At 45.4% G+C, this 71,841-nt stretch overlaps 2 protein-coding genes and 1 pseudogene across 2 annotated transcripts in view; 2 read left to right on the forward strand and 1 right to left on the reverse strand.

The window, feature by feature from the left end:
- Positions 1–615: 615 nt before the first annotated feature.
- PKD2L1 (polycystin 2 like 1, transient receptor potential cation channel) lies at positions 616–36,952 on the reverse strand. The gene is given in 15 exon segments (XM_068547904.1): positions 616–789; positions 1,460–1,583; positions 1,837–1,952; positions 2,717–2,852; positions 3,993–4,114; positions 4,324–4,422; positions 5,283–5,403; positions 5,701–5,882; positions 6,065–6,235; positions 6,916–7,144; positions 7,313–7,537; positions 8,501–8,754; positions 9,278–9,405; positions 36,193–36,306; positions 36,718–36,952. Coding segments are annotated over 15 exon segments (2,430 nt in total).
- On the forward strand, positions 24,665–25,294 carry LOC137767763 (ras-related protein R-Ras2 pseudogene; annotated as a pseudogene).
- A 23,525-nt stretch (positions 36,953–60,477) lies between the features above and the next one.
- SCD (stearoyl-CoA desaturase) overlaps positions 60,478–71,841 on the forward strand; it is a 15,280-nt gene continuing 3,916 nt past the window's right edge. Inside the window, exons 1-5 of the mRNA XM_068548369.1 lie at positions 60,478–60,907; positions 61,432–61,714; positions 65,572–65,702; positions 66,696–66,901; positions 68,373–68,605. Of these exons, the coding sequence (XP_068404470.1) occupies positions 60,881–60,907; positions 61,432–61,714; positions 65,572–65,702; positions 66,696–66,901; positions 68,373–68,605 (880 nt within the window). The 5' untranslated portion in view covers positions 60,478–60,880. The remainder of the gene's footprint in view (positions 60,908–61,431; positions 61,715–65,571; positions 65,703–66,695; positions 66,902–68,372; positions 68,606–71,841) is intronic.

Raw genomic sequence — 71,841 nt, forward strand, 5'->3', positions numbered from 1 at the left:
AAGGACAGAGTCAGAGTCCCCCACATTTTAACCAAATATCTTGGAATCCTGAGGTCATTTCTTTGCCAGCTTCTCCTCAGGCTCCATCTCTGTCCTGGTTTACAGCCCCCTCAGTGTTCAGCGGCATGTCTGGAGGCAGGCTTTTCCACTGAGTCTTCCTGGACTTTGCTGGGGAAGGCTGGGGGAGGTCACCACTCCAACTCCTCTGCAACATTGTACTCTCCCCACGAGAGAAAGTGTCCTCTCTGGCTTCCCCTTCTCTTTCACAGGGAAACCCTATAGGGAAGACATGAACCCCATGGGTACTGGCAGTGGATCTCTAGATGCACAGAGGAAAAGGTTCACTGGCAAGTAGGAAGACATCTAGATATTGCTGTTCTCTCAGCTTCTACTTTTTTCACAAATCATGGCTATCCAGATGCTTAGGAAAGTTATTACCCTCCTTTCCTTTATTATTTTTTATTGACTTTTTAAAAAATCATCACAGCAGAGTTCAGAGCACAGGGCGTGAAAGACCCAGTGGGAGGTATTTCACAGAGTTACGCACAGAAACATTGGCTCAGAAGGCCGGGCACAGGGCGGGACTCAGCAGCAGCAGTGGTGGGACCTGCTGCCCTAGAAGTGGAGGGCGTGTGCTGAGGGGGCTTCTGGGGAGGTGGTGACAGAGGAGCCTGCTGTCTGATGCTTTAGGACCCCTCCCCCACCACTCTCCTGCCCGCCCTGGAGTCCCCAGGGGGCTGGAGTCACAGCTGGGGCTGCCTGCAGGTGCTCCCAAATGCCTTGTTTCCCCTGTTGGAAGAAAAAGGGACAGGTCATTTGGAGGAGGACCTTGTGTCCCACTTTTCCTTTTACCTGGATCTGTTTCTCCAACCCCAGACCCTCTCCTAGAGGCTAAAGCTGCCCTCAAGGCCAGAGCAACCAACTTGAGGTCTTCCCTCCAACCCCCACCTCCACGATTCACTGACTACTGGGAACATGTTGCCCCAGGAGCCTGAAACACTGGTCTTTCAAAAATGTTTTGCCTCGGGCTTCCCTGGTGGCGCAGTGGTTAAGAATCCGCCTGCCAACGCAGGGGACACGAGTTCGAGCCCTGGTCCGGGAAGATCCCACATGCTGCGGAGCAACTAAGCCCGTGTGCCGCAACTACTGAAGCCCGCGCGCCTAGACCCCGCAAGCCACAACTACTGAGCCCGTGCGCCACAACTACTGAAGCCTGCGCGCCTAGAGCCCATGCTCCACAACAAGAGAAGCCACTGCAATGAGAAGCCCACGCACCTCAATGAAGAGTAGCCCCCACTCGCCGCAACTAGAGAAAGCCCGCGTGCAGCAACGAAGACCCAACGCAGCCAAAAACAAAAACAAACAAACAAAAAAAATGTGTTGCCTCTCCCCACTGAGTGGAAAAGATGGTAGAGTTCAGCTGTGGGAGCCGAGAGGAGCCAGGTGAGAGACCACTCACCATGCCTGGAGAGGGAGCCAGCTGCCCTTTCTTCTCCAGCATCGTCAGCTTTGAGCCCACGGCATCAACCTGGGTCATGACTCCTTCCAGGACAGTCTCCAGCTGCAAAACTCTCCTTGTGAGCCTGTGCAAGATTTGAGAGAGACCAAGGGAGGAGAAATATGTGTGTGGAGGGCCGGGTGATTCCAGGGGTAGTGGGTACAGAAGAGTATGTGTCTGGATGGGAGCAAGGAAGGTAAGGCCCAGCCTTGTCAGGAGAATTAAAGGGGGAGAGGGGTTTTCCCTGGGGTAGTACAGGGAATTGGAAGGTTGTGGAAAGAAGCTCAAGGTAGGATGACATAAACACAGTCAGCCCTGCGCCCCCTGGCTGCACGTACATGTAGAATTCTTCTGAAACCCAGCCACCTGCTTTGGCAGCCTCTGGACTCGACTCGCCTGGTGGGCTACTCACAGTGGACCGGCGCAGGTTGTCAGTCTCAGCGTTGAGGGCCACCTGATCAGGAAGTCAGAGAGCAGAGAGAAGACGACTTGGAAGCCATCAGCTCCTGCCCCATCACCTGCTCTAATGGGATCGCAGGACCAGGTCTTGGGCTCCAGTGCTTGCTATTCCCCTTCCCTCTCAGAATCTGGAGACAACAGAATCAGAATGGTCGTGCTGAACACAAAGCTGGCCTAACCTCTGGGAGAGAATCACCTCCACAAGAAACAAAACACAAGCTCCTTGAAGCATTGATGAATGAGGCGCTCACTAGAAGCCAACTCCATTTGGGAGAGCAGGGACAGTGTCCTGGCACTGTTCCTTTTACCCTTGGCTTTTTGGTCTATACTGGATAGGGATGAAGCAGACATAGCAGGGGCAGCTAAGGATCAGAGTTGGAGAACCCCAAGGAGAAGGCAGGTGCTCAGAAGGAATTGTCAGGGATTCTCAGACAATTGGTCCTTTTCTCCCTAAGATGATGTTTTAGAGCAATGGTGATCAACCTTGGCTATGCACTGGAGTCACCTGGGGGGTTGTAAAAAGGACTGATGGCTGGGCCTCCCAACTCCCCCAGAGATTCTGGTCTAGAGTGTGTGGCCTGAGCATGAGGACTTTTTTAAAGCTCTCCAGGGCGTTCTAATATGCAGCAGTTTGAGAACCACTATTCTAGAGAGCCCTTTCCTGCCCATCTGTTGGAGGATTTTCAGTTTGGGTTTGTGTTCCAGGTGTGCTGGCAGGGAGGGGAGGGTGAGCAGTTTCCTTGTAGTCTCTCCACCAGCCAGGCTCCCCCTTTCCTCCTCCAGGTCCTGTCGCATTTGTTCCTGCTCCTTCTCATCCAGGATGTGAGTCCCATCTTGGCCAAACCTGGTGAAGGCAGCCGTGAGCTCAGTGATCTCATGCTCTATGTGCCCCAGCCTGAGGAGAACAGGGTGATGAAATGACTTCTGACCTGCCGTGGCTGTGAGCTTTCCGTTATGGACTCCCCACTCTTTTTTGCTAGACTCTGGCAAGAGTCTTGCTCTCTAGGGAAGAAGGGGGCCACATGAGAAAGCCAGGATATCCAAGATGTAGCGATTTGACCCCCCAAGAAGTCACTTGAATCTATTTCATCCTTCCCTGACTCCTGCTGACTAGGTTCAGGCCCTCATGATCTCCTAAAGGAATTATTGCGAAATCTCTTTGCCTCCAAATAACCTGCCCTCTCCCCCACCCCCCTTGCCCTATGGCCTTCCCTTCCCCTGAAATCCATCCTTCACAATGCAATTAGAGTAATTAACCTTTCTAAAGTACAAGACTAAATATACCCCTTCCCTGCTTAAAATCCCTCCTGGGCACCCTATTCTTTGAATAGAGTAGTGGTGTTCAAGGCTTTTCCCAATGTGACCTTAGCCCATTTCTCTGGCCTCATCTCCTGCTCTGCCCGACCTTTCATTTGATACCCTACATGCCTAGCTACTTATTACTCCTGTATATGTTGCTCAATTTCATACCTCTTTGCCTTTGTATGTGCTTTTATTACCCCATGCTCCCTCTCTTCTAGTTACTTCTGTTGTGGAACTTGTTCTGTGATTCTGTTTATTTGCTTACATGTCTAGGAACTCCTGGAGGACAAAGACTTTGTCTCATTCAACTGTGTGCCTGGCCCACAGCTGGTGCTCACAATATATTTGTTCAATGCTTGTTAATATGTTTAACTGGGAAGCAGGGAGAGGATGGCTAAGGAAATAGACCTGTGTTTGTGGGGGAGCATAGAACTAAGATCAGAGTTTTGCGGGAATGAGGGATGTATACGATGATTAGGGTATTATTATTACACTAGTCCTAAGAGTTGTTCCCCAAGGTCCAGAATATCATAGAACATTGTCAGAGTCCTTTAAACCAAGGGCACAGTTCTGAAGGTCAGGATCAGAGCCCTATAAACCAAGGTCAAAGGCCTGTAAACCAAGGTCAAAGGCCCACTGGCCAAGATCAGAGGCTTATAGGCAAAGGGTGTATGCTTGAGGGTCAAGGACTTATAGACCAATGTCAGGGAAGGTTGGATCTCTGGGTGCTCACTCCTTCAAGGTGTTGGTGAAATCCACGAACTGGATCTCCTGCTCCCCACCCTGCAGGACCTTCTGCACGTCCGAAACCTGCTCCTTCCTCAGATGCAGCCTCAGTAGGGTCTTGTTGTAGCCCTGGAAGGGGAAAGGAAACAGGCACCAGTTCCCACAGCCTCCTCTTCATCTCTTGCTCCCACCCCCGCCCACAGGGTGACAGGATCCCAGGGATAAGCTGAAGGCATACAAGGGCACAGGCCCCTAACCAGTCAGGCACAGACCAGGACACAGAGCCTTGAACCTGGGCCCTGATGCAGATGTGTGGCTCAAGGAGACTAAGTAGTCACCTGTTTCAGGAGGTCCGAAAGCTGTAGCTCATCCTTCTGTCCAGCCAACTCCTCCTTGACCTCTGAGTATGTGTCATTGATGATGGCCAGAAACATATTCTGGAGGATAAAACAGGGACCGGGGTCCTCACTCCCAGACCCATTAACAGCATCGAGCCCATTGACCCTATTAACGTCCCAGACACATGTTCTAAAAGGGCCAATGCTTTCAGCCCCAGCTCTGCAGCCCACTAATCCCCACATCTCTGGGTCCCCAGAGCCCAGCCTTTCAGCACAATTCTGTTACAGATGGGTCATGCTCCCTCATCAACCGGGTGTCCTCACTCAACTGCTGCAGTAACCTGACCACAAAGATACCCCAACATATGCCACAGACCCCCTCCATGTAAGAGTCCACCAGTCACTGAAGCCAGAAACTTTCCAAGGTGAGAGTAAAATTGTGCTCTCTTTACCATCCATCCCCAGTCCATGTCTGTATCCCCATCTACTGATCAAATAAAGAAACACACTGGCTTTTCTGATAAAAATCAAACCCAGATCTTTCATGGTTGGCAGGGAGAGAGAGCAAATACAAAGCAGTGGTAGTAGAAAAAGCCAGAGATCCCCAGAGGAAGGGGAGTCTTAGAGAATAGGCGGAGAAGCTTCTAGGGGCAGTCTCTTCTCCTCATGAGGCACTTTTCCTTCTCTTTCCATCCTTGGAGGATAGGGGTTTGATTTTAGTGAGGGAGCCTGCAGATTCCCTTATACTCTGCAAACTGCCTAACTGTGCTGACCACACATTAGCCAGCTCTCAGAAGATCCAGAAGCTCTTCCCTCCCCCACCTCTCCACCCTTGATTTGAGAAACCCATCATAATCATTAGTGAAGAACATGGAGGGGGGTCAAAACCCCACCCTGCAGGCCATCCACGTTTCCACCCCTCAGGTTCCCAAATCCCCACCCCTCAGAGGGACCCTCACCAGGAGCACAAAGAAGACGAAGAAGACATAGGTGACAAAGTAGGCTGGTCCCAGGATGCGGTTGTCATTGTCGATAGCATTGTAGTCAAAATCCCCAAGGATGATCTGGAACTGAGTGAAACTGAGAGACCAGGGTCTGGGATTCACCCAGAGCCCGACCACAACGCTGACCCCATCCCACTTTCCTCCCTACTGCTCTTCAGTGAACTCAGACCCCTCCCTGCACCTCCACCCAATCTGATGGAGACAGAAAAGGGTGCAGAGACACTGAGCACACACACCAGGGCTTCCAGGAACTCACACAGATGCTTAAGCACAGACATGCCCACATCCACATACTCAGCTGCCCCAAGGATACACACATCCACAGAGCTGGAGGGTGAGGGGCCAGGGAGGAGTGAAGGGGCAGAACACACACATGCACTTGATGAAAGTGTTGAAGCTTTCCACTTGGGTCCCAAAAAGCAGGTAGCCCAGCTGGGCGTAGGCGAAAAACTCGATGAAGAACATGACGGCGAAGCCCAGGATGTCCTTGGCACAGCGGGCCAGCCTGGAGGAGAGCTGGGTCATGGTCTTATTGAAGCTGATGTACTTGAATATCTGGAAGGGCCATGTTGAACCAAGTGATTAGGGAAGAAAACAGAAAAGCTTGGAACGGTCCATCCCAGGGGCCTAAGGGGGCCACAGGAGTTGCCACACCAGACAAGGAAAATGAGACAAGTCCTGAGGAAGGGAGAATGCATGCCCTGAGGTGTTGCCGGGGGTGAGGAATCCCAGGGTACCTTGATCCAGGCAAAGAAGAGGTTGACGGCGTTCATGTTGTTGTACTGTGTCTGCCAGAAGGCGAGGAACTCAAAGTCAGCATACGTGTTTGGCTGCTGCAGAAGCTTCCCCATCAGCCGATTCACCTCGAGGGTTCGGAATATGTGGAAGCCTACATCCACAATGGAGAGCTGTTACAACAGGGCCTGGGGGGTGTCAGAGAGTCAAGAGGATCTCAAGGGAAGTTCAACAGTGAGGTCCCAGGGGAGAGCTGCGGTGGGTAAGACAGGTGGGGGAAAAAACCACATCCTTCCCTGCTGAGTTGTTGACTATCTCAGGTTCAAATGGAACTGGATAGGATGATTGGGGAACGTCTTAAAGCCCAAGAGAAGGCTTTAGGGCCAGTGGTAAATATGTAGGTTGTAAAGGACCGTGGAGAAATGGAGCCAAGCAATTTTATTTCCCCCACCACTTCCCAGCCTTGGTCAGAAATTAATGTGTCCTGTTAATAGGAAGGAGATGAAGATGAAGAGGCAGAAAATTTTAATAGAAGAGAAGAGAAAAGGTGGGGGGGTTGTCAAGGGGACAGGTCATGAAGGCAAGAGACAGAAGAGGAACTTAATATCAAGTACAAAAATAAAAGAGCAGGGCCTGGATCATAAGCCAGAGGGAGAGGGGATATGGAGACAGGATTTTTCCAGGGCTGAGCTAGGGGAACATCAGCCTTTGGTTTAGGGAGCTGTTACTCAGTGATTTGACCAGAAGTCACAAGGAGGATTTGGGACTCCAAAAAGAAGAACTTGGAGCCCCTATCAGGGTAGATCCCTTCCACCACCCCATATGTCCCAAGTCTAAGATATCTGTCCCTCACCAAGATGACCACCAGGTCCAGAATGTTCCCGATGCTGCTGAGGTAACGAAGCCGGTGGATGTGGAGCTCCAGGATCTTCTCCACTATGTAGTAGAAGATGAAGATGCAGAAGATGATCTCACAGCCAATGATAAAGAAGTCCCAGTTGCTGACATAGCGGATCAGCTTAACTGTGCGGATTTGCCAGGATGGGATGGCACCTCCTGTAGCTGGAAACTCCACCACCAGTCTGTGGGAGGAGGGGGAGATGTCTGGTGGGGGCTGGGCTGGGACAGTTCTACCCATCCCCTCCCCTCTCCACCCCCACCATAGGGTACAAGTTTAGGGAAGGGTCTCCAGCAGAGGAGAAGGGAATCAGGAGCCATGGATGGAGGGAAGGCAGGGAAAGGGGACCCACCTCAGAACACAGAAAAGATTAATGTTGGCATTGTAGACTGAGAAGTCAATGAAGACCACCCGACTGCCCCTGTCCAGCCACAGGCCCTCCTGAAGGTCCCTGAGTGCCTCTGCACTGGCCTGTCGAGATCCTGGAAGGTCCAGGTAGTAGCCACCTCTGCTGTAGCTTGTGAGCCGGCCCCAGTGAGAGGAGCCCCCCAGCTCATCCTGCGAGTGGTAGGTCCATCTGTCACAGAAGAAGCCATCTGAACAGAGAGGTCTGAACCAGCCCCAGAAGCTGGTCTCCCAAGGCAACGGCAATACTTTATAATTGTCTGGGCTTTACAGTTTCATATATATATATATATCACACATATAATATATATTTCACATATATTACCTTGTTTAATATAACTATATGAGGAGGGGAGGGTAAATATTATCTACATTTTACAAATGAGAAAACTAAGACTCAGATATCTGAGATAATCCAGCTAGTTAGTGGCAGAACTGAAACTCAAATGTAAATCTCCTGATTTTCACGTTGTCTCCAAGCCTACGGATGACAAACCCAAGCCCACTTTTGACTCCAGCCTGAGTTGTCCCCATAAGGCAAGCACCCGGCCCACACAAGCCAGAAAAGACCCCTTCTGCTCTTGTAGTTTTGCACCTGTCTACTTAACCCTATGATTTTCTGCTCTGTCCACAAACTTTCCTCCCTGGACCCTTATTTCCTTCCCCTTCTTTCCTGTCCTATCCACACATCTCCCCTTTCTTCCCTAATTCCTCATCCATCCTTGGCCCCTTGCTGCCTTCCCCTATTAGTTCCAAGGGTCAGACTCTTCCAAACATGACTCGTGTGGCAGCATCAATATTTCATCCATTCTCCGTACCCCTGAGGGAATTCTGGGCAAGAAAGGATGCTTTCTCTGGCAGGACTGCCTCCAGAGTAGGGCAACTGTGACTGTGACCTGTGTGTGGAAACAGGTCCAGAGGCTATGGCTCTGTCTGCTAACATACCCTCTCTGTTCCTCAGTGACCCCAGACCAAGGTCTCCAAACAGTCACAGATGGGTCTCAGAGAGATGCCCCCCAGCTCCCCCAAGTACTCCCAAGGCTCCTTAAGACTCAATGGAAGTGGTTCCCAAACCTGGGGTGGTGTCAGGCTCAGAGGGGCAAGCCCTGCGACACTGGTGGGGGCACTCACTCACACTGTGCCATTGAGGAGCCCAAAGGGGAGTTGCTCTTCCTTGTCTGGGGAGTAGACGTCGTAGCAGCTCAGAATGTCCTCGCGGAAGTCCTCGTGCACCACTCAGAAGTCATTGCGGACCCTCAGCTGCTGCAGCCTTGGAGCCCCCAGCAGCAGGTTCTCATAGTAGATGAAGGAGTGGGAGCCGTGGCCCAGGCTCTGGTTGTTGTACCATTTGGTCCAATACAAACTGTCCAGTAGTGGGCCCTGGGCAAACTAGACCACGAACTGGGTTGAACCTGACCCAGCCTCATCCTGACCCTTACCCTTAGAATGACCTTTTCCCACATTCCCTGACCCCTCCAGCTTGTCTCCAGTATGCTTCTGTTGGACGTTTGACCCATGAACCTTGACCCATGAACCTTGGCCATGAACCTTGAACCTTGGCCAGATCTGACCCATGAACCTTGGCCAGATCTTAGCCTGATGTGGCCTTATTCTTTATTTAAAATACATTTTGAAGTTCTGCCTTACCTCTGATTCTCAATACTAGTTTAAGTACTGACTTAAATCTCTGATTATCATCCTGATTTCTAACCTATCACTACCTGAACTCTGTCTAGTCTGACGCTTTAATTCATGCCTTTAATTCATCCTTTGACTCAGCCTGATTCTGGAATGACCTGGTCTCTAGATATGGCCTTATCCACTGTCTGACATCCCTGAACCCTGGCCTGTGGCCTCAGGCTTTAGGCCATTGAGAAGAAGAGGGGAGGGATAGAAGAGATCTCATACTCACATCCCAGAAGTCCGCCATGCTGCTGATGGCCTGCAAGGAGACTCCAGTGTCTGATGGGCTATGTAAGAAGAGCTCAGACATCACTTTGGTGTAGTAATAGGCGCTGGAGTTTGTCATTCCATAGGTCACTATAAACCAACCCAAGAGGCTGTGTCTTGAACACTGTTCCCTTCTCTATTATCCAGAGGGGGCAGGAAAGCCTCTGCCCTGAGGCCAAAGATGCCACCCGGATGGGACCTATCCCCTAGAGTTGGCTAAGGAGGCTGACGGTTGCACTGGGGAAACCAGGGAATACATTAGGGAAGAGTTGTGGTTATAAGCTCTCTATCTCTCCTCCCAACTCACCTCAGAAAGACTGAACTCCACTCAGTAATTATCTCTTGACATTGTCATTCTGAATATTCACTTTTCTCTTCCTGAACCAGCTTAACTTCCTAGTTCTTACTCCCCAGAGCCGAGAAATTTCTACCTTCTGCATCAGGTAGTGCTTCCTTTTATTTGTCCTCTATTAATGCCCTTGGGAAAATGCCTCCAAATTCTAGAGTATGCCAAGGCCCTGGTCAAATATCGTACAGTGGAGATGTGGTATCCTGGACCTTGGAGTCAGCAACTCTGCAGTCACTGGAGTAGGAGGTAGGCATGGCACCTCTGGCCCTGGTGCATCCTGATGGGCACAGTTGTCTCCTGAGAGAGGGACTCAGAGCATCCCCAGATCAAAATAAAACCTGGCCTTTGCCCTGAAGAACTAGATCTCCCTTGACCACCCTAATATACACATCCAGTCTGAAGTAGGGCTGTCAAGGGATGCTATAAGTTTTCTGGTTAAAAGGCACAATTTGAAGAGTATAAGCCATTTACTTCATAGATTGCCCCTCAATTTAGATTTGTTTGATATTTCCTTGTGTTTAAATTCACATTATACATTTTTGGCAAGGAATATCAAAGAAGTAGACTGTGTCCTTTTCAGTGCATGGTATCAGGAGGCACAAATTGTCTAACTGTATTATTACTGGTGATATTAACTTTGATCCCTTGTTAAGGTGGTATCATCCAGCTTTCTTCAATATACAATTATTATTTTTCTCTTTGTAATGAATACATATTTTGTGGGGAAATACTTGGAAACTATGCAAATATCCTGTTATTCATCAATCTTTCACTTACTAGTTTTAGCATCCTTTGATGACTTTTGCCTAATTATTACTATTAAGGTTGTCAAGCTGTGATTTTCTCATTCCATCATTCCTTCTGCATTTATTAGTTGGCATTCTCTTCAGGAAGAGCTTTTCCTTCTTCCTCATTAATTTATTCATGTATGTATATCAGTATGAACTCATGGATTCTTGTCTTTTCTTTAAAATTTCTATAATTCTATAAAAATTTTTATAATTTGTTAATATTTTGAATTGTTACTCAGTTTTTTTAGCCAGGTCATGAAAAACAAAGAAATTGTCCTAAAATACTAAAGAACCATGAAAACTAAATGCAATATGTGCATCTAGTTTGGATTATATCCTGGACCAAAATTTTTTTCTTTTGCTGTAAAGGCTATTAGTGGAATAATTGGTGAAACTGTAATAAGGTCTGTTCATTAGATGATAGTACTGGATCATCGATAATTTCCTGACTTTGATCATTTCCTTGTTTTTACAAAATACACATTAAAGTATTTAGGAATAACAGGACATTATGTCTGCAGTTTACCCTCAAAGAGTTGTGTGTGTGTATGCGTGCAGAGAAAGAGGCGGGCAGAGAGAGAGAATGATAAAGGAAAAGCAAGCATGGCAAAATATTCGTATTTGGGAAATCTGGGTGAAATATATGTAAGAACTCTTTGTATTACTCTTGTAACTTTTCAGTTCACTAATTAAACTTTAAATCAAAAAATTAAATCAAAAAATTTAAAGTAGGATTTGTCAGCTTCTTGTGAACAATTCCCTTTAAGAATTTTATTTTCAAATCTTGGAACATATTTTATTCCCTTTCTGGAAAGGGAATGCTTTGGTGTGGACTGAATTTCATCCACAGTCTTGGGGGAAAGAGAGGCCGGTGAGTGGTCCCAGATTAGGCACAAGCAACATCATACGTTTCCAGGAGGAAATCAGCAAAAAGAAAGCATTATTATTTCACATTTCCGCATTCCACTCTATTAATTCCAAGAAATGACTTGACTTCTCTCTAAATCAAATCTGTGATTCCCATCCTTAGTATCTGTAGGACTCAGACTCAACTCTTCTGGATCTGGAAAATGGGTTGGAAATCAAACTTCTGTCTGCTGAGGGTCCGCCGCAGTTAGAACTGATGGTTAGTGAGCTGAACTTTTCCTTAAGACATTGCTGATTAAATTGTTATACCTCTAGACGGCCACTAGGTGGTAGTCACGGCTATATCTTTTTCTCCTCTCCAATTCTCCAATTGTAAGTTACCACTCAAAATCAGTATTGCTCTGAAAAGATTGTCAACCCTTTACGGAGGCATAAAATCACTGATTATTATCTAAGACAGTAAAGACTATGTATTCTGAGAAAAATGGTTTCACCTAGTCAAATGCCCACTGATACTCAGAACACCTAATGTATGCCCTATGTTAAGTGCTTGACATGCTTATTTCATTTAATCCTACAACAACCCTATGTATTAGGTGCTATTATTTCCCAGTCTCAGAGGGCCGAAGTCACTTTCTCAAGGTAAACAACTAAGGGAGCCAGGATTCAAATGCAAATCTGTTTGCCTCCATAGTAAACTAATTCTGTTCTCTTTTAAGGACAGCACTATATCCAAAAGGTAGAAGTTACAGGAGGGAAAACTTAAGTTTCATAAAAGGCAGAGATTCCTAACCATTAGTGCTTCCTATTAAGAAAAGGACCACACTTCACAAACATCATTTTGCTCCTGAGAGTGTCAGCAAAGGACCATCTGCTGAGGATCACGTGGAAGGGGTTCCTGCAATGGGCAGTGGCTGGCCTTCCTGGATCCTTCCTTTAAGATCCAGTGAAGGAGTGGAATTGCTCTGTGTGTTTCAAAAGGTAACACAAGGCCAGAGAAAGGGAAGGAACAGGGAGGAATCAGAATTTGTGTCAGTATATCAAATGTCAGTATGTCAGTACTTTAACACCTTTTAGGTGTAGTGAGGGCCTCATTCCAGGAAATTTTCAGACACTGCACAATGACTGCATGAGAATGCTATGAAAGGGATTCAGAGACCAGGTGGCCATCCATTACAGAGAATCTGATTTTTTTTCTCTTAGACAGAAACTAAATTCTCCTATACACTATATCATGCCTTTTAACCTTGGCTTCAGATCAAATTCACAGTTGCTGAATAATAACGATAATCACCACTACTGACACTTATTATTCACCAGGCTTTGAATACATTGACTCCCATAATCCTGGAAAAAACCCTCATAAAGTAGGAACTATCTGTATTTTATGCAGATAACTGAAATCCAAAATGTTATTAAATAACTTGTCCAAAGATCAGATAGCAAGCAGGTAGGCTTGAATTCAAACTCAGGTCTGATTCTCTCCAAAGACCCTGAATTTAGCCACTGCTCTACATTATACTAACATATCACTCTACTACTCAAAATCCTTCTGATTAGGGACCTGACTCTCCTTCCAAAGGTCAATCCAAATGGTTAGGATTGTGCACGTTTATAAGGTGTCCTTATAAGAAAACTATTTGAAGAGTTCAATATCTGAGTCAGGAGGCAAATTATGAAAGCAGTTGGTAAACTCAAAAGATCAGCATCTTAAAAGAAGCTTCAGGGACTTCCCTGGTGGTGCTGTGGTTAGGAATCCGTCTGCCAATGCAGGGGACACAGGTTCGATCCCTGGTCCAGGAAGATCCCACATGACGCAGAGCAAAGATCCCACATGCCACGGAGCAACTAAGCCCATGCGCCACAACTACTGAGCCCGCATGCCACAACTACTGAAGCCTGTGCACCTAGAGCCCGTGCTCTGCAACAAGAGAAGCCACTGCAATGAGAAGCCCGCACACCGCTCACCGCAACTAGAGAAAGCCCGCGCACAGCAAAGACCCAACGCAGCCAAAAATATATAATAAATTAATTTTAAAAAAAAAGAAGCTTCAAATTTCTTCATTCTGGTATAAATGAATAAATGTATATAAATCTGTATGAAGAATCATACTCTGACATAGATGAGTCTCAAAGAAGGAAAAAAATCACAGGCATAAAAATGTTACCTGGGTTATTTACAATATCAAAAAATTACAAGCAACCTAAATGGCCTACAGAGAGGCAATAAATTATAAATAATTATAAATAAATTATATCACTGAGCCACTTAATGGAGTATGATACAGCCATTGAAATGGTAATAAAAGCAGAATGCAAAATTGTTTCACTGCTATCATTACATTTAAATATTTTAAAAATATTAAATATATAAAACCTTAAAGGAAAATTGGACTTTTTAATGAACAGTATAATAGGCAGATTTTATTTCTCTTCATTCCCATGGAGTTCAATTAATGCTATAATAATAGAACATAAAAATAATAAAATCATTTTAAAAATGTTTCCACCTATTTGTTTTCAAGTCACAGGATGAAATTTCCAGGTGCTGGATGCTATACTGGGCTTTGTGACTACTTCCTAAGACCCTCTCTTGGTTCATACCATGATTTTATTTGAGGTATCACACCTCTACTAATCATCTCACATATGTTGCCGGGTGCTGAATCCACAGCTGGCTCTAGGACTTGGACAGGGAGCTCAGGGCTAAGCTAATCCACAAATACTCTTCCCTTGGTACCATTATCAGTTCAGCGGTGGGCATGTAATCCATTTGAGATCAAGGACTCATGAAGAGAGATTTCTGGAACATTTTGGGACCTACTGTCTCTTACCAGATACGAATAAGAAAGCCCCAGATGATCCAGACTTAGCATGAAACTGATTGTGCAGCTGACAGAACTGAATAACAGAAATAGGTGTCTTTGATGATGTCCTTAAGCCACTGGATTGATCAGCCCTGAGCCCTGCCCTCCTTTGGACTTTCATTACCTAGACAAAAAATTCCATTCAGGTTTAAGCCTGTTTTCACTGGATTTTATTTTATTGTGACGTATTCCTTACTTATAGGAAAACCATGACATTTTCAAAAAGATTACATTATTTCTGAGGAAAATGGAGCTAGAAAAGCTTCTGCTACTGTCTGAACGTCTCTAGAGGGCTGTGGATGACTTTAGCATATCTGTGACAAAGTCTACATTAATTAAAATACATTATTACCCTATATTGAAGAGGGCTTGCTGACTAGGTCAACTGATGATGATATTCTAGGAACATGCCTACCATTTATTTCTCAAAGCTTTCTGAACTATATTTTTGGGTAAAGTCACATTTCTAGAATATCATGAAATTTATACACACAAACATTCATATGTGTGTTTATAAATATCTATAATGTACATATATGCACACATATATGTATGTATAGAGATACATAAATATATATATGTATGTAAATATATATCCCTACTCCTAAAAATTGCCTTTATAGAGTAAGGATATTATACAGATTTTAAGGGAGGCAGATATAAAAAACAGTCAAAAGAAAAGTAGCTCCAATCTTTAACATTGCTTTTATCCATTATGATATTCCCTGTTTCTTACATAAAACCCAACAAAGCCAATTCTTCCCAGAGTTAGCATCTTCTTATTAACTGGTGTGCTCTTTCTTACTCACAATGAGAACTACTCAATCTATTTGCGTTTTCTTCTTTGCTTTGGTTTCCAGGAACCTCAGGCTTTGTTCTCACTTGCAGTGCATTTGTTTATCTTAAGTTATCTTCCTCCCCTATCTCTTCCCACGTCTTTTGTTAAGTCTTTTTATTACAATTCTAAAGGGTTATATTTTATTGTATCTGTGTTTTAAAAACATATATATATATATATATATATATATATATATATATATATATATATATATTATTTATTTATGGCTGCGCCGGGTCTTAGCTGCGGCATGCGGGATCTTTTTTTTTTTTCAGTCATGGCATGCGGGATCTAGTTCCCTGACCAGGCCCTGAATTGGGAGCGCAGAGTCTTAACCACTGGGTCCCTGTATCTGTGCTTTTTAATGTAAGTGGCTCAGATTCCTTTTGGACATAGGTGGGGCATAAGTATATTGTAATTAAATAAGTGTGAGTGTAATAATTATTATTAATCATCATCATCGTGAGCTTGAATAATAACTTGATTTTATCCATTCCAATGTTTACAGTAGAGACCAAATATTCTTGTCCTCTTTTTTGAATTGCTGGAAGACCTTCCCAGCTCAGAGCAATAAGAAGTCAGCAGTTGCTTTGTGCCTCTCCTTTCCCAGGTGATTGCCATACAGGTTATCATCAAGTTGCTGAGCTCCTTCCCTGTCCCTAATTACTATTTAAGGGAACATAGCCATCCTTTTCTAACAGCACTCTTTCTGAGCAGGAACGAGATGCCTTCTCTCAACTAACTGACAAAGAACCTTGAAGAGCTGGGGTGCTTCTGCCAGCAAGTGTATAATTCCTTTGTGTGTCTACACTACTCCTCTGTTGGAAACTCTGTGCCTTCAAGTGTTTGACACGCAAAAGCCAACTGCTCTTTCCTAAGCTGGCTAGCTCTGAGGAAAAGCATTGAGGATGCTTCTCTAGAAAAATGGAGGTCTCTTTCACCCCAATCCCAGCCCTGGCAGTCATTATGTGGATAGAACTTCCACTGTGATATCAGTCCTCCAACTGTTGAAGAGTTGGAAGTTCCTTGGGCTTTACCAATTCTATATATTTAACCAACAGGTCCTCTAATGGCCTTTTCCTGAGCCTCTCTTATCACCTGGCTTGCTGAGAAGCTCTCTGAAATATCTTTACCTATTTATTAGGACACTGGATCCCATTTGGCTTTGGTCATGTAAATAATTTGGAGGGAAATAAGGTGTATGATTATCCCTACAGGGTGAGTCTACTATCTTGTGAAATAAAATACAATGCCCTGAAACTCACCCTTCTTAATGCCTCCCCAACAGCTTCTGATGATAGTTTCACAATAGCTTAGCTAAACACTTTAATACTCACTCCTGATGGAAAAGAACCAGATCTCATCAGCTTCCATTATGATTTATGTCAGGGAGGTTATGAGTTCCTTGATTTCTCCAGGTTCCATTAGCTGTTGCTGCTCCCATGCCAAACTATGGACACGATTTATTCTCCCCCTACCTGGCACAGACTGCTAGTTATTCCCCAGTAGCTTTCCTCTCCTTCTTGCATAATAATATAATTTTATCTAGGGGCACATGGCTGCCCAACTGAACACCACATTATCCAGCTTCTCTTGCAGCTAGGTATAGTGACCATTTGAATAAATTTTGGACAATGGAATACAAGTGGAGTGATATGTTCCCATGTACATCTCTGACTTATGTCCTTAAAAGGAAGGAAAATGCTTTCCCTTTCTATTTTCCTACTTCCTGTTGGCTAGAGCATGGACGTAAGAGCAGGAGCTGGAACATGAGACAGACGCCATATGTTGAGGATGGCAAAGCAATAAGGTAGAATGAGCCTGGGCCCCACATGACTGTGGAGCCCCACATTAGTCCAGGGCTCCTTATACCTCAGATTGTTACATGGCAGAGAAACAAGCTTCTATCTTATTTAAGCCACTGTTATTGCAGCTAAACCAACATCCCAACTGAAGTAATTCATATGAATACATCCATATCAGAAGGGTACTTTGCAAAAGGAACTTTTCTAAGAAAATTAGGATAAGCATAGAGGGAAGAAGAGTTGAAGTCAACAAGCTGTTAGCACAAAATTCCTATCCTAAGAAAAGCCAAGTCTAATCTCAGGCCTCTTGGTTAAAACCATTTACTGGATACACAGAACATTTTTCCTTTTCTTAGTACGATGTCGCCTATTAAGAAATTCTTTTGTTGTCAGGACTTCCCTGGTGGTCCAGTGGGTAAGACTCCACACTCCCGATGCAGGGGGGCCAGGTTTGATCCCTGATCAGAGAATTAGATCCCGCATGCATGCCGCAACTAAGATCCTGCACGCCGCAGTGAAGATCCCGCAACTAAGACCCAGTGCAGCCAAAATAAATAAATAAATAAATAAATAATAAATAAGTAAATAAATAAACAAATAAATACAAAATGAAAAAGTTTTTCAAAAAAAGAAATTCTTTTGTTGTTCTTCTTCTTGGGCAATTCCTCCCTTCACGCTCTTCTTTGCTTGCCATTCCACCCACACATTCTGATTAATGCTATTGGATCATCCAAAGTTGGATTCCAAATACCTTATGGTTCTTAAGATGGAGAGTAGGCAGAAGAAAGTTGGGACCTGGAAATGAGGGAAGGGTTAAGTCCTCAGAGTGTTCACTGAAGGATTTCACATCAGTGTATCTAAGAGAATACAGCTGAGAGAACTATATCACTCACAGCTGCCTTGGTAACTAAGCATTATCAAGTCTTTTAGGACTTACGTTGAGAGGATTAAAGTTCTAGAGAACCTATGACTACACATGGCCCATTTTTTCGTAGGATATCAGATTCCCGGCCACAGGGTTATGAGTTGCTTTTGAAGGAATTCAATCAGGCTGAAGGTGATCATTCTGAGAAGTGGAAAACGAATCCAAGAACTGACTAGTGATCCCCCTAAAATTTCTGACAGCTCTGAGATCTTATGACAAGGGTAAGAAAGACCTATAAAAATGTGTCCATGCTGAATCAATTTTGTAACAGATCATCTCAGGGGATGAAATACTGAAAAAAGATACTACATGACTGGAGATGGGACTAGGGAACAGGCCACAAGAATATACTTGTGATTAGCTGCTGGAATTTCTCTGTTCTTTTCAATTTCTTAGTGCAGATGCAAGAGCGAGCAAAAGCAATTGATTCTTATAGATTTAATATAACCTTAGCCGATGGATTGTAAACTGTTACATGGTTTCAGAACCACTTGAAGCGTTTATTAAGACAGCAGTTAAACCAGGAGGTCAAAGGCCCGGAGGAAGATGGATGGTCTTCTTCAGGGCCATCCTGGAAAGAAAAATACTGCCCCCCAAATAGCATAGTTCTTGTCCAAAAACCTCAAGACATAGAATGAACTTCAGCAATATCAGGAGAGATATATAAGACATATATAGCTTTGGTCTCTAAGAAGAAGGGCACACTGTTTCAAGAGAAGATGCCAACTGGGGTATAACATAAGAGACCTGCCTTAGTATGGGTTTTTTTTACTGGCTGATGAGTCAGAAGTGGTTCTACACATATTCTCCTAGAAGGTTACAGAGGAAGACTGTGCTTGCTCTTATCTGTGTTTCCTTGAAAGATTTTGCCTGAGTTCTCCCAGAGACTGATCATCTTGGAAAACGCCAAGGCCATGGAGAGTACTATAGACCTGAGGTTTAAAGACTTTGCTGCCTAGGACTTCCCTGGTGGCGCAGTGGTTAAGAATCTGCCTGCCAATGCAGGGGACACAGCTTCGATCCCTGGTCCGGGAAGATCCCACATGCCGCAGAGCAACTAAGCCCGTGCGCCACAACTACTGAGCCTACGCTTTAGAGCCCGTGAGCCACAACTACTGACCCCATGTGCCACAACCACTGAAGCCCACGAGCCTAGAGCCCATGCTCTGCAACAAGAGAAGCCACTGCAATGAGGAGCACGTGCACTGCAACAAAGAGTAGCCCCCGCTCGCCACAACTAGAGAAAGCCCACGTGCAGCAACGAAGACCCCACCCAGCCAAAAATAAATAAATTAAATAAATTTTTTTAAAAAATAAAGACTTTGCTGCCTATATCTAACTACACCAAAGAGATACTTAATACTAAAACTGAGGAAGCATTAAGAGAAGAACCCTTGATGTTAAAGGGTGCCATGGCTAGAGTCCTTGAAAATGTGGACCCAGGAAACTCGGGAAACCAGGCAAGACATACCTAAACCACATATTTAGGGGTTACCCCAATTATGATGCCACCATTTCACACATTGTCCTTATAAAAGATTACAGAAAGGTGACTAAGGTAGTAGAATTGGTAATGAGTGATTTCACTGCAGAGAAGCCATGGATTTCACCTGTAATTTTGCAATCCAAGCTGCATGGATCAATGATTCCGTGAAGATTGTAGGATAATCAATACCATGACCAAACCATATGTTCATCCAATGCCAAGAATTGATTCTCTCTGGAGTTACAGGGTCTGTTAAGGGTAGCCCATCATTGATTGGCTCATGTGATACTGCAAAATAAAAGCAGTCCAGGAAAAATGTACGAAGACAGCTTCAGACACGCAGATAAATGCATCACCTCCTTTACTGCAGGGCATGCGCACCCAGTACACAAAAGGAGGCTCTCAAATTGCTCTATAGAAAGGGAAGACATATTTAAGTAATCAATATATGGATTGATTTTTAAATCATTTAAATAGAGACCATGTCATTATCGCTTTGAAGGGCGTGAACTCCTTGAAACACATTATCAAACTTTTCCTATGTAAGTTGGTACAACTGAGGCAGGAGATAGATGGGCTCCAGGCTAGACATTTACAGCTGGCCTCCTGTTCACACTTCCTGGGGTAAGAAGAAGATGGGCTCCAGGCCAGACATTCATTACTAGCTCCCTGTTTACATTTCCTGAAGCAAGAGACAAATGGGCTCCAGGACTACATACTTATGACTGGACTCCTGTCTATATTTCGAGATCTGCACCTCATAAAAACCAGCAACAGAAATAGGGTAAATAACCGGACATTGGACATTTTTATGGCAGGGACAGAGTGGGACTACACCCTGTTAAAAGATCAATAGGTCATATATTTCCCATCCTTGGGGCAAGGGAAACATTGAACATGTTCAGAAAGGCTCCTTGGGGGTCAAAAAGGAGGGGGCACCACCCCGTAATATGTGATGCTAAGGCCATCCCATAGGCCTCTGGCTGTAATCCATCTTGGAAGAAAGTTGCGCACGCATGCTGGGGAGGCTCCTAAGGCAGGTCAGGTGTGGAAAAAGCAACCAGATAATTGGCCAAAGGTAAACAAAGACCCAGAAGAACTGACCTATATAAATGACTTAACCGCCTCTTTACTGCACTCCTCCTCATTAGGGAGGATGTCCCACCCTTTCTCTCCAGGTGTGCATCTCTGCCTTGCTTCTATCTTAACTAAACAAACTGTTTCTCTGTGTGCTCTCCCACTTGTTGTTGTGCTATGTCTCTAATAATAAACTTTGTACCTGTTTTTACAGTTTTGCCTCTGTGAGAAATGCATTTTTCACTGGGGGCAAGAGCCAGGGGGTGTGGTGGCTAGGTTTCCTAGTTTTCATCCAGGCTACCCAGGTTCAATTCCTGGGCAGGGAATTAAGATCTCGCTTCACACCACCACTCATTGCTGCCTCGCCAAGATCACAACCACTATGGAAAACAGTATGGAGGTTCCCCAAAAAACTAAAAATAGAATTGTCATATGATACAGCAGTCCCACTCCTGGGCATATAGCCAGACAAAACTCTAATCCAAAAAGATACATGCACCCCTATGTTCATAGCAGCATTATTCACAATAGCCAAGACATGGAAGCAACCTCAACATTCACCAACAGATGAATGGATAAAGATGTGGTATATATATACAATAGAATATTACTCAGCTATAAAAAAGAATGAAATAATGCCATTTGCAGCAATATGGATGGACCTAGAGATTATCGCTAAGTGAAGTAAGTCAGAAAGACAAATACCATATGATATCACTTATATGTGGAATCTAAAATATGACACAAATGAACCTATCTAGGAAACAGAAACAGACTCACAGACATAGAGAACAGACTGGTGGTTGCCAAGGGGGAGGAGGTTTGGGAAGGATGGAGTGGGAGATTGGGGTTAGCAGATGTAAGCTATTATATATGGAATGGATAAACAACAAGGTCCTACTGTATAGCACAGACAACTATATTCAGTATCCTATGATAAACCATAATGAAAAAGAATTTTAAAAAAGAATGTATATATATATATATATATATGCATAACTGAAATACTTTGCTGTATAGCAGAAATTAACACAACATTGTAAATCAACTTCAGTTAAAAAAACAAAACAAAACACACCTTCCCTGGGGCTCAAGAACCAAAAGTGAACAATGTTTCCCTGGAGTTCCCATCAGAGAGAGCCTTTCAAAGAAATCTCAAGAAGCTGTGTCAGGGACAGGAGGACAGGGAAAGGCTACGGACAGTGGACCAGAGAAAAAAGTCAAAAGGAAAGAAGAGTCAAATACTGTGGGCAGAGGTAGGTGAGAAGAAAGCAAAGTGGACCAGAGCTGGGGAAAGAGACGAGAGAGAAAAAAAGAGATGCTGGGAGAGTCAGGCCAGGATACAGAAGTACCCAGCAAGAAGCACTGCCCCTGATTCCTGCCTTCACTGCAAGCTGGCAGTTCCTGGAAGATATTTTGAAGTGTGTTAGTTTCTACGAAGTACATCAAGAGAACCTCCTACACTGAGATTATTGCCACCAGCCATCAACACCTTGGGAAAGCCTCCTACACTTCCCACCTTTGGTGGACATTTCATCTCTGTTTACACAGACCGCCTTCTAGTGTAAACCAACCAAAGCCTCTTATCTAAAATTTATGTATATTTACATGTGCCTAGAAAATGGCTGAAATGATATACATCAAGCTATTAATAGTGGTTAATAACAGTGGCCCTATTGGACTTTTTAAAACAAGGACTATGCATTAGTTAAAATTACATTTTCCTCTCATACTTGCCCTTCCAGACTCAGCAAAGCTCTTGCATTTCCATAGTCTGAGGTCTTAGCTGGCTCTTGCTGCCTCCTTCGACTCCTGCCTCCTCCAGGCTGAAAGCCAGAGTTGTTAAAACAAACAAGCAAGCAAACGGCAATGACTTTAGGCTTCCCTGGCATTGACTCTGGGCCTCCTCGGATGTGAATGGTTGCCTGCCTCTGGGACCTGCAACAGTTCCCAGGTCTCTCTGACCATTTTGCCCCTCACATCTTGCCATGGTCCAGAGCACTCCTTCACCATTACATTCATCACACCACAGGTCACTGTTGGTTTACATGTCCACCTCCTTTGCTCCTTGAAGGCAGAGGATGAGTCTCTCTATTTCAAACCCTTTAACAGTTGGCCTAGGGCCTGACACATAGTAGGACTTCATAAATGTTTGAACGTATGAATGTATGAGTACCCAAGCTCTCATTGTCTCACCTGTCCTTTTCCTTCATGCTGTGAAATAATCTGCTCACCTTTGAGAACCACTGCCCTATGCCTCATTTCTGTGACTAGCACCTCCACCCAGACCTGAGAATCTGCCTGAACTTAAAACCCTAGACTTCCTGCTGCCACCACTCCATAGTGTAAAGAGATCATTATCAATATTATTATAATCCCTTACCTGTGTACCACATTGCATAGTTTTCAAAGAGCTTTTCCATGCAATATCTTGCTATAGCCGGTCAGCCATGGCCTGATTGTTCCACCTTACCCATGAGCGGTTTCCTATGAATCATGAAGTTCAGAGTTTATATGAATAGCTCAGGATCATTCAGCTGGTGAGAGGCAGAGTCAGCACTCAGACTTGTGCCTTATGAGTACGTGCTACGTGTCCTTTCTCTGGCCACTTACACTGGTGGTGGCCCAGATTTCATCAGCTAGTGCTGCCTGCACTTCTGTGCTTGACTGAAGCATGGTGCGAAAGAACCCAGAGGGTTAGTGGCAAAGGAAGAGAGTTGTAGAAATGGAATAAATAAATAAATTTGAATTTTAAAAATCTGAGTTTAGTGATGTCTCACTTCCTCTATTCATGCTATTGCTACTCTTGTTGCTTTATGGTTTTTGTTTTGCTTCTTGAGGGTTCTTCTTAAAAACCCTTTCCCTGATCCTAAGATCTAGCACTTAAATGTACTACTGTACTTCTAGTGACCAATGACAGTCCCACATGGGGGAAACTAAATGACAAGTTGTCACTCAGCATTGGACAACAGGATATGTCCAGGCCCACCAGTCTTGTAATAGTGATCCATGCCCTGGAAATTCTGGGACACCAGGGAATTCTGCTATAGCAAATATAGGTCAAAGCCTGCTGGTAGGGCCTAAATCCCTATCGTTTAAGTTGAACTGACTCAGATCACCTCACCCTAGTACTAGAAGGACTTCGTAATTCTCTGGGTCTGGATAGGCCAAGGGTAACTGAGTGTGCTGAGGCATGAAATCATCATCCCATGGCCATTCTTAATCCTTGGCAACCCCTTCTAGAGGGCTAATCTTTCTGATCCTTGCTAAGCATTATCCTGGTGTTTTCAAACAGACCTTGGGCTTCCGGTGGGTTAAACTTTACATTTCAATATTTTCCAAATTTATGGAAATGATGTGGAATGACAACTGATATTTATTGAAAGCCCACTATATGCCAGGCACTGTAATAATAAGTACCTTATTTGTTTTCCATCAGTCTCACAAAGGCAGACATTATCCTCATTTGAAATACAAGGATAACACAACATTGCAAATTAACTATACCCCAATAAAAAATGTTTTAAAAAGGGGGACTTCCCTGGCGGTCCAGTGGTTAAGACTCCATGCTTCCACTGCAGGGGTCACGGGTTCGATCCCTGGTCAGGGAACTAAGATCCCACAAGCCGTGCAAAAAACAAAGAAAAGAAAAGAAATACAAGGAAATCAAGGCCTCCAGAGATTTAAGTATCTTGACCTACATCTTGTCAAAGGCACGTGTCTAGTAACTGGTTGTACCATCATTTGAAGCAAGTCACCTTATTCCAGGTCCCATGCTCTCTCCGTCACCACTGTGCCTTCACTAATGTTATGATATTATGTGACCAATTATCTTCTGCCATCATTACAGCCACATGGAGGTTAGGGGCTCACCCACAGACATTTCCTGAACATCCAACATCTTTCTGTTCCTTTCTTTGTTAATTCCAGGTATGCTCAGTCAAGAAAGACATATCCTATGATGGTTTCTCAAAAAATTAAAAATAGGACTACCATATGATCCAGTAATTCTACTCCTAGGTATTTATTCAAAGGAAATGAAATCACTATCTCAAAAAGATATCTGCTGAGAGGGCCATTTGCAGCGGGCGCTGGAGGCTGTGTTCGGCAGGCACTGCGAAGACGTGCGCAGGAGTGAGGCCCCCGACCGCTGCAGCCCCTCGCCGCTGCGGTCACCTCGCTTCTCCGCGTCTCGGTCGGGACCCGGTCAGCCCGGGCGCCGCGCTGCCGCCCGGACCGGCCCTCCAGCAGCTCCCGGCCCCCGGGAGCCCCGCCCGGCCGCTCGCCCGCAGCACGCCGGCCGCACAGGTCCCCGGAGCCGGGCCGAGGGCGGGCGGCATCCCCATGGCCTCCGCCGGGTGGCGGGACGGCTCCGGCCAAAAGAAGTACCGGCTCGTGGTGGTCGGCGGGGGCGGCGGGGGCGGCGGGGGCGGCGGGGGCAAGTCGGCGCTCACCAACCAGTTCATCCAGTCTTATTTTGTAACGGATTATGATCCAACCGTCGAGGATTCCTACCCAAAGCAGTGTGTGATGGGTGACCGGGCAGCCCGGCTAGATATTCTGGATAAAGCGGGACAAGAGGAGTTTGGAGCTATGAAAGAACAGTATGTGAGAACTGGCGAGGGTTTCCTGTTGGTCTTTTCAGTCACAGATAGAGGCAGTTTTGAAGAAATCTGTAAGTTTCAAAGACAGATTCTCAGAGTAAAGGATCGTGATGAGTTTCCAATGATTTTAGCTGATAATAAAGCAGATCTGGATCATCAGAGACAGGTAATGCAGGAAGAAGGACAGCAGTTAGCACCGTAGCTTAAGGTAACATACATGGAGGCGTCAGCAAAGATTAGGATGAATATAGATAAAACTTTCCATGAACTTGTCCAGGTTATAAGGAAATTTCAAGAGCAGGAATGTCCTCCTTCACCAGAACCAACGAAAGAAAAAGATAAGAAAGGCTGCCACTGTGTCATTTTCTAAGAATCCCTTGAATTTTAGCTACCAATTTCCAGGAAAAGCCCTCATCTTCTCCCTCTCTCCTTACAGTTTACATCACGTTGGTACCTTTCTAGCCTTAGATAAATGATCACCGTGGTAACTTTAGACCAAGAAGCTGGCTAATCCTTTCCATGAAGCTAATCCAATGGTCATTCAAGACAGATTTAAAGGAAACACTAAGGCTGCTTCAAGGATTATCTGATTCCTTTAAAATGGATATCTATATACACAGACACATTCTTTTTTTAAGGACTTACTTTTAATAGGGATGAATCAGTTTTGGAACCTAAGCTGTTTGCCAAGCTGAAGTCAGATTGTGAAATAACTTTTAACTTCTGGAATCATATTGCCTACTGTTACTCTAAATAGAAACATAGGGAGTTTTGTTTTTTTGTTTTTTTTTTTCCATTGTATATCCTTGCCTCCTTTGTCATAGATTAGTTGACCATAGGTGCGTGGGTTTATCTCTGGGCTTTCTATCCTGTTCCATTGATCTATATTTCTGTTTTTGTGCCAGTACCATATTGTCTTGATTACTGTAGCTTTGTAGTATAGTCTGAAGTCAGGGAGTCTGATTCCTCCAGCTCCATTTTTTTGCCTCAAGACTGCTTTGGCTATTCGGGGTCTTTTGTGTCTCCATACAAATTTTAAGATGATTTGTTCTAGCTCTGTAAAAAATGCCATTGGTAATTTGATAGGGATTGCATTGAATCTGTAGATTGCTTTGGGTAGTATACTCATTTTCACAATGTTGATTCTTCCAATCCAAGAACATGGCATATCTCTCCATCTGTTGGTATCATCTTTAATTTCTTTCATCAGTGTCTTATAGTTTTCTGCATACAGGTCTTTTGTCTCCCTAGGTAGGTTTATTCCTAGGTATTTTATTCTTTTTGTTGCAATGGTAAATGGGAGTGTTTCCATAATTTCTCTTTCAGATTTTTCATCATTAGTGTATAGGAATGCAAGAGATTTCTGTGCATTAATTTTGTATCCTGCAACTTTACCATATTCATTAATTAGCTCTAGCAGTTTTCTGGTGGCAGTTTTAGGATTCTCTATGTATAGTATCATGTCATCCGCAAACAGTGACAGTTTTACTTCTTCTTTTCCAATTTGTATTCCTTTTATTTCTTTTTCTTCTCTGATTGCTGTGGCTAGGACTTCCAGAACTATGTTGAATAATAGTGGTGAGAGTGGACATCCTTGTCTCGTTCCTGATCTTAGAGGAAATGCTTTCAGTTTTTCACCATTGTGAATGATGTTTGCTGTGGGTTTGTCATATATGGCCTTTATTATGCTGAGGTAGGTTCCCTCTATGCCCACTTTCTGGAGAGTTTTTATCAGAAATGGGTGTTGAATTTTGTCGAAAGCTTTCTCTGCATCTATTGAGATGATCATATGGTTTTTATTCTTCAATTTGTTAATATGGTGTATCACATTGATTGATTTGCGTATATTGAAGAATCCTTGCATCCCTGGGATAAATCCCACTTGATCGTGGTGTATGATCCTTTTAATGTGTTGTTGGATTCTGTTTGCTAGTATTTTGTTGAGGATTTTTGCATCAATATTCATCAGTGATATTGGTCTGTAATTTTCTTTTTTTGTAGTGTCTTTGTCTGGTTTTGGTATCAGGGTGATGGTGGCCTCATAGAATGAGTTTGGGAGTGTTCCTTCCTCTGCAATTTTTTGGAAGAGTTTGAGAAGGATAGGTGTTAGCTCTTCTCTAAATGTTTGCTAGAATTCACCTGTGAAGCCATCTGGTCCTGGACTTTTGTTTGTTGGAAGATTTTTAATCACAGTTTCAATTTCATTACTTGTGATTGGTCTGTTCATATTTTCTGTTTCTTCCTGGTTCAGTCTTGGAAGGTTATACCTTTCTAAAAATTTGTCCATTTCTTCCACATTGTCCATTTTATTGGCATAAAGTTGCTTGTAGTAGTCTCTTAGGATGCTTTGTATTTCTGCGGTGTCTGTTGTAACTTCTCCTTTTTCATTTCTGATTTTATTGATTTGAGTCCTCTCCCTCTTTTTCTTGATGAGTCTGGCTAATGGCTTATCAATTTTGTTTATCTTCTCAAAGAACCAACTTTTAGTTTTATTGATCTTTGCTATTGTTTTCTTTCTTTCTATTTCATTTATTTCTGCTCTGATCTTTATGATTTCTTTCCTTCTGCTAACTTTGGGTTTTGTTTGTTCTTCTTTCTCTAGTTTCTTTAGGTGTAAGGTTAGATTGTTTACTTGAGATTTTTCTTGTTTCTTTAGGTAGGCTTGTATAGCTATAAACTTCCCTCTTAGAACTGCTTTCGCTGCATCCCATAGGTTTTGGATCGTCGTGTTTTCATTGTCATTTGTCTCTAGGTATTTTTTTATTTCCTCTTTGATTTCTTCAGTGATCTCCTGGTTATTTAGTAACGTATTGTTTAGCCTCCACGTGTTTGTCTTTTTTACGTTTTTTTCCCTGTAATTCATTTCTAATCTCAGAGCGTTGTGGTCCGAAAAGATGCTTGATATGATTTCAATTTTCTTAAATTTACTGAGGCTTGATTTGTGACCCAAGATGTGATCTATCCTGGAGAATGTTCCATGCGCACTTGAGAAGAACGTGTAATCTGCTGTTTTTGGATGGAATGTCCTATATATATCAATTAAATCTATCTGGTCTATTGTGTCATTTAAAGCTTCTGTTTCCTTATTTATTTTCATTTTGGATGATCTGTCCATTGGTGTAAGTGAGGTGTTAAAGTCCCCCACTATGATTGTGTTACTGTCAATTTCCTCTTTTATAGCTGTTAGCAGTTGCCTTATGTATTGAGGTGCTCCTATGTTGGGTGCATATATATTTATAATTGTTATATCTTCTTCTTGGATTGATCCCTGGATCATTATGTAGTGTCCTTCCTTGTCTCTTGTAACATTCTTTATTTTAAAGTCTATTTTATCTGATATGAGTATAGCTACTCCAGCTTTCTTTTGATTTCCATTTGCATGGAATATCTTCTTCCATCCCCTCACTTTCAGTCTGTATGTGTCCCTGGGTCTAAAGTGGGTCTCTTGTAGACAGCATATATATGGGTCTTGTTTTTGTATCCATTCAGCCAGTCTATGTCTTTTGGTTGGGGCATTTAATCCATTCACGTTTAAGGTAATTATCGATATGTATGTTCCTATGACCATTTTCTTAATTGTTTTGGGTTTGTTTTTGTAGGTCCTTTTCTTCTCTTGTGTTTCCCACTTAGAGAAGTTCCTTTAGCATTTGTTGTAGAGCTGGTTTGGTGGTGCTGAATTCTCTTAGCTTTTGCTTGTCTGTAAAGCTTTTGATTTCTCCATCAAATCTAAATGAGATCCTTGCCGGGTAGAGTAATCTTGGTTGTAGGTTCTTCCCTTTCATCACTTTAAGTATATCATGCCACTCCCTTCTGGCTTGTAGAGTTTCTGCTGAGAAATCAGCTGTTAACCTTATGGGAGTTCCCTTGTATGTTATTTGTCGTTTTTCCCTTGCTGCTTTCAATAATTTTTCTTTGTCTTTAATTTTTGCCAGTTTGATTACTATGTGTCTCGGCGTGTTTCTCCTTGGGTTTATCCTGTATGGGACTCTCTGCGCTTCCTGGACTTGGGTGGCTATTTCCTTTCCCATGTTAGGGAAGTTTTCGACTATAATCTCTTCAAATATTTTCTCTGGTCCTTTCTCTCTCTCTTCACCTTCTGGGACCCCTATAATGCGAATGTTGTTGCGTTTAATGTTGTCCCAGAGGTCTCTTAGGCTGTCTTCATTTCTTTTCATTCTTTTATCTTTAGTCTGTTCCGCAGCAGTGAATTCCACCATTTTGTCTTCCAGGTCACTTATCCGTTCTTCTGCCTCAGTTATTCTGCTATTGATTCCTTCTAGTGTAGTTTTCATTTCAGTTATTGTATTGGTCATCTCTGTTTGTTTGTTCTTTAATTCTTCTAGGTCTTTGTTAATCATTTCTTGCATCTTCTCAATCTTTGCCTCCATTCTTATTCCGAGGTCCTGGATCATCTTCACTATCATTATTCTGAATTCTTTTTCTGGAAGGTTGCCTATCTCCACTTCATTTAGTTGTTTTTCTGGGGTTTTTTCTTGTTCCTTCATCTGGTACATAGCCCTCTGCCTTTTCATCTTGTCTATCTTTCTGTAACTGTGGTTTTTGGTCCACAGGCTGCAGGATTGTAGTTTTTCTTGCTTCTGCTGTCTGCCCTCTGGTGGTTGAGGCTATCTAAGAGGCTTGATGGGAGGCTCTGGTGGTGGGTAGAGCTGACTGTTGCTGTCGGGGGTTTTTTTTAAATGTGAATTTTTGCCTATCTCTAAAAATGTTGATGTCAACTTTAGTTAACCTTAAATACACTGAATTGAATCCACAAAAGTGAGACCTCTCAGACCTTTACTGATGCTATAGCCTTTGTTTTCCAGTGGCCAAAATACCAAAATGCCTATTGTATTTATAGGTTAAAAACTGCGTGTAAAGCCTTTAATATTATTCCTAAAGATAATATTCTATGTGGCCAAATATTTGGACTCATTCTGGACTTAGTCATTTTAGTGTTCTTGGTTTTTTAATTTAACCCTTTTCACAGCCATGTTGAGAGTAAAAATAAATAATTCCTGTCTGTCTTCCTTTTCAAGTATTTCTGGATAAGCGTTTCAAAAAAACTAAAACTGTTTTTGTTTGTAATATAAAATATGGAATTGATCTTTCCAGGGTCAAAGATGATTAATGTTTTGCTATATACTTTTATACATTATTTTCTTATCAAACCAGTTAACAAGTATTTTTATATGTTTGTAAGCAAATATGCTTTCACAGCATACCTTGTGTATGTGTAAAGATAAGTACTTAATTCTCACTGTGCACTTTTAGCTGACAAAGGAAAAAAAGTCAAAACTACAGAAACTGTGGTAGAGCCTTACATGCTGTTCTGGTCCTGGTTGTACCCACCTTTGGCCAGTCACATAGCTACTCAAGAAACCTTCCCAATAGAGTACAATGGGATGAGAGTCTGAAATCACTTCCTATATCCCCTACTAGATATTGACTGTTATATAAAGTAGTAAGTGGTAAAACTTTTAATTGACAATTAGTATAACTGTGGATAACATCTGATTTTGTTTTTAATTCTGTGGATTGTGTTTAAACAATTCAAAAGTATGTTCCTGATTTTGAGATACTAAGTGGTATTGCACAGTTGTCACTTTACTGAATGTGTACAACAGTTCCATGAAGTTTTTAAAGCATACCCTTGAATAGCTTCAGGTGCTAGAATTAAAATTGATCTGTTATCACACACACAAAAAAAGATATCTGCACCCCTAAGTTTATTGCAGTATTATTTACAATAGCCAAGACATGGAAACCACCTGAGTGTCCACTGATGGATGAGTGGATAAGGAGAAGGTGATGTGTGTGTATGTGTGTGTGTGTGTGTGTGTGTGTGTGTGTAGAAAGAGAGAGAGATATTGTATGATCTCACTTATTTGTGGAATCTTAAAAAACAAAGAAAACCAAACAAACACCAAAAAACAAAAAACAAAAACAAAACAAGAACAAAAAACCCCCCTGAACTGATAGATATAGAGAACAGATTGGTGGTTACCAGATGCAGGAGATGGGCAAAATGGGTGAAGGTGGTCAAAACATAAAAATTTCCAGTTATAAGATCAATAAATCCTGGGGTACAGGGCTGGTGACTATAGTTAATAATACTGTATTCTATATTTGAAAAGTTGCTAAGAGAGTAGATCTTAAAAGTTCTCATTACAAGAAAAAAAACTGTAACTATGTGTGGTGATGAATGTTAACTAAACTTATTGTGGTAATCCTTTCACAATATGTAAATATATCAGATCATCATGTTGTACACCTAAAACTAATACAATGTTACATGTCAATTGTACCTCAATTTAAAAAAAGACATATTCTTCCTGATCTCCAAGCTTACTTCAGCCCCTCCTGTTAATGCAAGATTCCACCAATCTATGGACAGAACCTTAAAATTCTCTACAAGAAAGCAGAGTGAACAGAGGCAGGCATTTCCTTACAACCAGTAGCGGATAAAGAACATCCAATTGACGTTAGTTGGTGTGTAGATACAAGTCACCAAAGGCCAAGGGTCTCTGCCCTCCTCCCCAGCTCCATGGTGACCAGACCCAGCCTTGTCTTGGCTCAGAGCCGCTCCTATGGGGGGGAGTGGGGGCAGTCCCAGGTGCACCTTTGAGATAACAATACTGTCTCCTAAAACAAACAGCCATTGTTTCCACACAAAGACCTTCAATGATTCCTCCATCAACAAAAGGCTACAGCCATCACACCAAGAAGACAAAAGGCTGGAAGCCCTTAAAGAAACAGCATGACAGTGGTAGGGAAGGGGTGGAGGCAGGAAGATCATTCTCCAGCACTTTCTCTGCCCAGTAATAGGACTGACTCCACCCATCAGGGACCGTTCTGAATTACTGATCACTCCTGGACTATTCATAATGACAATAATAACAGCTTCCTAATCTGTCGAACGGAAATAATAATATCTATCCCTTACAGGATCACTGTCAGGATCAAATGAGATAATAGGTATGGAAGCTCTTTGTAAGGTTTAAAGGGCTGCATGACTGATATGCTTATTATGAAAAGATCGATGGTTCACCCACAATGCCTGCATTAAAAAGATAGATCTATTTTAGCCAGATGAGACTCCAAATAGCCCTGGTGTCTAGACCCACCCAGTTCCTAGAGTAAAGCATAAGGGAGAAGAAATGTGGTCAGTATGGCTGACCACTATAGTTTACTAGGGCCCATCCCAGGCCAAACTGCTGTGCAGGTGATGCCTGACTTAGTTGACTGTTCTTTCCAGCCCCAGGAACCCACATCCTGGAAATAAGCCCTTTGATGGTTGGTCCCTCACCTAAGGTCTAATGTGCCAAACTTCACCCCCAATCTTCTTCTTTGCCTGTCTTCAAATATACTTCTTATGCAATTTACACAAAAGTAAATACACATAGTATATTAAAACATGAGAAAATTGTCCATCCTCACTAGTAACCAAAGACCAATAAATTAAGGTAAATTGTACTATGTTATGCCTATTCAGTAATAAAAAATATAAATAAGAATATCCAATGTTAGTGAAGTTGTGACAAAAATTGTTATGATCTTACAGTGCTAGCAACATAATAAATTTATATGATTGCTTACAGAGGCAAAATGACAACACATAGCAAGTACCAAGAATACATTCCTGTCTTTGTAGTAATTTTCTCTCCCTGGAAATTCCAAGGAGATAATTCAACAAAAGTGGTGAAAAAAAGCAGCAAGCATAGATATATTTACCTACTCTAGGCAAATATTGAAATAACAAGAGAAATGCTTTGGTTAATTGTGGTGTGACTGTAGTCATTAAAATGAAAATATAAAAACAACTTACAAACATGAGGAACTATGATATAATTGTAAGTGGAAGTGTACAATATGATACAACTAGGCAAAAGTATGTTAATACCACATATATTCTCTACATTTGCTTATGTACTATAGCCCTTTGGAGAGCCAAAAAGCTATAGAAATATCTAAGTGGGATTTTTTTTGCCCTGAAAGAAACTACTTCCACCCCTTTTGGGGCTATATCATCCCCACTGAGAATATATAGTCTAGTTGCAGGTGGCCAGAGCTCAGGGAGGCTGAGGAAGCTGAGATGCCAGACAGGTGAGGTCAGGACCCTGGAGAGCACCAAAGAAGCCCTCCTGAGACCATGTCCAAGGCTCAATGTTGCCTGAAGATTAGCCTGAAGGAAGGAAGGGGCTGGGAGAGCATGGGGCCTAGGAAACTAGTTTTAGTAGTATTTTATTATGTGTTGTAGGAACCATCAGAATGTGAAGGGCTCCAAATTCTCTTTCATAAGAATGTTCTTGAGGGGGCTGGCAGTTTGTGCTTATAACTCTTCAATGGCTCCCCACAGGGTCCTCAGGATAGCATCCCAATTCCTTATCGTACCTTATAAGACCCTTCATGACCCGCCCCTGCTTAAATGGTCAGCCTTGTCATCTTTTACTACTTTGTTCTTCAAACTCTCTGCTCCAGCCACACTGATGCACTCTCACTAAACCATGCCCTCTGTCACTTCTGGGGCTTGGCACATGCTGTTCTGTCTCCCCAGAAACTTCCCTTGTCTTTACCTCTCTTTCAGGGAGCTAAATTCTCCTCATTTTTCAGATTTTAGTTTAGAAATTATTTCCTCTGCATGTCCTCATATATTCCCCAAATCTGGATACAACTGAAGTAACAGCATCACAGAACTCTGAACTGGTCAGACTGACTACGGAGTACTTTGTCCATTACTGGGCATCATATAGATCAGGCCTAGAGACAGGCAAGCAGGATGGTGAGCATTATGGAATATTTTTTACTATATGCTAGGCACTGAGGTAATGACTTCATGGATATTGCCTCATGTACCTTATGTAATAATCCTATTGGATTGGGTAGGTACAGATGAGAAAACTGAAACTCAGAGAAGTTAAGCAACTTACTCAAGGTCCCTCACCTGGTAAATGGTAGAACCTGGTGTTTGAACCCAAGTCTGTGTAAATTCAGAGCCCATGCCTTCAATCTCCGCATAATACCACTTCTGGAAGCCATATTATAATGACTGGTTTAGTGAGAAACTAGAAGGTAACTAATCCAGGGAACATATTACCAAGGAGAAACATGATAGCCATATTCAGTCACAGTTGAAGGGTTGTCACTTCGGAGAGTAACAGGGAAGTAGATGGCTCAATAGAAGGAAGTTCTCAAAAGGAGAAGATGAGCCCCTGAAAGGCTCAAGGATCAGTCATCTCTGTATATCTCAGTCCAATGTCTGGCACAGAAAGGGGAGCTCAGTGGATGAAAGGAAATAGGGCTTCCCAACAGTAGAAGAGCTGCCCCATGAAAGAGTGAAACTCCCATGGATGTTCCCACGATGGGGCTGCTTGGTCACCTGACAGAGCACCGCAGGAGGGATATTGGAGAAAGGATTTCTGCATCCTTGAACTAGATGACCTCTAAAGCTCCTGGCCACTCAAGGATTCTGTAATTATTGGACTGAGTCCACGACTCAGACTTTGGCAAGCTACAGACCATCTAGTATTTGTCAGTGCATTGAAATCTCAAAAAGTAGAGAACACAAGTGGATAGGACTTCTGGGCTCCCAGAACTTAAGCTTCCCACCCTGAAGCCAGAATGGTTCACTCTAACTCTGGGGAGCTAGAAACCTCCCAATCTTGCTCCAAAGGCTAACCTGGAAATGGAGATATTCGAGTCATTTATAGAGAAAGGCTCTGCCTGCAGGTTACAGCTGCTGTCACAGGATCTGAAAAAGGAGAGAAACACTCCTTCCTAGCAGATGGTTGAGACAAAAAGTCAATATGTCAACAAATGAATTTCTGAGAGTCATTGCTGAAAGGAGTCAAATGGGCCCCACAAAATGTACACTGGTTTGACTGTTGTTCCCCACGTGCTCTGCCTCCTCACTCCATGCTGATGGCCTGTGGTAAACACGCAGAACTGTCCTGTCTATCCCCACAGAGTGAGTCCCAACAGAGTACAACCAAAACAAGTGTTCAGCTTTCCTAGAGGGCTCATACACATGTGGATAGCTCACAAAGATGATGAAATTTTTAACCAAAACTTATATAATCAGACCTTTAGATTCTACTTGCAAACGATTCATGCATCCTAAAAAGAACAGAGGCTTCTGTGGGGTATAAAGCCACCTAGTAATGGAGGCACCTTAGTTGTAAGGTCCAAGCTGCAACTTCAATCAACACACGCATACACACACAACTCTATGAAACTAGCCAAAATTCACTTGTGCAAAAATTTAAAGAAGCAATTAATAGATAAGCAAAGCATGTTTATCTGTAGGCCTTATAGCATCTCTTTGGTCCACCTTTATTATTATCTCCAATTCTTTGACTCTATTCCTCCATGGTTCACCGATCTATTCACTTGCTTCTCTCAACTTAGAGACCAAACCTTCCCAGCTTATATCTATAGATAGATCTTCAGAAAAGCTTCCCTCGAAGCCTGTGGCATGGTGCTCTTTCACATGGGAGAACCTTAGCTGCACTGACTACCACACCATTTGCATCTTTAATCCTTTTATTAGGGATCTGAGCTCTAAGGCCTGCTGAATCTTCTTCCTCCTGCCTCCAAAGAAATGTGGATCAGACCTAGTATAATAACTCTGTGAAACCCACCAAACTATTTTTTCTGAACAGAAAGGAGTGTCTTGGGACTTCCCTGGTGGCACAGTGGATAAGAGTCCACATTCCCAGTGCAGGGGGTCCGGGTTCGATCCCTGGTCAGGGAACTAGATCCCACATGCATGCCATGGCTAAGAGTTCACATGCCACAACTGAGGAGCCCGGGAGCTGCAACTAAGGAGCCTGCGTGCCACAACTAAAACCTGGTGCAACCAAATAAATGAATAAATAAATAAATAAAAGAAAGGAGTGTCTTCCACTCTTTACAGAAGGGTAAAAACTTCCACCTGCTAATAGAAAACAGTGGCTGTTAAGTAGATATCAGGAACTTGAACTTAAAAAGTGGATTCCCCTTGTAACACTTGACGAAGTAACCTGTATTAAAAGTTTTCCAATAGTCTGCCTTTTTCTCCTGAACTCAGTGACAAGTTCTTTTTAATTAAAAAATCTTAAGCTGAAAAGGTATAAAATAGAATGTTATTATTGATATAAAGATCCCAGGGCACAGCCTGCTCATACAGATGGAGGCTGTACCCACAGATGTTGCCCACAGAGGTGTGTGCCCAGTTGTTGTACACATAGATGTTCTCACACACAGATGTACACAGAGACAGATGTTACTCACAGAAACAGATGTCCACCAGGAACATGACGTACACCAAAAGCTCCCGCAGGGTGGTCTTGACATAAAGTTCCCGGTTCTCAGCTGTGTTCTCAGTCAAGGTTGTTCCCCAAAGTCCTAAGGGAGGGACATTGGAAAGATGCCCAGGATTCCCAGCAGGAGGGTTGCTTCCAGTTACCCTACATTTCAGTCCCTGGACTTTATTCTCATTTCCACGCCAGCCCTTTTACCTGTCACCTTATCCCAGGTGGGGCAGTCTAAGGCATCATCACATCCATGTCTTCCCTCAGACTAGCTCCCTCATACTCTTCTGGGTCCCCAAGAGATGACTATGCCAGGCTTTCCCTCTGGGAGACCACTAGACTAGCCTCTGTACTCTGGGGCATTCAGCTCTAACACAGACCATTCACAAACCTCAAAGACACACTGAGATTCCACCTCTTCTTCAGACTGTATTCCCTTCCAACAGCTTCTGTGGACCCCTTCTCCTGACTCCAGTATCTCAGGAGAACTCTCCCCCACAGGTACCTCTGATGCCACGACAGATCTGAAGGCAGCAACTGGACACCAAGGTCTTGTGTGCCTTCTCCTGGGGTCCATCTTCAGGCTTCTTGGGTTGGGGTTGAGGAGGCACCACACTGGAGATGGTACAGATCCTCAGTGTCCCACGCGGGGAGGGGGCGCCACTGTAGGCGGGGTTGTCCCAGGCTCTGCTCCCCAGCTTTTGTAGCTCCTGCCCCTTGGGACATTGCACAGCATTCATGGGGAATGAGGCAGGAGACCTGGCACCTCAGGTACCCACTCTCACCTGGAGAAAGAGAGAACAAAGACACAGCCCAGCCTAGCCAGCAGAGGGCAAAGGAAAGGGAGCGTGAGAGCAGCTGGTCTCACACAGCCTCTGTCTCCTGCCTTTTGTAGGGAGAAAGCGGTGCCTGTTCAGGGGAGGGAGCAGAGGAGAAGAAGGGTGGGGAATGACCATCAATCCTATCAGGGGCTCTGCCCCTGTCTTGCTGCAAGTGCCGGGGCCAAGAAGAAAGGGAGTGGGAGGGAACTGGGAGCCAGGGGCTTGATGGGGAATAGGAGGTTGTGGAGACTGGGGCTGGAAGGAAGGAGGGGTGAGAGAGGTGAATGCTGTGGGGAGAGGAGGGCTGCTTGCAGATGGGGCCTGGGAGGGATGGTCCTGAGTCAGACAGAAGAGGTGATGAAAGAGCAATGGGTGGGGCTGGGAGGAGTGGGAGGCTGGCGGACTCCACAGCAGGTCTGAGTTCATGTCCACTAAAAGCTCCTGAAAGGGCCGCCATGGATTGGGGTGGGGACCAAGGGCAGGCACAGGAGACTGAAAAGTGTTGCCTCCCTCCCAGGCTCAGCCAACGGTGTCTGAGGCTCTTTTACTGTCTCACCTGGAGCTGCCCCCTCTCCTACCTCATTCCACCCCCAAAGCTGGGGGAGAAGTATAGTGGCAGGAGGACCCCCTGCTTCAGATACTTAAGGGACAGGTTCTCTGGCCACTGATGAGGAGGGGAAAAGCCTGCAGAGTTCCAGATTATCTGTATCCTTTTTTCCGAGGTCTGCCCTCTTGTAGCTTATGGGTGAGCTATGCTGCTAGAAAGGTCTTCTTTGAAGGTGTAGGGCTCAGCCTAGGGAAAAGGCTAAGCACTGACTGGGAAGATGGATCAGAGAGCAAAGGGCAAGGACTGTGTGACCTGGGACTCCTTAAGGGGAAGGTATATCTGGACCCAGCTCAGCTGAGAATCTTATCTTGTGGCTCTGCTTAGTACTGGACCTAGAACTCAAAGCAGGAGCACAAAATGCTCATAGAAGAGGTATCCAGGCTGATCCGCTTTTTATCCAGTCTTGGTTTCTGAATCAAAACCCTGGCAAGGACCCTTGAGCACATCCTTGCCTGTGCCCAGATCCAGCCTCTGATCACATGCCCTGGCTCGTTCGTCTACAGGCTCAGTATGCGGCTGGTCCCACAAGTGCAGGTGGTTACCTCCTCCCTGATGGCTGGAGTGGGAGCTGCCCTCTCTCCAGCTCCTGGCTCCCCATCTGGGCTACTCTACTGATGCGGTGGCCTGAAGCCCACCTTTGTGCTCAGTACAACATCAGCCTGGTGGAAGCCACCAGTCTTAAGTGTCCCCATAAAGAGATCCTGATCCCAGACAACCCAGGGCTGGGCTCAGCTCCTTGATAAATAAATGTACCTCAGCATCTGAGATAGCGGCTGTCCTACCCCTGGGTCTGCTGCCTGGAGCTCCTACCCCAGGCCCAGATATTATGAAGGGAATTAACTCTCTGTCTGGGCTGGAGTTAAGGCCACTCTGTGAGCTTTCCTAGATGGAGGAGTTCCCATCTTTCCGTTTTTTTGGTTAGTGGGACATACATTCCAAGGTGTTTGTTTTCTTTGGGAAGACAAAGGATCAGGAACTGGGCCTGTACTGCTCATTTTGTCTGAAATCATCTGATAGTGAAGGAAAGGGAGCTGCTACCTCTCACCCACATGCTTTTCAAACAATTGCAAAAGGACCCCTGGCTTGCAAAACTGAACTCTGGGACAGAGGTGATGAACAGGAAGCTAGCAGTATAGTCCAGAGAAGTGGAGAAAGGAACTGGAGATGGTTTCTGATTCCTTTGTGGTAATTTTGTATCCTAAGGGAGGCTTGTGAATAGCAGGTGTTTGGATGGATCCAAGGAGGTTCATCACGTGACAGGTCCCAGACCCCTGATGATGCTGAAAGCTCAGCTTCTCTGTACACTGGTGCCGAATCAAATCTTAGAGTTCTGGGTGAAGTAGAAAAGGACAGCTTTATTGCTTTGCCAGGCAAAGGGGGACACAGTGTGCTCCTGCCCTTGAAAACTATGTGTCCCTCTTGGAGAGGATAGTGAGAAGTTTTACAGTAATGGTTCAAAGAGGCCGTGCTCAGCTTGTGGACATTCTTCTGATGGGTTGGTGGTGAGGTAAGTAGGAGTCAGCATCATCAACCTCCAGGTTCCAACTGGTCTGGGGTCTACATGCCTGTGGGCAGCATACCATCATTAATCATTAACTTCTCCCACCTGGAGGGGGTTTCAGTATCTGCAAAACAGCTCAAAGATATTGTTGTGTGTATCGTTGATGGGGAACCAGGACCTTGCCCCAAGGCTGCACTACTGTTTCTCTTGACTGTTTGTTTCTCCCTGGTCTCTCATCCCCTCCCTTCCCTAATTAGTAACTGCTTGAATCTGCCCATTGGAACTCGGGGAAGGTCAAGGAGGCTGAATGAAGACTATATCCTGTAATCAAAGAAATGGGGGACACAGAAAGGCTTTGTGCCCAGGAGCCCCACAGGGCACTGCTCGGTATCACTGGGAGCTTAAGGCCAGCAGTGTGTGTCCTGTCACGATCACCTACCTGGCCAACACTGCGCTTCCCTGCTCAGTCTTGAGCACTCCCCAAGTAAGGATCAACCTATAATGCCCCCAGGGGGCACAGGTTATGCAACAGAGCTTGAGAAATGTTCTTGAAAGATGTTCTGTGTTCCTAGGAGGTTTAGTCTTACTCAAGAAGTTGTAAATGTGGTAATAAAGTGGGATCTCCTAATGATTTAATGGCCAGCAGTTCTCCATGCCCTCCAGCTTCTATTGGCACTTGACTTCACTCTGTTAAAAAGGGCAGCTGATTTCAGGGGAGTCCTGTAGCAAAACCCAAGAGGCTTGAACTTGAAACCAGAACTCCTGGGTTTAACTCTTTGTTCAGCAACACACTAACCAGATGGTTCTGGGCAAGTCCCTTTTGAGACTTTCTTTACCTATCTGCAAATTGTTGATAATAAGGCCAGCTCTGTTGACCTTAAGGACTATTTTAAAACTAAAATAGAATATAGACGTCTTTATAAACTCTGTACACTATAAAGCACACAACAAATTTAATGATCATACCATTGCATCCATCCTGGTGCATTCCACTCACACACAGCAGTTCATGGTTAAGGTAGACACCTTCAGCCAGGACTCTGTTGTCATTGCCCCTGAAGGACAAGGGTCCCAGAACTCTCTGTGTCTACACCCATTTCATTTCAGATGATACCAACAGAATGGAATGGTAGCATTTCAGGTGGAGAGTATTATACAAGTAGCCTTTCAATGAAAGCACCTCTTAGAAGAGTTTTATAACCACATGACAAGCCTTGTGAGTCATCTAAACCAAAAGTACCTCTTCATCATGAAGCCTCTTAACCACTTGGTGAATTGGTCCCATTGCTTCAGTGGGATAAATTTTTTGGTCACATGCTCTCCTCATGAAGACACCAGGAAGAGAGTTATCCTATTCCCACCACCAGAGTCCAGAGACATCAAAGTCTATGAGATGGAAACTTGTGGTCCATCTCCTTATAAGTTTTCCATAGAACTTCCTCTGGGATAAGACACTTTCCATACTTTAGAGAAAGGAACTCTGGGGAGATTCACAGTCCAGGTTCTACAGGGAGAAACAAGCTGCAAACCACCTTCTGTATTTTACATAGTGACTCAACCTTTTTCACCCCAATAGACATAAACAGTAGGAAACACTTTATAAGTAACAAGGGCTCACTATGGCAATGATTCTCAGTGGAAGACACTAGAAATCACTTAACCATAAGAAAGAACCCTGGGTATAAGAGCTTAACCTTCACCACCAGAGTCATCTGCATGGTAAAAATACCAAAATTTGGGGCTTCCCTGGTGGTGCAGTGGTTAAGAATCCACCTGCCAATGCAGGAGACATGGGTTCGAGCCCTGGTCCTGGAAGATCCCACATGCCACGGAGCAACTAAGCCCGTGTGCCACAACTACTGAGCCTGTGCTCTAGAGCCCACGAGCCACAGCTACTGAAGCCCGTGCGCCTAGAGCCCATGCTCCACAACAAGAGAAGCCACTGCAATGAGAAACCCATGCACTGCAACAAAGAGTAGCCCCTGCTCGCCGCAACTAGAGAAAGCCCACGAGCAGCAACAAAGACCCAATGCAGCCAAAAACAAACAAATAAATAAATAAATTTATTTTTAAAAAAAATACTGAAATTCGAGTAGCACAAGACTTCAACAACAAACATCGTGGACCAAGCAAACCAACCTGAGTAGGCTAAGCAGAAGGGACTCCTCCCCTGCCTGTTTTCATGTAACAAACACCACAGCAGTGCACCAGGGGCCACCACAAGTCCCAGCTTCTCCATACACCAGAATGAACAAGCCAGACCTGTTGGAAGGTCCAGGTATATGAAGTCCTGTTGCAGCTGTCCCAGCCCAGGACAGCAAGAAAATAGCCTTTGTTCTATTTCACCAGGGACCTCACAGAGAGGCTGGAGGTGACCCATCTCCTCATCAAAAGGACCCACTTTAACTTTTTTCTCCCTTCCTTCCACCTCTCTGATTTCAAAGTCCTTCTGGAATACATTTTGCATCTTCCATCTCTCCAAAAAGAACCCTTTTGAATGAGATCCTCAGCTTTCCTCCCATTTCTAGAGGACCCTCCTGGACATCAATGTCCATCTGTCCATACCTTCTACAGAAGATTGGACAGATGGAGGGAAGCAATCAAACCCAGGTGGTAGGAGACAGATGATATCATCAACAAAAATAAGTAAGTTAGTTGTCAGTTGACTAAGCCCTGGGAAATGGGTCTGAGGCCACGATCATGTCCTCTTGCTGAGTGTAGTCCGGTCATCCGGAGAGCTCACGTGTCCTGACATAATCCGTCAGCATTATCCCTTCTAGGCAGAGCTCCCGCTGTGGCAGGCAGGGTTCTGTAGCTGGTGTGGAGTGTTAGGCCACCTGCTGGAGGGGGTGGAGTGGGGAAGGAAAGAGCTCCACGAGAGTTGGAGATACCAGCCTAGAAAGAAAGGGGAGGAGATACCAGGAGAAAGAAAGGCATGAGAAGGAAAAGGGATGGAGGGTAGAGAGGCTCAGGGAAGAGGACGTGAGAGAACGCAATTCTTCTTCCCCTAGGAGCCACTCACCAAATCTCACAATGAGGCACCGTTGACTGAAAGTCCCAAGCCTGTGAGGAGGGGAGACTGGAGCGCCAGGGCAGATTCCCCAGGGCTGACTCTTCCAGCAGCACCTCAGTGTTTCAGGGCAAGCACCCAAGACACCTCCTTGTCTCCGCCTCTGAGAGCCCCATTACGGAAGACACATATTCTTCCATCCTGAGTCCTTCCAATGGTAATTCATTCTATAGATGTTTATTGAGTGCCGAATATAGGTAGGGATTATGCTACACTTTGGGGATGAAGCAGTAAATGAGACCATCAGGGCCCCTGTCTCATGAAACTTACATTCTGGTGAAGAAGATAAACATTAAACAAATACACAAATAATTCATGATTTATAATCATAAAAAGTGCTGCAAGGGAGAAGCAAAAGTGCTGTGTGGCTATACCCAACTTTCTGAGGCCAGTGAAGAATGGAATGATGATTTCTATCTCTCTTCCCCCTTCTTGTCCCTGCAGCAAAGTATGCACAAGGAAACAGACTGAGTTAAAAGACCAAACAAGGAGAAAGTTACAACACTGCAAGAAATGTTAAAACGTACAGTGATCTTTATCCCTGCATGGTCACTGGAATGTGAGTTGAGCTAAGCTTGAATTACTCAAGGCTCAGGTTCTTTCCAAAGACACAGATCCAACCACTTTTTCACTCCTGAAATTGGTTATCTCTTCAAAATCTGAAAAGCAGACAAATGAATAAAAGAGCTAGAGTAGTTGGTGAAACTACAAATTGATTAAAAATTTCCTGAGGTGATGGTTTCAAAGGTGTATACTTATCGCCAAACTCACCAAGTTGTACACATTAAGTAAGTACAGCTTTTTGTATGGCAATCATAACTCAATAAAGGTCAATTGTATTTCAAAATTTTAAAAAAATTTCCTGAACAGGAATTCACAACCAAGAGCTTTCTTCTCTTTTATTCCACTGGCCCTGTAATCCCAAATCTAGAACTCTATCTCGGTATTTCTATCAGCATGATTGATCACAGTTTAAAAAAAAAAGAAAAAGCTGAAAAAGAGGAAGCCCAAATATCCAACAATAGAATAAAAGAAAAGATTAAATAAATTAAAACACATTCACATAATGGATTTTTGTGCAGAAATTAACGACATTTTTGAATAATAGTTAATGTCATAAGAAAATGCTCAATATATGTTATATGAAAATTCTGGCATATACATCTACAGAATCCAAATTTCCTGTGTATATACTTAGATTGATGCATCAGAAAAAAAAGGAGTAATATTGAAGAATAAAAAATTTAGTAGCAGTAGCTCTGGATGGTGTGATTATAGATGCTTTTTATTTTGCTGATTTTTTTCTACAATGATTATGAGTACTTTTATATTTGGAAAAAATAATAATTTTTAAAAAGCCAGTTATCAGTAGTTATGTTCATAGAGACCTGAGGTTCATTTTCATTTGAGACTCAGAGAACCTCTTGGCTGGTTGCCTTCACCACACTAGCTCTCCCTGTCATCGAAATATCAGTACAGTTCATTTCTTGACATGGGAGTCATCATGCAATAGATTTGCTTATCACCTGCTTGCTCTAAGCCTAATTGTTACTTCCTTGGGGATTACAGTTGGGGAAGAATATGAGCGAAATGTGTGACAGGTATGAAAATAGCTACAATGATAAGTAATGTAATGAGAAGTACAGCATCTAACAGAGGAAGGGAGGTGATTGGGTTTGGAAGTGGGAAGGTCAAGAAAGGAATTTTGAACGAAATGGCATTGAGATGGATTTTGAAGGATGGATAATATTTTAAGAGACAGTAATAAAGTATAGTTACCATTTATTAACCACCCACATGCCAGACACTTTACTGTGTATTATCTCAGTTAATTCTCACACAATCCTATGGGATAGCTTTGCATTATCTCCATTTTATGGGTGGAAGAAATTGAGGATCAGAGAGAGAACTTACGGTGGCATTAGGCTTCCGAATTGGGTCTGACTACAGTGATAATGACTTCCTGTGTGTCATCATGCAGGGGCAGCAGAGTGTACAAAGGGAGGCAGGTGGGAACTTGGAAGTAAGCCTCTTTTGGAAGAACAATCCCACTTTGGCTGGAGAATAGGAAGCCTGGAAAGAGAGTTGGGAGCAAATATGGAAGGCCTCAGATGCCAGACATTTAATTCATTAGGCAACAGAAAGACAAAGAAAGCATCTGAACAGAGTAATGAAATTAAAGCTATATTTTATGAAAAATAGTGTGACAACAGGATGGGTTGGTTTGGGGAGAAATTGGAAGCAAGAAAATCAGTTGGAAGGTTGCTGTGCTAGTTCAGGGACAGATAACGAAAGCCTGAATTTCCTTCGGTGAAATAAGAATAGAAAGGAATGGAAAGATATATGAGAAATCTCATAGGCAGAACCTGCTGGGATTATAATGCACCTGGTTGGATGTGGGGTGCAAGGGAGAGAAATCAAAAGTACATCTAAGGTCTCAAACCTGGACAACTGGAAGGGTGGTGATGCTATTAAAAGGGGGGTGAGGAGAAGGATCAAAAGGAGCGGATTTCAGTAGGAAGGTGATGAATTCAGCTTTAGGTATATTTGAGTCTAAAGTGTTAAGATGATGAAATCTGAGAGGCCATTGAACAATTTGGGTTAGAGTTTGAGAGGGTAATAAAGACTGGGGAGAGCGATGTGGGAATCATGTGGCTAGAAGTGTTTATTGGAGCCACAGGAACAGTCAAGATTGCCAAAGGATTGGATTGAACAAAGAGAGAAAAGGGCTTAAGGAGCTGGAGGAAGGAAGAGGAGCCAAAAGGGAGAGAGAGTCATTAGAGACAGGAGGAGGAACAGGGATTTTCAAGACACAAAAGCCAGAGGAGCAGTGTTTTAAGAAGGGGGTGCTGATGGACAGTATCAAATGGTGCTACAAGGTCATGGGGTCCGATAAAAGCTTTTGGATGTTTAGACTAGAATCTCTCAGGGGACCTTGCAAAGTGAGGAGGCTAGAGATACCTGATTTGGAGGAGTCGGGGTGTAGAGGTTAAAGGGTGGGTGGTGAGGCAATGAAAGAAGCGGCTCCATTTAACTGCACACGTAATTTACTAAGTATTTACTGAGTACCTGCTGTGTGACCTTCTTGCATATCTGTTTGGGGATGTCCCAAGAAACCGAAACCCACCATCCTCATCTTCATGTTCGAAAAGCTTCAGTTCATACACCTGCAACTAATACAACATTGTAGATCAACTATACTCCAATATAAAATAAAATTAAAAAAAATAAAAGTTTCAGTTCATTCCAACTCCTCTTATGGTGCTGAATTTTAAAAACAGCTTTATTGAGATATAATTCACAGACCATACAGTTCACCCATTTAAAGTGTACAGCCAATGATTTTTAGCATCTACACAGACATGTACAACTATGGTGCTGATTTTAAAGGATAAACGTTTGAGTGCAAAGTTTGGAATTCAGTTCCTCTAATTTATGCTGTAAATGAGGGAGAGAGGAGCCCAAACCCCAGAATAAATTCTCCACTCCCACCCTCTTGAGCAGAATCACAGAACAGAGTGAAAAGGTGCTATGGTGCTTTGCCTAAAATGTCCACCAGGTGGCAGCAGGCCCCTCCCCCTGTCTCTTGTTAGTTTAAGTGCAGACAAAACCAGTTTGGAAGGCTATGTGCTCAGAGGGTCTCCAACCTAGGGACTGTTTCTCTCCCCTGCTCCTTCCTGTTACTTATTCTTTTCTTCTGGGTAACTCTAAAGGTTCTGGCCCTGCTAACCGGTCCTAACCCACAGGGATTTATCATTCTGGAGACACAGTAGCTTTCTGAGTTAATCTGGGTCTTTTGAGAAGAAGTAGCCACGACTGGATAAAGGTGCAAAGGTTTTTAGTGGGGGAAACACCTGCGAGTGAAAACAGGGAGTGAGCCTAGGAAGGCTGGGAGAGTTGTCAGACCAGAATGTAAGTCTGACCCCGAATGAAGGAGAAAGGGTAGGAAAGTTGGGTGGATTCCTGCAGTATAGGTAGTCTAAGAAAGGTTTGCCAGGACCTACAGGGAGCCAAAATAAACCACCAGGAGAATTCTGTGTCTCCCAGGAAAGAGGCTGCCTTAATATCCCTGCTAAGCTCAATTATTGGCTGGGCTGCTCCTAGGAATTGCAAGTTCCCAGGCTGCACACCTAGAAGCGGCCCAGGTGGAGGCTCTTGGTCAACTACTCCACCAGTAGTTGGAGGTCTGTAAGGCCTGTTCTCATGGCCTCCACACCTTCCTTTGGAGAAGGAGTAGCCTCAGCCCTCAGGAGTCTCCACCAAGGGCCATCTGTGTTCCCCACCTCTGAGAGGGGCAATCCAATCCCCACCTCACACCTCTTGTGCTGACTTTACTCCCCACTTTCCAACCCCACCCCAGAGACCCGAGAACAGACTCCCATTCCCTGCATCTGACTCTCTGCTCTCCTGGATGGATCCAGGCACATGCACACTCCCAAGAAAGCCCTACTTTTTCCAGGCCCTGCCTTTGGCACCTTCTTGCTTATAAGCCCTGAAAAGTGAAGGAGGTAATGGGATTAGCTGGGTGTTGGCTTCAGCCCTGACTCACAGGCCCAGGTACCAGCCTGCCCTGGCAGGAAGCGGTTGGCCAGCACCAGGCCCCATCCCTTTCCTGGGGTCCTGCTGTCTCGGGTGACCCTCCTCTGGCCCCAGAGTTGGCAGTATGGTTCTGGCCTCAGCCAAGGCCAAGTATATAACAGGGCAGACATAGCTTTGTCACATGGTCAAGAGGCCCAGGTAGCTCTTGGGGGTCAGGAGGAAGAAGTTGGCATTTGCCCATGGAAAGCAGAAGTTTGGTAAGAAGGGTGTTAGGAAAGAAGACTGCTGGGTGCTTGGCATGACAGGGACTGACTGAGTCAATAGCCTCTGAGGGTGCCCTGAGCGCTCTTGGGGCTGAGGGGACCGCTGTGCACGGAACTCTGGGTTTGGCGCCTCCCTCCCGCTGGCTGGTCCTCAGTTGAAAGACAAGCCTGGCAGGGATGGGATGAATACAGCTGGCTCTCTGGGCTGCTGCCTGAAAGGAGCACATGGGGAAACCAAGGATTCTGCAAGAGCATGTCTGGGCCAGATGACATTGCAAACCCAGAGTCCCCTAGGGAAATAGAAGGAAATAACTCTGGGCTTTAAAAGGGCATCCATCCAACCCCTGGCATGGGAGCAGCAGAGAAATAGCCTGGAAATCCACCCTGATTACATTATTTACACCTAGACATCAAAGGCAAAGCTGGGGGCAAGCGTGGGATTTTCCCTTTTCAGGTAGGGGTTGGGAGATGCAGGACCAGCACAACTCATTCCCACTCTCTGCATAGCACGATCGTTCTGTGCTTGGCAAAGCACTACTTACTAGACAAATCTATGAAGTATCTACCACACACCCAGCAGATGTAGGAGATACATTACCACCACATCATCCTCCACCCCAATAGCCCCAGACTGGCACAGCTTTTCTGAGCCTTGTAAAAGACGGTTAAATATGTCAATAAATATTAGTAGTTTGTCAGAGCACCTAGCCCAGTGCGCAGGAGTTGACACTTAAAAAAATGCTAAATGTGTTTGTCTCAGGCCCATCCTCTTCTTCTAATCAATTCTAGGGGCACTTCTGTTAGGAAGGGCCCCTCTCACTTTCCTGAACCCATACCCCACTTAATATGTATGGTATGTTTACAGTCTGCCATCAACAGATACGATCCTGCCTGGTTAGCTCTTGTGCTTTGTCCTGTTTCTCTTGGAAAGCTGCGAGCTCCCCAGGGGCAGGACCAGAACTCTGGCTCCATTCTCCACCCCTGTCCCCTTCAGAACAGAGAATTGACCTTCCACTGGGCACTGCGAAGCCTCAGTCAACACTCAATCCCCAGGTGGATACACTGGCTCCGAGGATGGAATTGGCCCAGAGGGAGAGCAGCAGACTCTTGGCTGGGAGAGGCTGGGGGTAGGGGGGCACAGAGGGAAGCTTGGCTCCGAATACAGCCAGCTGCCCTCTGGACCTTGCAGCCCTGCTGTGCCCAGCTCAGCTGCTGTGTCAGTGCAAAGCAGGGTGACATCAGCTGTGGAAGAGGTTACTGTCAGGCAAAGGGAAGGGCAGGGGAGAGCAGGCTGTCTGTGCTCCCTGGGTGCATGAGGCTACAGGCTGGATCAGCTGGGGAAAGGGTACCTTGTGCGGGGTGGGTACGGACAGGGGCCTGCAGGGAGCAGCAAGGGGGGAGGGAGAGGGAGGAGAGAAGCCAAAGAGAGGGGGCGAAGGGCATGGAACGGCTAAGGCCCCGAACCTTCCACCTGTAGGACAGAGGGAACACTGGTTTGGAATTGTGGAAGACAGTGAGACTCCTTTAGGGCACTTAGCCACTGTACGAAGCAAATGGGGGCACACCTCTCTCTGACCACAAAAGCAAGGCTGGGGCAAACCCCTCTCCTCCCCATTCAGCTCAGAACAGAGTCAGGGCAAGAAAGACTTTCATTTCAGCTCACATATTTGTTATTGGAGGCCCTGGGCCTGTATGTGCCTGTCCTCTCTGCTGCCCACCATAGATGAAATGCTCAGATGTGGGATGCCTTCCCGGGCTGGGGGAAGATCCCCTGCGGAAGGTCAGGTCACCACAGAAATCACCAGGCCTGGCCCTGGTCCCGTGATCTCTGTCCCCAGGTCTCACCTACCCGGGGTGTCAGTGAAATCTCTGGTCCTGGACACTGGTCCTAAGACCTTGGTCCCCAGGTCTCGCCTGCCCAGATTGTCAGTCCCTGGCTCACACACTCTGCCCAGAGACATGAACTGTTCCCAGTAGCACTCACTCTGATCTATGACATAGCCTGATCTCAGACATAGCCCCAGCTCCCAGAGACAGGTAGTAATTACTTGGTAGAGGCCCCTCCCCCGGCACTCACAGCTGCATATGCAAGTATGTGCGTACACAAAGGCATGCGCGCCCACGCACACACACACACACACACACACACACACACACTGCTGTTCTGTGCCTGACGGGCAGAATCTGGGGGAGAAGGGCTGCAGAGAGGTAGGTCACAGCTCCAGGGATGGTACAGATACACAGACGTGTGGTCATACAGGGAGCTGGCTGGACTAGTGTACCGGCCTTTCCTCAACCAGGGTCACACAGCACAAGACCTCGCACCATCTCTCTGGCCTGGGGCCCTGGAGGAGCATGTTCCAGGTCCTAGTCAGCAGAGGGTCAGTTCTGAGTCTCTCTCCCTCTTCTAAGCCTCTAAACTTGTCCTAGAACTGCCCTTCTCCACATCATCCATCCCAGTGGCCCCTTGAGGCTTAGCACTGCCATCTCCTCTAGGAAGTCATCCCTGATTCTCCCATGCTGGTCTGGCGTGTGCCTCTCCTCTGGAGTCCATAGCACCCTGTGCTAAACTCCATCAGCCAGTTACAAGGATCTCCTCCACTATGGTGAACTGCCCAAGGGCAGGACCTCCTTATGACCTCAGCACTTACCACTGTGCCTGGGACCACGTGGCACTCCACATTCACTGAATGAGGGAACCAATATATTTATGGGGGTGTGGGGGCCCCATCCCTTGTTTCACTTGATCTCCCCCAGAAGCCAGTGGGTACCCATAAGGCAGAGCAGCCTGGTCCCCACTCCTCCAGGCAGGAGTCCACTGATGCTAGCTCTCCTGGCTGTCTGCTGCCTGTGACTCAGCTTGGACCATGAGACAGGGAAGAGCCCACAGCCCAGGAGGCTCCTGCCCCTTCTCTCTGCACAGAGGACAGGTTGGGGCAAACCCCGGGCCAGATGTGGGCATTGGCTTCCATCCCTCCTCCACATTGACAGATCCCATGGGAAAGCCTGAGGTCACGGTTGTGAGGACAGTTTATACAGCTCTGGCCTCTTGCCCTGATGTCACAATGCCATGGGCAGTGTGGATGGCATTGTGGGGCAAGTTCAGTCATACCCTGTCTCAGTGTGCTTGTTTGTCCTGAGATGCCCTCAGGATCTGAGGGGCTGAAGCGACAGTGGCTGGGAGAAAGCTTGGGTACTCGTTAGTCATGGGGGAAGAGATGGGCCAAGTTTCTGGCATCACTGAGTAGGACCTTAGGTGAAGGGAATGTATTATCTTTACTTATGTACATCCAAGGTTTGGCTTAGATCTGCGTAAAAGAGCGAGGAAGGAGGGGGTAAGGAAGGACAGACCGGGGGGAGTTGGGGCAGGAGACAGGCCTGATGTCCCTGAGCACCTATGAGGCTCACAGCTGGTCCTTCTGTAAGCCTGACCTCCCCAGGCTCAGACCTTATAGATGTTGCTGGCCTCTCCTTACAGAGATCGTGGAGGGCAAAAGGAAGGGACTGTCAAGTGGGCTGGACTGTCCAGGTTGCATGAAGATCTGTGAACATATTTCTCCTCCAGCCCCGTTTGACATCTGACTGGGGACAGTCACAGATCCTCAAGGGAGGTGTTACCCAAGCACCCGGCCCCACCACTAAGCTGCAATTCCATCTTCCTCTTTCCTTCTGCAGCCTAATGTGCCATGATCCCAGGCATGTGTCCCCAAGCTCCCTCTCCCTGAACAAGGAAAGGGAAAAGGGAGGCCCAAACTGTGTCCAGTGCTGGGGCCTATCCATGTCATAAGCAGGTGTTCACGAGAATCACGAGATTTCTTGGGATAAAGGTCACACACGTGCAGAAAGCCTATCACAGGGCCCTCATCCTTTCCCCAAACCCCTGGGAGACCAGAGCTAGATATTTATTGACCTCCCACCTACGAGGGAAGTATATGATAATTTAAGTCTGCTTGTCCCCATTTCACAGACAAGAAACTGAGGGACAGCATTAAAAGAGCAAGTCAGAGATGAAGCTGGGACTAGAGTTGGAAGAGAAAGGAACAGGCTCTGGAATCTTGCTATTTTCCATACTCCTAAGTGTCAGCTTATTTGCCCAGCAGAGTCGTCTACTGTGTCACCCCCTTGCCTACTGCGCACAGGGAGAGAAACTGAAACCTACAAGGGTAGGATGTGGTTGGCCACAAAGCAATGCAGAGCCAGTATCATAATGCCTGGGCTGCCAGAGTCTTCAGAACAGGGACTCTGGAGGCTTCAACCTGAGTCCAGGAAGCAGACAGACACTAGTAAACTGTCAGAATGACCAGCATGCAGAGTGTGTGCCCCTACATTTCAAAACTCTTGCCCCGGCCATGTCAGAGTCAACAGAGGGACTGTCTTGACAGACATGGCAGCTGATGTTGCAGCCAAGAGTGACTCACAACCACGGGAGGTGAAAAAGGGAGAAGCAACTTTGCCTCACAAGTCTGCTTCTTCCTGAAAGCCCGGGAAAGCTCCGGGAGTGGGCCACCCTCCCTACCCACACACCTGGAGGACTCCTCTTCCAGGCAGATCATGGCTTCCCAGGGAAGCCTACCGCACTTTCGCTGGGCTGCTTAGAGTGGGACGCCCAAAGCCATGCTTGGAGCAGCAAGGTCATTAAAGAGAGGCCTTCACACGAGGGGAGGGGCTGATGCCATGCTGATAAGCGCCTCTATATCCCAGAGGCAGCTCTCTCTCTCTCTCTTTTTCCTCTCTCTTGACAGTGACCTGCTTGCCTGCTTGGGGTCATGTCCTTTCTTTGTGGGTGGGAGGAAATTTTGACAGGACAATCAACATCTTTGCCCTTCCAGCAGTGGGAAGAGGTAGAAAAGTCCTCTGAATTGACCTCCCTTTTCTCAGGTGTCCCTGTGAGCCAGAGGTCAGGTATATGCAACAGCACAAGTACTGGGGATATTTCAGCTGCCGGACTCTGATGGGAAAAAAAATGAAATAAGAGCTAGGGCACAGAAATCCTCAGAAACCGCCTCACCCCTAGCAGAGGTCAGGAAGGGATGAGAGGCCAGGTGAAGAGACTCAGTCCCTCTGGCAAGCTCTGCCTGCAGGCTGTTCCCTGCAACTACCTGCAGCCTAGAAATCAGCCTCACCAATGGAGATTCTGTCTACTCTGGGTCCAGCCCAGGAACATACAGGACAGCAAGTCTGAGTACATATTTGTGTCCCAAAGAGGAGCCAGAAAAGTCATAGCTAAGTGGGAACTCAGCCCAGAAATAGGCACAAATGTTGAAGCAGGGGACTATTAGGGCCAGCGGACAGCAATTTAAAAAAAAAGAAAAAAGATGTGAGCTTTGGGTTCCTCTTGAGCACAGACCATGCCCAGAATCTCCAAAGTTCCTGCATTTCATAGAACCATTTACTCTAAATTCCTTTATTCTTTTTTTTCCTGCATTCAACGTTATATATCTGTTTATTTTTTTAATTATCTCTCCCACCAGAATATAAACTCCATGAAGACAAGAACATGGAGCTTTTTCACCAGTGTCCCTATCTCCCGGAACAGTGCCTGCTCTAGAGTAGAGGCTCAATGAATATTTACTGCACTTTACATGAATGAATAAAAAAATGAATGAAGCAAATTTTCGGACTCCCTTTCCTGGGTTCTACGCTTGTTCCCAACCCTTCCTACTTCAGTTGAGATAAAATTACCATATAATAAACTATGCAGATCATAAGTACTCTGTTTGATGAATATTGACGATTGTATATAATCAGGTAACCAGCTCCGCAAACAAGATATAGAACATTTCAATCACCAAAATCTTCCCTTGGGCCCCTTTCCAAGTCAAATCCCCCTATCCTGGGCAACCACACTCTAACTTCTCATACTACACATTAGTTTTTCCTGTTACCAGATTTCATATAAAGGAAATCAGTCAGTATATACTTTCGGTGTCTAGCTTTTGGTTAGCATGTTTTTTAGAATCATCCACGTGGTTGCACGTGTTTGTAGTTCATTCTTTCCACAAATTGTTCATCCATTCTCCTCTTGCCAAACTTTGGGGTTGTTTCCCATTTGAGGCTATAATGAATGAAGCTATAATGAATTTCCTTGTACAAGTCTTTTGGTGGACATATGTTTTCATTTCACTTGAGGACAGTCCTAGGAGTGGAATTACTGGATCTTAGGATGGATGAATGTTCAACATTTTAAGAAACTGCCAAACTGTTTCCAAAGTAGTTGTACTGTTTCATGCCTCCACCAACAATGTTTGAGGGTTTCAGTGATTCCCCATGGTCACCAACATTTAGTGTTCTCAGTCCTTATCACTTAGCCATTCTAGTGTTAGTGGTATCTCATTATAGTTTTAAAAAATAGCTTTACTGAGAAACAGTTTACATGCCATACGATTTATCCATTTAAATTGTACAACTCAGTGGTTTTTAATATATTCACAAAGTTGTACGTCCAATACCACAATCAATTTCAGAACATGTTTGTTACCCCGAAAAGAAACCCTGCACTCCTTAGCCATCACCCCCACCCCAACACACACAACGTCCCCATTGCCCCCTCCAAGCCTTAGGCAACCACTAACCTACTTTCTGTTTCTATAGATTTCGCTATTCTGGACAGTTAATGTAAGTGGGGTCATACATATACGGTTCTTTGTTGAGTGGTTTCTTTCACTTAGCATGATATTGTCAAGGTTCATTCACGTCGTGGTATGTACCAGTACTGCATTCTTTTTTACTGCTGAATAACATTCCTCTGTAAAAATATTCTACATCTAATTTATCCATTAGTCAGTTCATGGACATTTTAGGTTGCTTCCACTTTGAGGCTGTTATGAATAAAGCTGCTATGAATATTTGTGTACCAGTTTTTGTGCGGACATATGTTTTCATTTCTCTTGGGGATATACCTGGGAGTGAAATTGCTGGATCAGATGGCAGTTCCATGTTTAACCTTCTGAGGAGCTGCCAAACTGTTTTCAAAAGAGGCTGCGCCATTTTCCATTCCCAGCAGCAGGATTTCAATTTCTCCATATCCTCACCAATACTTTTTATTTGTGGTATTGAATATAGCCATCCTAATGGGTATGAAGTATCTCATTTTGATTTTGACTTGCATTTCCCTGATGGCTAACAATGTTGAGCATCTTTTCATGTGCTTATAGGTCATTTGTGAATCTTCTTTGAAGAAATATCTATTCAATTTGTAATTGGGTTAGTTGTCTTTTTATTATCGAGTTGTTAGAGTTATTTGTATGTTCTAGATATGAGTTCCTTATCCAATATACGATACGCAAACATTTTCTCCCATTCTGTGAGTTGTCTTTTCACTTTCTTGATAATATCCTCTGAAGCACAAAAGGTTTAATTTTGATGAAGTCCCACTTATCTATTTTTTCCTTTGTTGCCTATGCTTTGGGTGTCATATCTAAGACTGGTGCTTTTCAGTAATTTTTCATGTGCTTATTGGCCATTTTTATGCCTTCTTTCGTGAAACGTTATGCTTAAATCTTTTGCCATTTTTGAGTTGTTTATCTTTTTATGCACTGTAGTATATGTTCCCATTCCCTGTCCTGCCTATTTGTTTTCTTTCTTTTTTTTAAAAATAAATTTATTTATTTATTTTTGGCTGCGTTGGGTCTTCGTTGCGGTGCGGGGGCTTCTCATTGCGGTGGCTTCTCTTGTTGTGGAGCACAGGCTCTAGGTGCGCGGGCTTCAGTAGTTGTGGCTGGCGGGCCGTAGAGCACAGGCTCAGTAGTTGTGGCGCACGGGCTTAGTTGCTCCGCAGCATGTGGGATCTTCCCGGACCAGGGCTGGAACCCGTGTCCCCTGCATTGGCAGGCGGATTGTTAACCATTGCGCCACCAGGGGAGCCCTCTATTTGTTTTCTTAATAGTTCCTTTTGGTATCAGAAAATGTTAACTTTCCTTTTTAAAAATTATTTATTTATTTATTTATTTTGGCTGTGCCGGGTCAGTTGCGGCATGCAAGCTCTTAGTTGCATGAAAATGTTAAATTTCATGAGTCTAATTTATCCATTTCCCCCTCTATGGTTACTGCTTTTTGTGTCCTGTCCAAACAACCTCTGCCTACCTCAAGGTCACAAAGATATTTTCCTCTGTTTTATATATTGGGTTGGCCAAAGAGTTTGTTTGGTTTTTTCTGTAAGATGGCTCTAGTAGCACTTAGTTGCCTTTAACGTCATTTGAAACAATTTTGTTAGATTGTATTGTGACAGCTGTCATATCAGCATGCATTTAAAAAAAACTTATCAAAATTGGTGAATTTTTGTGTAGCCACTTTAATATTGAAGATGGAAGAAAAAAAGCAACATTTTTGGCATATTATGCTTTCCTATTTCAAGAAAGGTAAAAACGCAACTGAAACGCAAAAGAAAAAGATTTGTGCAGTGTATGGAGAAGGTGCTGTGACTGATCGAACATGTCAAAGTGGTTTGTGAAGTTTCGTGCTGGAGACTTCTCTCTGGACGATGCGCCACGGTCAGGTAGACCAGTTGATAGCGATCAAATTGAGACATTAATTGAGAACAATCAACGTTATACCACGCAGGAGATAGCCGACAAACTCAAAATATCCAAATCAAGCGTTGAAAATCATTTGCACCAGCTTGGTTATGTTAATGGCTTTGATGTTTAGGTTCCACGTAAGTTAAGCAGAAAAAAACCTTCTTGACCGTATTTCTGCATGCGATTCTCTACTGAAACATAATGAAAACGTTCCATTTTTGAAACAAATTGTGACGGGCGATGAAAAGTGGATACTGTACAATAATGTGGAAAGGAAGAGATCGTGGGGCAAGCGAAATGAACCACCACCAAACACACCAAAGGCCAGTCTTCATCCAAAGAAGTTGATGTCGTGTATGTGGTGGGATTGGAAGGGAGTCCTCTATTATGAGCTCCTTCCGGAAAACCAAATGATTAATTCCAACAAGTACTGCTCCCAATTAGACCAACTGAAAGTGGCCCTCGATGAAAAGCGTCCAGAGTTAGTCAAGAGAAAACACATAATCTTCCATCAGGATAATGCAAGACCGCATGTTTCTTTGATGACCAGGCAAAAACTGTTACAGCTTGGGTGGGAAGTTCTGATTCATCTGCCGTATTCACCAGACTTTGCACCTTTGGATTTCCATTTATTTCAGTCTTCACAAAATTCTCTTAATGGAAAAAAATTCAATTCCCTTCAAGACTGTAAAAGGCACCTGGAACAGTTCTTTGCTCAAAAAGACAAAAAGTTTTAGGAAGATGGAATTATGAAGTTGCCTGGAAAATGGCAGAAGGTAGTGGAACAAAACGGTGAATATGTTGTTCGATAAAGTTCTTGGTGAAAATGAAAAATGTGCCTTTTATTTTTACTTAAAAGCCGAAGGAACTCTCTGGCCAACCCAATAGAAACTTTATGGTCGTGGGTTTTACATTTAGCTCTATGACCCCTCTCAAATTAATTTTTGTGTGTGGAGTGAGCTAGAGGTTGAGGTTCATTTATTTTATATGGATATCCAGTTGCCCCAGTAATACTTGTTAAAGAGACTTTCCCCTCCACACTGTATTGACCTGGGACCGTTGTAAAAAGTCAGTTAACCATATATGTGTTGGTGGATTTCAAAATTTCTAATTTATTTCATTGATCTATTTGTCTCTACGTTTTCTAACTCCACACTCCCTTGAATACTCTAGCCTTATAGTAAGTCCTAATTAAAATAGTTTAATTCCTCCAACTTAATTCCTCCAAGATTGTTTTTGGCTACTCTAGACCCGTTTTGCACTTCCACTTAAATTTTAGAATCAGCTTGTCTATTTCCTCAAAGAAATCTGTTGGATTTTTATAGGGATTAAATTAATCTATAGATCAACATTGAGTCTAACCATCTATGAACACAGTATGTCTCAATTTCTATTTTGTCTCCATTTCTTTAAGAATTTTTAAGTTTCTCTCAGCAACGTTTTGTCATTTTCAGTGTAGCTATCCCGCAAATATTTAGTTAGATTTATCCTTTGTATGTGATATTTTTGATGCTATTGTAAACAGTATATTTCAATTTTCATTCTCCAATTGTTTTTAAATAGTATATAGGATGGAATAATTTTTTATATTGACTTTCTATCCTTGACCTTTCTAAAGTCACTTACCGATTTGGGCTTTTTGTGTGTGTGTATTCCATACATTTTTCATACACAAGTTACATCTTCTGCAAATAATAACAGTTTTACTTTTTTTTCCCCTATCTTTATGCTTTTTATTTCTTTTTCTTGCCCATTATGCTAGCTAGGATTTCTAGTACAATGTTGAATAGAAGTGGTAAGAGATTACATGCTTGCCTGTTCCCCTATTTTAGGGGAATAATTTTTTTTTTTTTTTTTTATTTATGGCTGTGTTGGGTCTTCGTTTCTGTGCGAGGGCTTTCTCTAGTTGTGGCAAGTGGGGACCACTCTTCATCGCAGTGCGCAGGCCTCTCACTATCGCGGCCTCTCTTGTTGCGGAGCACAGGCTCCAGACGCGCAGGCTCAGTAATTGTGGCTCACGGGCCTAGTTGCTCTGCGGCATGTGGGATCTTCCCAGACCAGGGCTCGAACCCGTGTCCCCTGCATTGGCAGGCAGATTCTCAACCACTGCGCCACCAGGGAAGCCCTAGGGGAATAATTTTTGAATATTTCACCATTAAGTATAATATTAGCTGCAGCCTTTTTGTAGATGTTCTTGGCCTATAAGACCAGATCCAGGAACACTTGAGAAGGGCTGAAGAAGAGAGAGACTGTTATCTGTGACTTCTTGCTAATGACATCTTATTTACCTAAGAGAGCTAAACAGGGTCTGTTTCTTCTTCATCTCTTGAGTTGAAGAATCAAAACAAAGTTCAGAAACTGCCATGGTACCCTGTGCCCCTTTTCGTAGAGCAAGATTTATAGGTCCAATTTCCATCTCCCAAGCATACTTTATACTTTCCTATTATATGCTAAAATAGCTATCATCTTAATCAATGCATAAATGCAATTGGATACAGATATTGATCACATACTTATTTATAACTTCTAATTTGCCATTGACCTAATACTTCTTGATAGCAAAGCTCATGCTGGGACTTCCCTGTTGGTCCAGTGGTTAAGACTCTGAGTTTCCAGTGCAGGGGGTGCAGGTTCAATCCCTGGTCAGGGAACTAAGATCCCACATGCCAAGCGGCGTGGCCAAAAAATTAAAAAAAAAAAAAAAGTTAAAGCTCATGCTTTTCCCATAATATTACTCCTACCACACAGCCATGTTTTATGGGCTGCGGCAAGCTACTGAGGGTTTTAAAGTAATGGGTGACACACTCATAGCCATGTGATATGCCCTAGATGAACTTCAGGGAGGAAGCCCAAGCTAGGGAACCATTCACCTTTCTATCGTAGTTATCAACAGTGAGATGGGCTCCCCCAAACTCTCTCCTTATCCGGACCTTCCTTAGACTCCCAAAGGTTCCCTCTTTGGGACAAGGGTAGCATCTTGTCTTCAGAGAGGAATAAAATATTCCTGTTCTCCATTTTTGTCTTGGCAGGCCTCCCATTCCTTTCTCTGGCAGAAAAATGAATGACCTACCACCTGGCTTACATAATATTGCCAGCATTAAGTGATAACAGTAGTAATACCTACCTGAGTCTAAGTGAGGAGGAGGGCAGTTTCCAGGGAACTCTGATTTTTCAGCTTGTTCTCTGCTGAAGTCCAGGGTCTGGAGGAAACAGGCAGTTAAAGAGAAAGAAAGCTGGTCTCAACAGTAGAGCCACCTTTGGCCACAATTGAGGGTACACCCCCAAAGAAACCCTGAATCTTCTCCCTTGAAGGATAACCCTGTAGATGGCAGAGGAATTAAGCAAACTAGACATTGCAGGGAGAGCCTGGAGAGGAGCAGCATGTGCTTAGACTTCTCTCCCACACACCTGCTGAGGGCTTCTGAGCCGTGACGAGATAGCTGTCCATATCTGAAGACATCTAATCTCATTCAAAACTTTTGTACTAGGCAGGGAGCCAGGACTGGAACAGAGGTGGATGGTGATGGGCCAGGGAGCTGGCCTGACCCCAAGACCAGTGGCCCACTAGGGAGCTCCTTAGTCCTCCTCCCAGGCACCCGGGTGCCTCTCTTCCTGAGAAGCTAGTGGTTGGCACAAAACTCCTCACTTTCTCCTCTTCCCAGAGGAAGGATCCTGGGATAGTATTTGGGGAGGCAGGGGTGTGGCAGAGGCTGGGAGAATGCACAGCCTGCCTGGTTCCCAGCTTACTCCCATGGTAAGGCTCCCACAGGCCCAGAAAAGACAGGGCCATGAGGGACAAATGAAGTCAGAACATGTCAGGGACCAAAGATTCTGAGCAGGGATTACGACCTTGGGCTCCATCATCACATTTCTGGGCTCAGCTCCTAGCTCCATCATTTACTGGCTGCTGTGACCATAGACAAGTTATTTAATCTCTCCATAGCTCAGTTTTCTCATCTTTAAAAGGGAATAAAGGACTACCCACCTCACAGGGTCACAAGTAAGGATTAAATGAAATGATTCTTGTGGATTGTCTTGCAGTAACAATTCACTGCACGTTAGCTATTCTTGTTCCACTTACAAGTACTTTCTCTTGCTTCTGAGTGAAAACACATGTCTGGTGCTTCCTGCCTTTCCCCATGAAGGCAATTCCAAAACTACAACCCGACAATCTGAAGAATCTCCAAAACATCCCGCACACGTTCTGGAGGCGTGGGCACAGGGATGGGAAAGCTCACTGGTGCCTGGCGGTGAACGTCCCCTGCTGGGCGTGCCCAGTGGCTGAACATCGTGCGCACGTGCAGGTTTACACATCAGTGCATCTATGCGTGCGCGAGGCTGGAGACCCGCGAGTTCAGCAGTCCGGGGTTAGCGCTGCGCCGCTGGTAGGCGGGGCAGAGCCATTGTTCCGCCGCGGACCGACCGCCCCCCCCCCCCCCACCTCCTGAGCGCTCGCCACGGAGAGAGGCGGGGCTTCGCTGGGCCCGCAGCCCGCGACCCCGGGCTTGAAAGCAAATCTCCCCTCCTACGCGTCTCGGCGAGCGGGAAGGCGGGGGTGCAGTTGTGTGTAGTGGTCGCCCGTGTGGCTTCCCCACTCCTCCCCGGGAAACTTCCCCAGTGCCCATCCATTCGCGAAGTGCCCGGGGCCAGTCCTGGGCTGGCACCCACCCCCCGTTCCCCAGTTTCCCGATCGGGTCCTCTCCCTCTTCCAGAGAGGACCCTTCCGAGCGCCTCCGAGGCGGCGGGGTGCCGGGCAGAGGCCCAGCGGCCGGTGGAAGAGAAGCCTAGAAGGAGAAAGGGAGGGGAGGGGGAGTGAGGAGCTCGCGGCAGAGGAAACAGCAGATTGCGCCGAGCCAATGGCAACGGCAGGACGAGGTGGCACCAAATTCCCTTCGGCCAATGACGCGCCAGAGTCTACAGAAGCCCATTAGAATTTCCCCAGGGGCAGGGCCAGAGGCAGGGGCTGCGGCGGCCAAGCCGCGGTGTGTCTGCAGCATCCAATTTTTGCGTCTCCTCCCCTCTCCCGCCCATGCGGATCTCCCACGGTGAGCCAACTCTGCTTACTTTGCCCCTTGTTGGCAACGAATAAAAGGGTCTGAGGAAATACGGGACCCGGTCACCCACTGCCAGCTTTAGCCTTTAAATCACCAGCTTGGGGAGATCCACGCACAGCAGGTCGGGTCCGGATACCGATCCAGCGCGCACCGTGCAGCAAAGGGTTCCGAGCGCAGCGCCGCGGATCGCCGCGCAAAAGCGGCCTCGGGAACTAATCTACCCTCAGTTCGGGCTGCCCCGAACTCCGCTCCGCAGTCTCAGCCCTGGGAAAGTGATCCCAGCGTCCGAGAGCCCAGATGCCGGCCCACTTGCTGCAGGAGGAGGTGAGCTTCCAAGTAATGGCCCCCAGACCGCGGGTTCGCCGGCGCCGGTCGGACTTCTAAGTGACTCGGTGGGGGAAGAGAGTTGAGATCTCTGCACACAGCCATCTTTTGCGAGTTGTACTGCCTTCAATTTGTTGGGAATGGGGATTGTAATTTGGGAACTTAGGTCCCCAACTTTTGTTTCTTAAGCTTTAAAGAAAAATCTGGTCGTGCCGGTACTCTTACGTATGTAGGCGTGCGGGCTTGTCTTTGTGTGTTCGTTGGGGTGCGAGTGTTTTACTCCTCTTTCCTATTTCCCTTTCACCTTGAGGTTTCACCCCCCTCCCCAGTCTCTCTGCACCGTTCCTAGGGACTTCCCTCTCTTCCATCTGGGATAGACCTTGCCCTCAGGTAACGTGGGTATTGGGGCCAGGTCTGTGCCTATACCCCGCCCTTCCCCCAGCTTGATTAGCGAGTGAAGTGGCCCCTACTACGTCCACATGTCCTCTCCTCTCTCCTGACCCTCCACTTCCTCTCCCTTCCAGATCTCTAGCTCCTACACAACCACCACCACCATCACAGCGCCTCCCGCCAGGCTCCTGCAGAATGGAGGGGGCAAGCTGGAGAAGACTCCCCTATACTTGGAAGAAGACATCCGCCCTGAAATAAGAGATGACATCTATGACCCAAGCTACCAGGATAAGGAGGGCCCAAATCCCAAGCTTGAGTATGTTTGGAGAAACATCATCCTCATGTCTCTGCTGCACTTGGGAGCCCTGTATGGGATCACATGGATCCCCACCTGCAAAATGTACACCTTGCTCTGGGGTAAGAGTTTCCCCCGTCCTCCTGACCCAGTACCCCAGGTTCTCTCCACTCTTGATAAAGTAGGATCTTACATAGAGCAGAAACACCAGCCCTTCCAGGCTGAGGTTTTCCCAGCCATTTCTCTTTGGTGTCCTGAGAGGCTGGGTGGGCTGGGAACAGAGCCTAGGGGGGTTGGGATGCAGGAGTGTCAGTTCTGGGGGTCCTTTCATTTGGGTGTTGGGGAGGGACCCCTGAGACCATGGGCCGCAGGTTTTGAAGTGAGCAGAACTGTGCCAGAGAGTCAGCTTTCCCGGAAAGAGGTTTTCTGTTTCAAGTCTTTTGCTTGACTGCTTGTCCCAGCCCTGCCAGCCACGAAAGAATCAAGGTCCCTACCTGGGAGGCATGGGGACATGGGACTAGACTAGTGGCTTTAGAGGGTATATGCTGAGCACAGTCATGGGATAGCGAGAGAAGCTACTCAGGAAGAGTTTGTAGAAGAGGGAGGAACAGAGCGGTGGTCATCCACAAAATTATTTTGCCCTGACCCTTGGCCCTGTCAGGCTCCTTAGTTACATAGACAGGTGAAGAAGTCTCCTGCGTAACCCAAGTTACACAGATTCGCTGCTCTGTGACTCCATGTAGGTCTCCAGGGGACTGCACATGCCACTCAACAAAATGTTCTTAGAATGAGATAAGGTTAAAGAAGTGTTTCATGTCCCATTCCCCACTCATCCTGCTCCAGCCCCTCTCTCCTGAGCCTGGGTAGCCCTGGCCTTCAGGCTGCTGCAGTGAGGGAGACAGTCCCCAGTGCATCCCTGCCCTGCCCTTAGCTCAGCTCTTTCAGGAATCCATGGGCTTGGGCGGAGAGCAGGGCCCTGCCCCCTGCACACACACATGCGCTGAGGGCATTTCCACCTCTGCCACCGTAAGTCTGACTTCGGAAGGGGAGAGCAGGGAAGCCTAAAGACCCAGGGGACCCACATCGCCACTGTCTGTGGGGGGTGGGCCAGAACTCCCTCTCCAGGAAGCAACTGTAGGATTTCCAGAGCAGTCCGGGGTGCGGGGCACTTGCAGACAGCTGCACTCTTGGAAGGGAGTTATGTAGTAGGGCCAGCAGGCAGGTCTCAGCCGAGTCCTCCAGGACCTCTTTAGTCTAAAGTTGCTTTTAGACTAAAGAGGTCCACGGAGCTTTGTCTTGGGGAATCCTCTTGGTGCCACAGACAGAGAAATGCAGCTGGGTAGATCCCCTCTCTCAATTTTTCCAGATACACACTGGGGACGACAGTACTTTTTTTGAGATTAGAAAGGTAGTGCTCCTTAAGTTACACGTGTGTCATTGCTGGGGCCGGCCACATGCAGATGAAATCTGTTCATCTGCAGGCCAGGAAGGGCTCTTATATTTGTGAGGGGAGGGGGACATCTGTTCTCTAGCCCTTCTGAGGACCCAGCAGAACTTTAGTTCAGCGTGAGGAATCAAGAGCAGGGACAAGGATTCCCCAGGGAGACTGTGGACCCCTCTTTCTACCCCTTCTCCCCAGTAAAGGAGTCTTCACCAGGTGTTTAGTCACCTGCAAGCCCCTTCCAGCCTCAGGTCTCCCTGTATGCCTCTCGTAAAGTCCAGAGTTTGGCCAGACCGCTGCTGCTCACTCCTCTTCCTCGGCTGCTAGCGCAGGGGGCAGAATGCTATCCCCGAACCAGGGCTGTGCCCGCTACCTTTTTGGTGCCCTGCCCATGGGTGTGTGCTGTGCCTTTGGACAGAGAAATGTGTCACACAAAGACTGGATGAGTTGTGACTATTTTACTCCTGTCCCTGGGCCCTGTGGTGGATGGCTTAGCTGACGGAATGACCGATTTGGTATGGGGATATCAGAACTCTTAAGGAACAAAAGGGGGTTGGGGGGAGGGTCAGAGGGTCCTTCGGAGTTCAGGAGCTTGGCTTTACCTTTTCTTGTTTTATCCCTAAGGACAGTGTTAAATTAGCAAATGGTTGTGATTCCAGCATTTCTCATGACTGAGCAATTTTGAGCAATTTTGTCTCAGAAGAGCCCTGAGGGAAGGGCTGAAGAGATATCTCTGGCTACACTGAGATGCCATGGGGCAAAACTTCTCCAGTCTCTTTCTTAGGACTAAAGCTATGAGGTTTTGCTTAACCATCAATTTGGACTTTAATAGAGAATGAATTTCCAGCTGACACAAGGCCTTCTATTAGATAAGCCTTAGAGAAAAAGGCACCAGAGGGCTTGGGTGCTTTTCCCAATTCCTTTGTTAATGCAAGGATCTTATGTGCTTTCTGAGTCAACTTGCCAGGGTCTTCGGTGGCATGAAACAACCCCAATAACTTCCTTGCTTCTGAGCTGAGTGCTTCTTCTTTTGTGCCCAAAGACATTTTTCTTCACCCTTAGTGATTGGCGGGCTGTAGCTCAACTGTCATTTATCCAGGTGCAGGTGCAGGCAAGATACTGCTTGTGGGAGGATATTACCACGTGGCCGGAGACGAGCAAATCATAGGGGGCCCTAATTCAGCCCAGAGGGACTGTGGGTAGAGCTCTCACTAGGACAGACTCTAGCTCCATGGCTCTCCTCCCCATCCTGTAGGAGGAATAGGATAGTGTAGAGGAAGATGGGTGGGGTGGGAGCTTGTTTAGGAAACTGGTATCTATGGCTGAAGAACACAGGACGATTTGTTACAATGTGTGGTGTCTCCAACTGCAACTAAGTTCAGTGGCCACTGAGGATCCATTGTTTCTAGCTGCTTCCCTAGGAATGAAACATTGTCAACAGTCACTGCTCTACCAAGGCCTCAGCCCCTGCCTCCTAGAGTTACTGAACAGAGGAAGGTAGGTATGCCAAGCAACCCGCCTCCCAGTTAGAGACTCTGTCTGGCGCCCCCGGAGCCTGCAGGCCTCCAGGAAGGTGAGGCAGGACAGCATTAGGGTGCTCCACCCACAGCTTTGAGTCCGTGCCGCTATTATCTAGAATTAGCCTTGGCAGAGGGAGTGTGGGCTGGCAGAGGGACATGGCAAAGGTGAGACACAGGCACCTTGTGCCTATCTTGGGGAGGTGGATGGTACACATCCTTGTGCCAGACTTTCGAACATAAACTGCTTATTGACAGAAAATCTAGTTTCAAATCTTGGCTCCATTTCTTACTTGCCATGTGACGACAGATAAACACTTAACTTCTCTGAGCTTCTATTTCTTCAACTGCAAAGTGAGGATATTAAACCCCATTCAAGGTATCCAGTGAATCGGAGACTATAAAATCCTTGGCGAAGCTTAAGACGCTGTGCAGCTATGACTTACATACAGGGCAACTTTTCCCCTCCTATGGCCACACCACCTGCTAAAAGATTGAAATGCTTTTGTACCAGCTGGTAAATAGCCCTAGTTCTGAGCCCCCTTAATGTCCCCTAGAACCCAGGGACCCTTGAATTGGTCAGTGCCCAGACCATACTGTCTGTTAAATATTTTAATACCATCCTTGCTTATGTGTCTTAAGCACTGCAGGAGTAGTCTGTGGTCCTTCAAACCTTGGAGAAGGTTAGCAGAAGGTCAGAGGAGATGCGATCTGGGAGAGTGTCCTTCACGAATGAGAATGCCAAGTGGCTGGGGGGTGAGAGCCCTCTTCTCTGTCCTGCCTTTCTGAAGTTCCTGGGACTCCTAAGCTTATTCCAGCTTCTAGGTTGAGAGGATGAGAGGTGATGGTATTTTTCAAGTGATAAAATCAAAGGAGCCTAAGAGATCAAGGTATCCCTGGAGTTCAGGAAAAAGCAGATCCTCACTCGGAGGCTAAAGAACACACAGACTCTGACCTGAGGAGAACATCATGTGAATGCTTTCCCAGATTAATGACTCCCTGCCCTGTCTTCTCCTGGCAGCGTTTTTCTACTATCTGATTAGTGCCCTGGGCGTCACAGCAGGAGCCCATCGCCTGTGGAGTCACCGAAGTTACAAAGCTCGGCTGCCCCTGCGGCTCTTCCTGATCATCGCCAACACGATGGCATTCCAGGTGAGAAGCCAACTGTGCTCAGCTCTTTTTTCCTCACTCTTTATTGACGATCTGGGGGCAGAATGGAGGCGATCAGTGCCTGGAGAGGAGCAGCACCTGGACAGCCACTTCACTTTCTCCTTATAGTCAAGTTCAAGTTCAGTCCTGAAGTCCATAAAACATAAGTTTACTTCTGAGTGACTGGAAAAGGGAGGTAGGAGATAAAGAGGAAATACTCTCAGTGTATAGGGTCATTTTTGATCCTCTGTTATCACAAAGTCTGGCCATTGTGGTCCTTCATAAGTGCATAAGGCAGGAACTGAAGGCAGGAACTGACCCTGGTTTCCCTGGCAGACATTGAACAAGACATTCACTACTTTAATGTCTTAGGACTCCACCACAATGGGGCTGAAGTTAATGTTTCACAGATTCATGAACTCTGTTGTTTTCAGGTAAGAAGATCAAACACTTTTATAGTGCTAACTATATGCCTGGCACTATTCTAAGCACTTGTCATAGATTACCTCATTAAACCCTCACAACGATCTTAGGAGGTAGCTGCTATTGTTATCCCCATTTCACAGATGGGGAAATTGTGTCACTGAGGGTTTAGGTAGACCAACGCTATGGTCCTATGTTGGGCTACCAGGCTGCCTAAGTCAAGTGTTGAGGTTTGTTGAAGCAGGAAGTTTATAGCAGAGATAGAATGAAGGGAATTGGAGAAAGGGAACTCATAGTTATTAAGCAGTAGCAGAGGGTAAAGGATAGCATGTAGTGCAAGGCTTAGCTTGGAGCAAGAGGAAAAAACAAGGAAACCAAATTAATCCCCTTCTCCATGGCAATATCCCACGGTTACATAATCATCTCTGCCATAGCACTTAATGCCTTGAAGGCTCCCCACGTTGTCCCTGTGGGGCAAAAGAAGGAAGAGATTGTGCAGACTCCCCAGCCATTGGAACTCGCCTGAGAGGGTGTCTCTCCTCAGGCCTTCATTCCTCTTCTCTGTTCCTCCAGAATGACGTTTACGAATGGGCCCGAGATCATCGTGCCCACCACAAGTTTTCGGAAACACATGCTGATCCCCACAATTCCCGACGTGGCTTTTTCTTCTCTCACGTGGGTTGGCTGCTTGTGCGCAAACACCCAGACGTCAAAGAGAAGGGTGGTTTGCTAAACTTATCTGACCTAAAAGCTGAGAAGCTGTTGGTGTTCCAGAGGAGGTGAGTGACATGATGATGGAGCTGGGGACCTGGCATTTGGTGACCCACTTTTTTCTCCTGGGACTTGTCAACATGAGCTGAGAAATTTACTGGGTTTCCATATCCCAAATTATAATTTAAAACCCTAATTTTTAATAGCCCACAGGCCCATAGCCATAGACTGTTGTTGTTTCTTTCTCTCTGAGCTATCTAAACCAATTAAATTCAACAAATGTTTGTTGACCTAGGACGGTCATGGATACAAAGCTGAATGTGTCATGGTCCTTACCTTCAAGGAGTTCATAGCTTATTGGGGAGTGGAGGGATAAGCCAAGTGTCCAAATACCTATGATACGTGGCAAAATATTTTCCATACCCAGGAGAGGCACAAAGGGGAGGGAGGTTGCAGAGTGGGAATATCAGGGAAGGGCTTATGAAGAAAGTAGCTTTGGAATCCACTGATGGATAGAGATTTTCACAGGTGGGGAGGTGGGGACAGTGCAAACAGAAAGAATGAGCTGAAGTGTGTTCCAGCAACAGAGTCCTTTGAAGTACAGGGTGTGGTAGGAAATAAGGCTAGAAAGGGAAACCGATGCCATTCTTCTGGATTCTTAAAAGCAGATGAGGTTTAATTTAACCCAGGCAATAGGAAACCCTGAAAAGGCTTTTGAGCCAGAATGTGGCATGGTTGGAGGTGTGCTTTAGAAAGGTCACTCTGGGGATAGGTGAAAGAAGGCCTTGAGCTAAAGAGGTGGGAAGCAGGGCCACAGGTGGGGAGGTAGTGGGGATCCGTGCAGGGAAGTGGTGGTAGGAGTGGAGAGGAGCTGGAAGCAGGGGTTACTAATGATACAAGAGGATCAGACTTGACTGCTGAAGGGATGTAGGAAATCAGCTCCCTCGGAATGTCAGTGGCCTGCTGTACATTTGGGAGAATGAAGAATGGGACAGGGCCTCCAGAGGGACAGACCTGCAGGCATCTAGGACATTCGGAGTGCCTCTCTGAGGGAAAAGAAGAGGAAGGATGAGAAGGATTCCTGGCTAGCAGGAGATGGAGGCAAGATACTAAACATAGATTCTGCCAAGAGCACTGATAAAGAGAAAGGAAGCCCAAAGGCAGGATGGAAAAACCCAGGAAGGAGAACTCAGTCTGTAATTTGGATCCCACCTGTTTTACCAAAGTGGTATTATGCTGTAGTAAAAGAGAGCAATGGATTTAGAGTCAGGAGACAAAGCATTCCAATCCTTGCTCCACCGGTGTCTGGTGGTGTGACCCTAGAAAAGTCATTTAACCCCTCATTACCTCATCTAAGAAGTATGATAATAACACTACATTCTCAGAAGATTTCCCACCCCATTCCCTCTTGCTCTGTTTCCTGCCACATTGTGCTCACAATGTAGAAAGAAAGAGACAGCCCAATCGTGTGAGAATAGAAAATCAAGTAGGTCTCAGAGTCCTCTCTCCACTGACCGGGCGTGTGATCTCTCAACGTAGGTACTACAAACCCGCTGTCCTGTTGATGTGCTTCATCCTGCCCACACTTGTGCCCTGCTACTGCTGGGGTGAAACTTTTCCACACAGCCTGTTAGTCGCCACCTTCTTGCGTTATGCCGTTGTGCTCAATGCCACCTGGCTGGTGAACAGTGCTGCCCACCTGTACGGATATCGCCCTTATGACAAGACCATTAACCCCCGAGAGAATCTCCTGGTTTCACTGGGAGCTGTAGGTAAGTCACATCTAGTGGTCTGCAGCTTAGGGTATTAGGCTAGGAGCCAGAAAAACCAGATTCACCTATTTTATGACCCCTCTCTGTCTTTACACTATAAAACTAAGGGGCAATATTAAAAATCCTTGAGAATTAAGCAGCAAGTCCTATGTAAAGAGAACAGGGTGAGGGACTTCCCTGGTGGCGCAGTGGTTAAGAACCCGCCTGCCAATGCAGAGGACATGCGTTAGAGCCCTGGTCGGGGAAGATCCCACATGCCGCGGAGCAACTAAGCCCGTGAGCCACAACTACTGAGCCCACGCGCCTAGAGGCTGTGCTCCGCAACAAGAGAAGCCACTGCAATGAGAAGCCTGTGCACTGCAACAAAGAGTAGCCCCCGCTCGCCGCAACTAGAGAAAGCCCACACACAGCAACGAAGACCCAATGCAGCCAAAAATAAATAAATAAATGAGAAAAGGGTGAAAAATAACAATGCCTTTGATTCCAGGTTCCAGCACAATCCCCAAATGCTATGTATGATGAGCCCCTTTGGGTTGCCCTTTTTCCAGTCATCTCTGATCTGGGTGGCTGGTAAGCCTAGTGTTTTACATTTAGACGTGCTATACAACATGTAGAACAAATAGCTGTCATTTAATTCAATAAGCTTCTCTTTTGTCACCTTGCTATTTTCAGAGAGGCCATACTTGAAGTGTATTTCATGCCTTATTGCTTGGTGATGCCAGTATGAAGGACATCAAAGCAACTGTTGGTGGCCCTTTATCACCACCTACCATTCTCATCTCTTGTCCTTTATTTTTCTCTCTTCTGCTCCTCTTCTGTGCTGGGAACACTCCCTCCCCTCAACGTGGCTTAGGGAACTCCCAATAAAGCAGTTAGTTTGATCACAAGTACCTGCTCACTGATCTAATGCTGACTATTCAAGAATTTATTTATACCATTCCAGTTCCAATAGCCAGAGTCTAAGGCAACAGGGTTCTACAATCTGTCTCCATTTTTTTTTTTGTCCATCACTCTTTTCAACTAAATATAGACCTTGACTAAGGCCTGAAATTAGATTTCCTTAAGCAGACCCCATGGCCTCTTCCACACCGGTCATCAGTGCTGTTGGTCATTCAGCATATCGAGGCAGCCTCCCTGCTCCACACATTTATGTACACCACGGCCTAGCCTTCGCTTTGTTCTCTTTAAAACCTTCCTTTATATTCTCAACCCTGACCATCTTTTTTTACTATCTGCACTAAAGACATTTTTTCATCTCTTTTTAACTTTCATGCACCTTCCCCCTCCTTTCAGACACCTTGTACTGTTGTCCATGTTCTTACTCTGAACCATGTTTGAAATCAATCGTACAGGCTATTTTCATAGAAAATTCATGAACATTATGGAAGTTTCTGGAATGAGATCGGTCCTGTCCTGCAAACAGATCTGTCTTCCCCAGCCCCAGCCTCTTTATGAACATCCATTCAAAGTGGCTGCCAGTAGCTTACTTTGTCTCGGTTATCATTCCTCCATACCTGCTCTCCCCGCTTATCACCTCACCCTTTGTTCTCCAGTAGCCTGCTGCCCTGCCATTCTAATCTTTTTCTTCTTGAATTACCTCCCCCGCAGTCACATGCTCTTCTTCTCTCTGCTAAAGCTGGCCTCACCCCTTGAGCCTCTCTTGGGCTGTATCTTGCTGCCCCAGTTGCAAAGTCTCATCCTTCTTTCGCCCACTGACCTTCCTCCGCTTTTTTTCCTCCCTTGGCAACGTGTGTGTGTGTGTGTGTGTCTGATTCAGTTTAAATCTGATAACTGTGGGCCTGGCTAGTGCTTATACAGAGCCTAGCTGCAAAGCCGTTTACGGAAATTAGTAATCCTCCATCAGTACCTTTAGCCTTGGGGTTTTCCTACCCTCCTACTCAGTTCACACTGGATAAACTGATGATCCGCACTGTGGATAGTCAGAGAAAGGCCGTACCTTGAGATGATGCCCTGGATGGTGTCTTTCCCATCGCAGGCCTTCCTTCCTTTTTGGTTATTAATGCCATTATTACTCTACTGGGGCTCTTTCGTCTTCAAAGGGCTCAGCACACTCTTTTACTAGCTATTCTTTTTTTTTTTTTTTAATTTATTTTTGGCTGTGTTGGGTCTTCATCGCTGCACGTGGGCTTTCTCTAGTTGCGGCGAGCGGGGGCTACTCTTCGTTGCGGTGCGCGGGCTTCTCATTGTGGTGGCTTCTCTTGTTGCAGAGGAGCGAGGGCTCTAGGCGCCTGGGCTTCAGTAATTGTGGCTCGCAGACTTCAGTAGTTGCGGCACACGGGCTTCAGTAGTTGTGGCACGCGGGCTTCAGTGGTTGTGGCTCAGGGGCTCTAGAGCGCAGGCTCAGTAGTTGTGGCGCACGGGCTTAGTTGCTCTGTGGCATGTGGGATCTTCCCGGACCAGGGCTCGAACCCGTGTCCCCTGCATTGGCAGGCAGATTCTTAACCACTGCGCCACCAGGGAAGTCCCTATTAGCTCTTCTTTACCCAGCTTTACCCCAGCCTCATAAGGGTCGGTGTTGTTATTGTTGAATGAGGTTCAGAAAGAAGATCCTGCCGCAGATTAGAGAACTCCCTGTCTGGAGTTTCCACAGCTTGATGCATTACAGAAATTATCCTGAATCCAGAATCTCTTTGATTTTCCTCTATCCAGCAAAGTGAACTGCTCATCTCAGAATCTTAGAGCTTAGAGGGACTACCTAAGCCTTTTGATTCTTATTCCCTCAGAGAGCTTCTGTTTATCAGCTTCACCCCCCACCCTAGGGTCAAAGCTCAAAGAATTAGAAGCCAGAGCAGTCTACTCTGAACCAGCAGAGGCTGAGGAAACTTGGGCCCATGGGCTGGGCCTTCTTTCTTCTGACTTGACTGTTGCTGCCCAATTCTGTTGGTACCTTCCACCCTTGGAGAGAGTACCCATGCAGTGGGGAAAGGTGTACTCCTTTGCTCACCTTTGTAAGAAACACAGCAAAGGTTCTTCATTGTGGACTCTCTCCTCTCCCCACCTAACACATGCATGTATACACAGAGCCTTTAGGGTCTCATACCAATATTTAGTGAAGCTCTGGAATTTTCCAGTCTAAAATCCACTCCCAATGATAGAACTTTCTCTCAAATCATCTTATCCTCTCAGAAACTGCCCGTCCTCCTCCCACAAAGGCTCCCAGAGAGCCATGGTGACCAGGGTCTCCCCAGTCATTTCTTAAGATGCCTCTGAGGGAA

This window comes from Eschrichtius robustus, chromosome 7, assembly GCF_028021215.1.
Source record: "Eschrichtius robustus isolate mEscRob2 chromosome 7, mEscRob2.pri, whole genome shotgun sequence".
In the NCBI taxonomy this organism is placed as follows: Eukaryota; Metazoa; Chordata; class Mammalia; order Artiodactyla; family Eschrichtiidae; genus Eschrichtius; species Eschrichtius robustus.